The sequence below is a fragment of the Vipera ursinii genome (genome assembly GCF_947247035.1).
Source record: "Vipera ursinii genome assembly, chromosome: 6".
In the NCBI taxonomy this organism is placed as follows: domain Eukaryota; kingdom Metazoa; phylum Chordata; class Lepidosauria; order Squamata; family Viperidae; genus Vipera; species Vipera ursinii.
The window spans coordinates 57,392,620-57,464,708 of NC_139515.1; the positions used below are offsets into that span (position 1 = coordinate 57,392,620).

Genomic DNA, 72,089 nt, shown 5'->3' on the forward strand with positions numbered 1-72,089 from the left:
TTCGGCTGAATTTACTATAGTGCTATAATCACTTCCATATCTGGCCAAGTTTAAAGGAGGGAGAATTGATTTTTGTGACAATTCTCTAAAATTGATATGATTAGCCAGACTTGCTTTTTCCAAGCATATTTAGGACAGGACTTGCTTTTATTATTATAGTTTTCTTCTGACCTTTATATCCTAGCTAGAATTTGTTTAGGAAGATTTGTTTGGAGAGAAAGATTGTTGTGGGATTTTTTCTTGTTTCTTTTATGATCCTCAATCCACCCCTAAATCTTATATATATCTTCATTTGTCTGACATATGAACCCCCTTACTTTGCAAGTGTCTGACAATTGCAGCTTTTTAGTTGTTTTAATTTCCACAAACAGCCTGGATGCCCCTGCAGTTTCCTTGGCAAGATTTTCCAAGTGGTTTGCCATTGCCTCCTTCCTAGTGCTGATGAGTATGTGAGACTGGCCCAAAGTCATCAGCAGGCTTTGTGCCTAAGGTGGCATTAGAATTCACAGTCTCTCTGGTTCTAGCCTGATGCATTAACCACTACACCAAACTACCTTTCAAAATCAAATTCTCTAAAGCAGGGGTGTCAAACTCAATTTCATTGAGGGCTGCATCAGCATTGTGGTTGCCCTCAGGGGGCCAGGTGGGTATGGCCTGGGTGGGCGTGGCCTACTGGGTGGGCGTGGCTAGAGTGCGTATGGCCTATTGGGTGGGCATGGCCAGCTTTACATCGTTCGCATCAAGGGTGCCTATGGGGGCCTGGGCAGGAGTGGGACAGATCTGAGGGTCTCTGGCAGAAGGAGGGTCTCTGGGCCAGGGCCAAGGCAGTGGGGGCCGTTCCCTCACTGTTTCCAGGATGGCTTCGCGGGCCACATGAAACCACTTCGCGGGCCAGATCCGGGCCCTGGGCCTTGTGTTTGACATGTCTGCTCTAAAGGGAGGGAATTATACATAAATAGTTCTGAGTTTGTCTGTTTGCTGTCAGACTTGTTTATAATTTTGATTTAGAAGACTATTCAACTCACTTGGTCCACTGTAGTGACATGGACCATCTTCTAGTTCATTCACTGTTTATTGCCATGTATCTTTATATTCATTGCTCCCAGTATGGTGCCTTTTTTTCCTCTTCAGGTCCTCCTCCTCCTGTGTTCTTTCTTCTGGCTTTCATGGGAAGCTCTCTGTGCAATATCTGTGTGATTTTCACCATTTCCGATGAATCTTAAAAAAAGAAATGCAGGCTTCCCATACTTACACCTTCTGGCAATAGAGATGCCTACATTTGCAAATATGAAATTAGCATGATATTCAGTTAAATAGTCAAACCTGGTGGTCAACTTCACTATTATCTTAAGACTCATCATTCCAGCAAATGCTAAGACTGATTTGTTTGTTCCCTTCTCCCTTGCAGTCCACCCCACCCCTATTTTTTGTTAGTTCTGTTGCTTCTTGTGGTTGAAAAGTCCTAGTTACATTTTCCAAAGTGTATTAGCTAAGAATGAGCTGCTAGCTGAGGAATGTGGCTCTAACCGCTTGCTCTCATCTGATCATTGAATCAGCTACAATTATAAGCTTCCTCCGACATACATTCAACAAAGAAAAGTATACTCCTTCAACCAGAAAATCACAGAGTCCCACACAAGCATTCTTCCCCAAGGTTCAGCAGATCAGTTTCACAACCATTTGATTTCCTTGCAAAACTTTCCTGACCTTTTTTGCTTCTCACAGCAACTGTCTATTCTCTTTCTAAGGAACGCTGATTTTTAGAATTGTTTTTTTAACCTTGAATCTCAAAGCAAATCAAGATCAAATCAATAATTTTGAAGTACAAAATTGAATTTAATGCGGATACATCCAAATTTCAAATCTGAACGCACAATTTACATGTATTGGAAACTCACAGTGGGAAAGGAGACTTCTTGAGACTTCAAGGGCTACATGGACCAGCCTGAAGACTGGAGATTTTTGTTTGTGTTCTATAGAAATGGGGCTTCCCTGAATTTAGAAATAAGATTAAAAACAACAGTTGAAGAGGAAGAAGGGATTATTTTTTCAAATAGCAAGAAGTCACATGTTTAAAAAGCACTCACGAGGAGAAGCATCTTCAGTGAATTAGCATTAAACCTACTGTATGTCTTTTTAACCAGGCTTTTATTGTGTGTTTTCTTAAGAATCTCAGGAATTTCTAGTCTTCTTCCTTCATAAAAAACAAATTAATCCCTCTGAGCTCGCCTCCATGCATGTGTCCTCTTCTCTGGTAGTCGTTGCAGCTGGAGGTTAGTAAGCTTTTGACTCCTTCTGGCCTTGTAGCGGATAACAAACGGAGCCCTTTCTATGATCCTAAGCCTCTCATTCAGTTCTGCCAATCTTGACTTTATTGAATCTACTTGTTTCAGGAGATTATCAATTGCTTCTGAAGCAGGCCGGAGGCTGCAGATTTAAAAAAGCGTCATGAGGTGGTGTACAGATTGGTTTTCAACAGAAACCATAGCAATCTGTTGACAAGCAATGACAAACCGCAACAAAGCATATGTCACAGTTTTTGATAAAACATCCACAAGGTAAGGGTAGCTTTTCCCTTCCTGGAACTCTTGAATTATGGCAGACTGCAATTTCCACCATTCCTAGCCAGCATGGCACTTTGACAATTTAGACAAGGAGATGTAATCCAACATCTCTGGGTTACTAGTTAGCTTTTGACAGGAAAAAACATCCAAGCTTTTTTGCTAGTTGGGTTAACCAGACTTCCTCTTAGACCCACCAAAGCTTACACTGGCTGGGTCTTTTGATTTGTACCAGATTTAGATATGTTTACCATTGAGGAAGCAACAGAATCTTTTGAAAGGCAGGCACATTGTACATTAAATTTACGTTAAAAGCATAATATAGGCAAATATTTAAAATATTACAATTAATATTCAATTTTATGCTAGTCTGCAAAATGTTTTGATACCAAAGGAGAAGATACATTCACTGACAGAAAATAAAATCCCTAAATAATATTGTTTATATGGATATGCATGACACCTGATGTTTTACATTGACCAGGACATTTTACAAAGTAGCCTACAATCCAAATTCAGCATCAAAGATGTCTAAACTATCAACAGTGCAAAGTATTTGAATACTCATGATACCTCATGATCAGAGGTATGTCATGAACTGCATCTTATTACAACTGACAGAGGATCATCTGAATGTTAAAGTGTTTCATTTATGCTATTTCAGCAACTCTTACAATTTGTTACATAGACTAATGGTATTTTAATTATTTGATATTTATTTTAAAGAACAAGCAAAAAGAAACAATTATGTTGATATTTTTCTAAGGATCATAATTTGCTTCAATTCCTCTGTCTGAAGTAATGTTTGATAATGTTTTTTACTTGAACACAAATAAAATATAGAGTAAAAAAATTCAGTCAGCCCAGGTAATGGTACATTCAGTGTCTGTGTGCGTGGCTGTATGAGAGAAAAAGAAAGAGAGAGAGAGAGAGAGAGGAAGACTTGTGCTGAATACTTCTTTAATCTTTGGAAAATGGATAAGGATATGTTTTTTGTTATGTATTTAGTATGACATTTAAAATCCTTTGGAGACTCCTGTATGCTTCCTGTATGCTTAACTACCACTTTGCATTTATTTTAAGAGCATATTCTACACAGGGGAGCATTTCATGCTTACAACTGACACCATGAATGTTTCAGAATATAAGCAAATAGCACTCATCTATTATAACTAAAAAAAATCCATCCTTGTTATTTAAAAAGAGGTAAGTGCAGTAATTTATTTGTTGTCAATGGGAACCAACCCTCCTCCTCTCTTGTATAACCTGCATCCAATTCTACCTACCCCACCCCACTTTCCGTTTCTATTTTTCTCAGCAGTTTTGTACAGCTACTTTTGAATTACAAACAACATTTTTTTGGTGGATCACTTGTCACTTGATCTTTACAAGTCTAACTCATTTGCTAAACTGGAGCATCATTATCTAAGCCAGTTTAGATTTATCTATAGGAGATGCAGCCTGATCCTTCCTGCATTTACTCAGAAGTCAGTTGATGAGTCTAAAAGAACTGTCTTGCTTCTTCAGTCTTGCTCAGGCTTGTGCCTATTCTCTGGTAGGCAAATCTTATAGATGCCAGCATAATTCTAAATATATTACACATTTCTATAATAGCGTTATATTTGCTGTTTTTATTTCTAGGAAACACACGTGGTCACACACACACATATAAATTCACATACTAACTTCAGAATATTGTGGTTCCAGCAGAAGACATGATAATTGATGACTTAAACTCATTTTGTCCTCATGGAGGTACTGACAAGTGAAATGTGTCTCAAGCAAATGGAAAGTGAAACAAAAAACCAACTAATTTCTCATACACTGTGGAGTCTCTTAGAGCATGGCTTTTCAACCAGTGGTACGGATATCATCTGTGGTACATTGGCACCTGGCAGGTGGTATGCAACCATCCTAGAAAAGTGGTAGCGGGGGAGGAGAATGAACTGAACCGGTGGCAGCACCACACAAGCTTGAGTGAGAGAGGGCTGGAGCTGCAGGGCTGTCAGGGCTCAGTGAAAGTGCCAGGATCAGCGCTTCTTCGGAGCTGTCAGGGCTCAGCGAAAGTGCCAGGATCAGTGCCTGGCTCCAGCTGGAGCTCGGCACTGATCCTGGCACTTCTGTTGAGCCCAGAAGAAGCGCCGATCAGCTGGAATGTTGCAGCATCTCCAGGGTCTTGTGATTTACATTCAGATGCTTGACAACTGATTCGTATTTATGACAGTCACAGTGTCCCAGGGTCATGTGAAGTGACCAAACTCTGCTGCAACCACCCAGCAGACGGGTGGGGTGGGGGGATAAAAACACCTCCCACCCCACCCCCACTGCCAATCCTCAACAGAAATACAACAATGAAAACCTCAGACAGGAGGAAGAGCGCCGACAGGCAGGTGTCTTGCTCGGCGGTGGCTTGGGGGTCACTTTTTCCAGTGGCACTGTAACTTCCAACAGTCACTAAGCAAACTGTTGTAAGTCGAGGACTACCTGTACTTCATCACTTTTTTCCTCTTTTTTTTGGTCATCATGTTTTTGACACCTTGCTAGGCAACTGGTGGTACTCAGATGTTGCCATATCCTAAAAGTGCTACAATAGGTGAAAAGGTTGAAAAGCCCTGTCTTAGAGCCTTGGATGGCCAATGGCAAGAAAGTCAGTTCAGCAGCAATAGTTGTGAACCACAGAATCTCCACATCAATGTTAATCCAGTCTTTCCTACAGAAGGACAAATTATATAGAAAGATAACTGCCACCCTCTTATTCTTACCTAGACAGTTCTGGCAGCAGGGTGTCAGGGTGACTCAACAAAGAGAATTTTATTTGCCAAAAGATGCTGTTCCCCCACTTCTCCAGTAGGCAGGTGATGCTCTTGGTGCCTTGAACATTGACCTTGTCAGCTACAGAACCAGAATTGACATGATGGTGCAGGTTAAAACAAAGACTCTGAAACAAAACAGTTTTCTTATCAACTATCAATACGCAGCTACCTTTGTGAATTAAAGAACAGCTTTAAATAGAATAATCTGCAATATACTGTATTTTATTCAAGTCCTGCTTATGGCCAATACTGGGAGAGGAAGCAGGGAGAGAGAGGAGAATGCTAGTTGAGACTAACCAAGTGTGTCTCTCATATATTATTTTCTTCATTCATATGTGTAAGATTGCTTTCAGTTTTCTGAGATTAGCTTTTTTAAAAAAATTTTTTTAGAGTCTTTAGAAATGTGGGTGGCTGATAGACTGCAAATGATCCATTGTCCACAGCTTCTCTTTTGTATTCCTGCAGATTGCCCAGTTTGCACTGCTGGCTTCTGGGAACAAGAGTTCCTGCCAATTTTTGGAAGGAAACAAGAAGAAACAAGTATGGCAAATCTGCATTAGGCTTTGATTTCCTTGGAGATATATGTATCTCCACCAAAACCCCACACAAATCACATGAAATAAGTTCCCCAATTGAGGCTTTATTGTCATCATTTAGAACCTACTAGAGTTTAATTTTTATTACAATAATGCACTTTGACCACTTCTGGAATGTCACTACCATTATTTTTTAAAATATTGTCTTCATATGCACTCTCTTTTGCTAACTTTAAATTCCAGTTTAAAAATTAGTGTAATGTTATGCTTGAATGGTATTTGGATAGATGGCGCTAATTTTCTATACTTATTTTTGTTAGTCTGGTTTTGGAAAGATGGGAACTATGAATGCATGCAGAGATAGGGTAAGTTAAGGTAATCATAAGCTACAGAAAAATGGGTGTTTCTTTTTAGCCTTTTCCCAACACTTAGGTTTTTATCTTTAGTGCACCAATATGTTCTAGCACTCCTATCTCAATGTCTGCATAAAAGTTGGAAAGAGCTGGCCCAATGAGATAGGGTTTCCATGGAGACAACTCTTCTTGGATTTAAGCTTTTAGGAAGATAGAGAAATTGTCCGTGCTTCGTTGCTGGAGATGAGGTGTTTACCCATTTCAAAGATTAAAAATGGAAGAGAAGGAAAGTCCCAAATAGATAGTGTTACATAAGCACAGCTAGGAATGTCTGAACCTCCAACTTTCCAAACTTATCCAGCATTTTAATCAGATGTAACTATTCAGTGGGGCTTACATTAATGTGATAGATTTTGCCTAAAATACATCCCAGTAATAATTCACCAACAATACAAACTGGAATAATACATTTGTTTGTTCAGTTGCAAGATACTGAGGATATGTGATATTTCAGGAAAAAAAATGCAGGGGCAGTGGCTTAACTGTTACAATTATTCAACACAGCATGAAAATAGTGCTGAGAAGAAATATTATGTGGATTCCTCTCCCCCATCTATTTCAATTTGATAAAACTTAATTCACAGATTATTTCAAAGGAACATTTTGGAGAAATGTTGATTGCTGATGTAGCTTTTTTGCACTTATAAAATAAGGGGCCTGGAGATTGAGTAAATACCCCTCCATTTATTGCACAATTGTTTTTCCTGAGTCTGCAGTCAACTCCCCTTTATTTCTAAGAGACAATATAATGAAATTATTTTTTCATTGTGATCTAATAAGCATGAGATATACCATTGAGAAATTTTAGAGTTTTCTTATTTCCCATGGAGAACTTTGGGAAACTTTGGTGGAGAATTTTAAAAGGTATGTATGTGCTCCTCTCTCAACCTCTATATTACATTCTGGAGTCGTGCAAATCAGGTTAAATCTCACTTGAATGATGGATTTCTGAATTGGATCATTGAATTGAGTTGATCCATTCTGAAAAGATCTGATCTGGGAAAAGCCTTTCTGTATAGGAGAAAAGGTCATTAATTTGGCAGATAAATTCAAATTGATTCATCTGTTTTATCTGGCCTGATTATGTGATTTGGAAAACTGATTGAATTTGGAAGTTATATTATATTATTACAACACCAGACATACATATATGGGTAACATTTTCATCCTGCATTTGTTTGTAGTTTAGTGTCCTGTACTCAGATTATAAAAATAAAGGACTCATTCAGTATGTTCCAAAAACATTCATATTTGTATTAATACAAAGCCATCTGTGCTCATGAATTCTTTAGAGGTTAAACAGGCAAACATAGATAGCTTTCCACCCTCAAGAATGTGACTCATCGAGTGTTCCACAACTGCTGTTTTCTTGCTTGTTTGCACCACTTACCTCCGTCTCTGTAGTCCCACTCCTGAATCTGATCCAGAAACTCCTTCTTACAAAGGCTGTTGGGTAGGGAGTGGAACAAGAGAAGAAATGGGAGAGCACGTAGGATGGGCTTGGTCAGAACTTTCATCTTCTAGGTCAAGAAAATATAAGCCAATTCTAAGTTTTCTTTTAAAATGAAAGAGAAAAGAAAGCTAATTCAAAGAAGCAGAAATAACACTATATTAGTCCTTGCTAGGCTATACAGTGATATTCAACACATGTGGAATTATATTTTTGGATATCTTTTTAGCTTTGAAAAATAGTAAGTTGTAGACATCACTAAAGAGAGAATGAATGAAACTCCCTTAAAATCTGCTACATGAAGTGCTTTATTGCGTGTCTGGAAAAAGTATTATTATAAGTTAAATTATAAAATACCGATTTGGGGAATTCCTGGACACGCGATAGAGGGCGTATCTATGGGAGTGAGTATGGATATGGTTTCTTATAAGGAACTACTTAGATTGCAAGGGAATGATTGGCAACTTAAACCAGTAGAGGAGTTAAGACAAGAAAACATAAGTTACTCTTGGTTTCAATATACCCAATTGAAAGCTAGGTGGAAGTTAGATCAAAAGGTTGGCATCACAATTACAGATCAAAATTTAGTAAAGCAAATTAGAGATTTAAATTGTGCACATGTAAAGAGGATATATAATGCTTTAATTGAATTGGATTCGGAAACGGAACTGGTTAAAGACTGCATGATAAAGTGGGCACAAAATATTCAGGAACCAATTTCGTTGGACACCTGGGAGATAATTTGGGTCAGAAATGTTAAATTTACTCAGGCTCAAAATTTAAAATCTGCTACATGATGCCAGATATAATTTCCACAGCCCCATAATTTTGCCCACTTTAGTGAAATTTGATCTTACTGGATGAAGTCATTAGATGATTGACATATCAGTAACATAGTGAGCCCATTGTTCTGGTAACTTTCACAAACATGGCTTTAAAGAAATATGTATTTTTTTATTGTTGGAGACAGGTTGTTGGTTTTTAAAATAATTATTTTCCATTTATACATCTTTCCATATCATCATCATCATCATCATCATCATCATCATCATCATCATCATCATCATCGCCTATTTTTAAAAATCCCTTAAGACTTAAGGAAGCTAGGGAAGCTGTGGATTCCTGGAAAGATAGTTGTAGATTGAAATACAAGACATTTAGATATATCCCACACCCTCCCTATAACTGAAAAAGGTAAGCATACTACACACTAGATTTGAGAATTTCACTGACATTCTCAGTGACTTACTGACTTATGTAAGGAGAGTAAGATACATTTCGAAAATGACAAGACTAGAAACAATCCAATGTTCGCTAGATTGGCATAAGGAATAATTTTGGGAGAAAGAGCTTGAATGAAAGGAAGGGAAGCAACATTTTGTTGCGAATCTTAGTAGTCTTCCCATTCCTTAACTTCCTTGGAGCCAATATAACAATATGTGCCCTAATAAAGAACTAATAATAAATATAAATAAATATATAAATATAATACAATTGCAAAGGAAGGTTAATCCTTCCCTATTTCTTCTCGGTTGGCACGATTATTGGATTAGAAAGCAAAGTGCCACTCCATCTCTAAACCTATCCTGCTTGTCTGGTTCACTGCAGTGAGTCAAGGACTAGACTCTGAGAGAAGTAAGCCAAAAGCCAGCATGCTCAGGTTAGAGCTGACGGTTATATGACAGTTATATCTACACCAAAACTGCTCATTTTCAGGTCACCAAGCACAACAGAAAGACTGAGGGTTACAGTCTGGGATAGATGTTTTGTACTGATGTCTCAATGATGTACACAAGCATGTAAAGATGGAGCTTGCATCATGAAATAGTATCTTATGCTGTGGAAGAAGCCAACTCTCTTCAAGATCAGGATGTTCTTAAGTACTGAACTATATTGTAACACTAAATATCAGATGATCCTTTCCTGTTTTTCCTCCAATGGATTAGCATAATTGTGGCTGTGAAAATGGTTACTGATCATTATTATATCTCACATTTGACTTGAGTTGTTGAGTTGTTGAGTTGGGTGTACAGTACAGTTGATCACAACTGGTGGGCAGCCAACCTTAGCCATCTTGAAAAAGCTGAGCAACTGATTATAATTAACTAAGAACTATGAAGACTTTCCCAGACTTTAGGCTATTCTGGAAAGTTGGGAAATCATCTGAGACAATGGCAAACTACTTCTGCATTGGTGCCAAAACAGCTGGATAGCTATATGTGTTTATGTAGGTTCCATGGGTTGAACTGTGGCTGATTTTGCAATTATTATGGATATTTGATGATTGCTATAATGAGGGCTTCTAGCAGTCAGTAAGCAGTTGTGCTAGTTCTGTTACTTCTGTTAAATTGCAGAGGATTAAAGGAAACCCCAGTACTCTCAGGGTTACTGGTAATAATTTACAAGGTTTATATCATTATATACTAAGTTCTCAAATGAGAAATGAAAAAAGTAGATATTTCATGTAGAATTCATATGTGAATTACTTATGGTAAACTTTGAAAAACTTAAATTATCCTTCCAATTAAGTATGATTTTCATTACTTAATGATCTAGAAATCATGATAGTCTCTCTTCTGAATATTCTTAGGAATTATTGGGAATTGACTCAAATATGAATAAAGATGAGCACTTTTCCAAATTGGGGAGTGCAGTTATGGTTTAAGAAGATTTAATGCTCATTGGAACATTAAAATTTATTTCATGCTTTCCCATCCCACAAGTGCATGGTGGAGGTTTCACAGTTTTTAGATTAATTATATTACACCTTTCTGATATTATGACTTTTTTCCATCAACACTCGCATCTCCTTCTCCCCAGCCTTTACCATATATATTCATGCCTCAAATTTACATTAAATAATTACAGGAAAGAAGTGAGTTAAAAAAGTTTTGGAAGTTTGATAATTAACAAATGCTTAAGTATGCAATGTAGCTTTGATCCTAATGTCTGACTTTTAGGCAGTTTAAGTGAAAGCAGGTACCACGATCTCTGAAATAAAAATTGCATAGTGGCTTATAAGTTGCCCCCAAAATGTTGGTGGTTAAATTATACAGAAGGACTGTGCAACATTATTTCCACAGCAAGGTTTGTGAACATCTCTCTCATGTGAAATATGGGCAGGATCACTGATTTTCTTTCTCTCTTTTTTCTTTTTTGTAAAAGTTTTATTGTTTTTTCCCCCCATACATTCAGTAATAATTTTTCAACAAATGTGCTGTCTGAGTTTACATTCACATATTTAATTCCTAATCCTTTATTCTTTCCTCTAGCCATCGATAAAATAAGTCCCAAGTTTGATAATATTCCATTTCTTCTTTTTCTTTCAGTCTCATAGTCAGTCTATCCATCTCTGTGCATTCTAGTATTTTTTAAATTATTTCTTCACCTGATGGTATTCCTTCATTTTTTCCAATATTGCGCGAATATAATTCTTGCCACTGCTGTGATATGCAAAATCAAATATAATCTTTCTTGGTTAGTCTTTTCTGGTAAAGGTTGTTAGATGTTTTGTGCCAGCCATGGCAGTTCCCCAAAAAGGTCATCAGATGGGAGCAAAGAGGCTTCTTTGCTCCCACTGGTGGGTCAGGGGTCCCCAGCCCCTGCAGCCCCATTGGCGAGAGAGTTTTATGGTAAGGGAGGGGCTGAGACCCCCCATAAATACCTCTGCTCAAGGGGCTGCTCTTTGTCTAGTCTAGTCTTGCTATGCTTGCTTGCTCTCTCTTTGTTCTCTCTTCTGCTAGCTTATAATCCAGGCATGGAGGCCTCCATGCCAGGAAACTCTTTCTATTTACTTTATCGTTAAATAAATCTTTGAATGATCGCATTCCTGCGTGATGCCTTTTACTTGGAAGCACCTTAACGATCCATCGACCTCGTGAGACCATCTCACAAAGGTAAAGGTAAAGGTTCCCCCGCACATGCGTGCTAGTCGTTTCCGACTCTAGGGGCCGGTGCTCATCTCCATTTCAAAGCCGAAGAGCCAGCGCTTGTCCGACGATGTCTCCGTGGTCATGTGGCCGGCATGACTAGATGCCAAAGGCGCACGGAACGCTGTTACCTTCCCACCGGAGTGGTCCCTATTTTTCTACTTGCATTTTTACGTGCTTTCGAACTGCTAGGTTGGCAGAAGCTGGAACGAGTAACAGGCGCTCACTCTGTTACGTGGCACTCGGGATTTGATCCACCAAACTGCTGACCTTCTGATCGACAAGCTCAGCATCCTAACCCACTGAGCCACCACGTCCCCTGTCTTTTCTGGCATTATACCTAATTTAAAAAAGTTCAGGTTTAAAATCTACAGTACATGTTCTCCCAACATCTTTTCTAGCCGGGTATGTATCTTTTTCCAATAACTCTTTACTTTGTCACATGTCCACCAAACATCATAATAAGTGCCTGACTTATGTTTATATTTTCAACATCTATCTGACATGTTTTTAAACATTTTTGCTAGTCTTGCTGGTGGCAAGTGCCATCTATAGAACATTTTATTTAATTTTTCTTTGTAGGAAGTTGACATTGTCAGTTTGTAATTTCTTTCCTATAAATTTTGCCATTTTTCTAATTCTACATTATATCCAAATTTTTTCACCCATCTTATCATTGTTTCTTTAGGGTCACTGACTTTCTACAAGCTACTGAAGATTTTTATTAATCTATTTGTTGTACAGTGCTATATTTCACTAGTATTATATCTTTAGTGACTTTTTCTGCCAGTTCTTATTAATAATTGAAAATTCTTCTTTCTAAATAAACTGCTATTCCTTTTTATATTAAATTGGTAATGGAAATGCCTGATCATTTTCTCCCAGCAGAGACAGATCAAAGTTTATTATATCAAAAGGCTGAAATTGTAGCACAAATCTTGTAGGTCAAATAAATGAAAGTGGAGGCAATTTAACAGCTCCCATCCCTTTACTGACTCAGTCCTATGAGATAAAATCTTTCTCCATTGAGGATATAAAAGACAGAAATAATGTGTTTCATATCTGGAGAAAAATATCTTCTTGACTATAGATTGTATAAAAGGTAAGTGGTAAACTTTCAAACAAAATTTTCAGGGTCTTGTGAGACCAATTTTCCTCCCCAATCTCTTGATAAAAATACACTTTCAATTTCTATTGATTATAATATGCCATCATACCTGGTTAGGTAGCTGCATTTGGATTATTATGCAGTTTTCCTTCTTTACTATTCAAAATTTAAAATTGAAGACTTTAAAAAAATGTATTTGTCTTTCAGACTGCAGGTGTTGGTACAATCAATTTACTATTGTTCAGAGTGTCTTCTTATTTTATAGTCTTCTCCAGATAGTTTACATCACAAAGAGAGACATAGTAGTTAGTGCATGGAAATGAAGCCAACATAGGTTTGTCAAACACAGATCATGCCAGACAAATCTTACTGAATTCTTTGACAATGTGACAAAATTACAATGTGACCAGAGAAATGCTGTGGATATAATTTACTTGGACTTCAGTAAGGCATTTGATAAAGTAGACCGTAACCTTCTACTTGATAAGTAGATTTTGTTTCACCAAAATTAAGACCTGGTCTTATATATTTTTTGCCTCCAAAAGAGGCACTAGGTCTTAATTTTGGAGAATGTCTTACCTTAGGACTACCACAGCCAGGTCTCCCACACCCCTGTCGTGCCACTTCTTGACTTCTGAGGCTGCTTGCCGCCACTTGTGGCTGGACGCCATGTGGTGCATTGTGCAGTTGCCACTCCTCCTAACAGGATGCTGCTTGGTGCTTTGTGCCATTTCTGCTGCTCGTGGCAGCATGCTCTGTGGGTCTTTGGGCCGTTTCCGCAGCAGAAACAGCCTGAAGTGCCACATGGTCTCCTGCCACGAGCAACAGAAGCAACCCGAAGTGCACGAGCAACGGAAGAGGCCCAAAGCGCACGAGCAATGGAAGAAGCCCAAAGTGCTATGTGGTGGATTTCTATTTGAAGTCCAAATAGCACTCCTGCTAGGAAAGCTGTGCCCCATCCTGACGAGCAAGTGCTAAGCTTTGATGTCACCTCTGTCCGGAAAACACTGCAGAAAATTAACATTCAGAAAGCAGCAGGCCCAGTTAACATCCCTGGATGTGTCCTTAGGGAATGTGCAGATGAGGTGGCTTGTGTTCTCACAGATATTTTCAATCTCTCATTGCAGCAGGCAGTGGTCCCATCATGTTTTAAGATGGCCATCATCTTGCCAGTGTCAAAATAGTCCACAATTACAGTCCTCAATGATTACTGTCCGGTTGCACTGACATCCACCATTATGAAATGCTTTGAGAAGCTGATGAAGAACATTATTGTATCTAGCATCCTGCCAGCATTAGACCCGCTTCAGTTTGGCTACTGACCAAATCACTCTACGAAGGATGCTATTTCTTCCATTCTCCATCTGAGCTTGAAACACTTAGAGGAAAGAAATACTCATGTGCATTTGTTGTTGACTTCAGTTCGGTGAAGTCTAACACTTCTAATACCATTTTCTTGAGCACAGGTTCTCCTCAGGGCTGCATCCTAAGTCCGCTGCTGTTCACCCTGTTGACCCATGGCTGTTGTGCTAGGTTTGCCACCAACCATATTGTGAAGTTCGCAGATGATACAACAGTAGTGGGCCTTATTCATGATGACAAATGTGGAAGCTTATCACAAAGAGGTTGAGGGGTTCATGAACTGGTATAAGGAAAACAGCCTAGTTTTAAATACTGGAAAAACCAAAGAGATCATTGTCGATTTCACAAAAGGCAGGCACAGCGACACTTCTCTGTGTATTAATGATTCACCTATGGAGATGGTTACCAGCATCAAATTCCTGGGTGTGCAGCTAACAAGTAGGTTGGCTTGGTCGCTCAACAGCGAGACACTGGTGAAGCAGGCACAGCAGCACCTACATTTTCTGCGTTGCATGAGAAAAGCACATCTTCCTTCTCCTATCCTTACCACTTTCTACAGGGGGACGATCGAGAGCATTCTGTCATACAGCATCACAGTCTGGTTTGGAAGCATCACTGCTTCAGACAGGAAGGCAGTGCAGAGAGTGGTGAGGATGGCCGAAAAGATCATTGGCAGTTCCCTCCCTCCCATCTAGGACATAGCACAGAAGAGTTGTTTGAACAGGGTCCGTAAGATTATCTGGGACACTACACATCCTCTTCACGACCTGTTTTCCTTGTTACCTTCTGGGAGGAGGCTTCGTGGTATCCGTAGCAGAACGTCCAGATTCAGCCATAGTTTTATTCCATTCAGCATTAACCTTATGAACCCTCAAGCTTCCTGCTTCTGTTATATATTCAAGATGGACAGTATTTAATATTTGTTATGTATATGTAGGGGCGTGGGTCTATACATATGTTTTTATAGTATGTTTAGGTGTGTGTCATGTATGTGTTTCACTCTGAGAGCGGGCAACTAAATTTCATTTTTGATGTGTGTTGTTGTACCCACAGTAAAAAAATGACAGTAAAGGTTATCTTATCTTCCTATCTTCTGGGAGGAGTGGCAATGGTGCAATGCGCCACACGGTGGCTGGCTGTAGAAGTCAAATAGTGGTGCGACAGATGTTGGGGTGTGGGAGGCCTGGCTGTGGTGGTCCTACCAGTAAGGTAAGTGGGTGCAGGGCATGTGGGGCAGCTTCACTCCCCTACCCCCTCCCTAGCTTGATTTTTAGGGATGCACCTTGCCCCCAAACTAGGGCTTAGTTTTGGAGTAGAGCTTATATTAGGCCCATTCCCAAAAATCAAGCTAGGGCTTACTATTGGGTTGGGTCTAACTTTCGGGGAAACATGGTAGAAAAATGTGGATTAGACAGCATCACCACCAGATGGATTCATAACTGGCTGATCAACCGAACTCAATGCATAGTCCTTAATGGAACTACATCCACATAGAGGGAAGTATGCAGTGGGACACCCAAGGCTCTGTCTCTAGGCTCTGTCTTACTCTTAAATATTTTCATTGATAATTTAGACAAGGGAATTGAAGGAAAACTGCATCAAATTTGCAGACCACACAATGGCAGGAATAGGCAACACTCCAGGCGATAGGCTCAAGATACAAAAAGATCTCAACAGACTTGAACACTGTGCCCTACCTAAATGAAATTCATTAGTGAGAAAAGTATGATTCTACATTTAGGCAAGAAAACCCAAATGCACAGATATAGAATAGGTGGTACGTGGCTCAATAGTGGTTACTGCAAAAGGGATCTTGGAGTCCTAGTGAACAACCACTTAAATATGAATCAGCAATGTGCTGCAGTTGCCAAAAAATCCAACATAGTCCTAGGCTACATTAACAGAGGTATAGAATCAAGATCATGTGAAGTGTTACCGTGTTTCCCTGAAAATAAGACCGGGTCTCATTTTTTTTGCCTCCAAAAGAGGCACAGGTCTTATTTTCAGGGGATATCTTACTCACATCTGGCACCGACTGTTCAAGATAAATATGCTATGTGTTGATCTTGACTATATAGAGAACATACAAAAAATGGGATGGAGTTAATTTTCTGTATTTCAGTTGTTTCAAAATAAATGTTACACAGGCTTTTTAGGTATACTTTTACAAACTTTTTTTTTAAAAACCCTGTCCAGTAACCAAATCAATTCATATTTGTCTGTACCACTGACAATAAGATTTTTTTTACTGCCCTAAAATTATGTTCTGTTTCCAGTTAGCAAGATAAAAAGAAAAAAAAATAGCAAACACAAAGATGACAAAGGGAGTGCAAATGTTGTGCTGTGTTTCACTGGATTTTCAGCCAACTTGTCATTGCAGAAAAGTGATTTATGGCTGCTGTTCATTTAGTTGGATAATCATGCTATTAAAGGCTCCTAGGTCTAAACTGGTGAGGGGGGAAGGAAGAAAAAATAAGTAATAATCATTGTTAAAATTTCTGTTTTAATAATTTCTGTTTTCCCCTTTGCCAATTTGCAATATTTGTAAGCATTCAGGCCTTCTTAAAAGGCATACTGTAGGTGATTATATTTATGATGCTGCATGAGGCCCTGTATATATGGCAACCATTCTTGCTTAAATTTAATTAGACTTCTGTTGTACATGTGTCCTCTTAGTTTGTCATTGCTGCATATTTTTCAAGATTAAATTCCCAGGCAGATTGTGCTGGGATTGTGTTTTTCTTCTAGAGTTGAGCAGTTTATTCTCACTGCTATGAACATATAACTCATTAAATTGTTATTTTTTCTGAGATTAATGCCTAATAAAAACAATTGTGGTTTCATTTCAAATTTAAATTCTACTATTTTCTGCATTATAATATGTATGTCTTTACAATATTTTTGAATTTTTTTAACATGTCCACTATATGTGATAAAATGTTCTTTCTATATCATGGCATTTCCAACATTTATTACTGTAAGATTTGTCAATTTTAAATACCATTGATGGAGTGGTGTACCATCTATATAACATTTGGTAACAATTTTTCTTTAAATTATAAACTGGTATAAATTTTATAGATTTAGTCCATTATCCTTCTTATTGTTATATTGTTACTGATTTTGAAATTTCAGTCTCTTGTTGATTTATCTCATGGATCATTGTGTGGAGATTTTTCATGTACATTCCATGTTCCTACTGTGAGTCTGTCTTTGCAGCTTCAAATTTTATTTTTGTGCCTGGCAGCATCAGCAACTAGACATCCCAAAGGCTTTACTCTATCCATGCAACAATAGTGCCTTTTAGTTTGCCTGCTACTGTATATTCATTGTTTCTTAGGCTGCAGGCCTATGCACATTTTAGCTAGAAGTGAATGTTAATTGATAGTTAGTTGCCTTTATTATAAATGTTTTTATTTTTAGGTTTTGAAAAATGTAAATTCTTATATGAAATGAAGAAAACAGAGAGGAAAATCAAATAAAGTTAAATAAATAAAATAAATTCTGGTAAATAAAAGAAACATTAAAATCCAGGCAGCTTATAGCTTCTACAACTTATATATTATTGAGTACATATTGTTAAGCAATGTTGTTTTAGAAGGAATAAATAAGTGACTTCAATGAGTTAAACTTTTGTTATCCTACAGACATATCTCAACATAGGCATCTCAATCCATATTATGTCCAGAATCTAAACACTTATGTACACAAGATCTATTCAAAGATTCTTTCTCTCCCTCTCTCCAACCACTTGAACTACTGCCACATTTGTAAAAAAGCACATACATTTTCACATTTGGGCAGCTATATTCATCTAGAGAACTAATAAAAAATATTACCCATCAGACAATACCTCTTGCAAGTTGGACATCTATATTATTTCTGACCAAGTAAGCATGATATTGTATGTAAAATTTACCTGGATTTCACAGGACAATGCTCTCAAGAAGTCTCTGTTTCCTCTATCACAGACACTCTTCTATCCTCAGCTGGTAAGTGATGTATTCTATTATGTACTATTGTATTCCTTATTCCACACGTTTCCCCAAACTGGGGTCAGAGCTTCTTCTAATTTTTCCTTTCTCTGCCTCCTAGCTTATCCATTCAAGCTGAACATCTCTTCCCCAGTATAGGGGAATAGAAGAGAACATCTCTAACAGGCTTTTTTAAAAGCTATTGTCCAGCATCTTCTGATTCATCCTTCTACTTCCCGTTATATCCCCACAATTATTTGGCAGCCCCAATGATGATATAACCCTGCTTGCTGTCCACAGTAGTTTCTACTACTCTGTTGTTCTCCTTTATAGAAGACAACATTTGTAGCCAACTGTGACTCTGTTCTCCAGGATGATCCTGCTGTTTGTCAAAATTAATTCTTTGTTGATTACTTCATTCGGGATATATTATGCCAAAACCTTTTTTTTTGGTCAAAATAAATAAGGAAATGAAGGGTGTTTCTGTTTTTGCTTTTTCTTTTTTTGGTCATGCATTCCCTTATTCTCAAAGTTCCTGGATTGTCAAACTAAACAAAACCAGAATTACTCAACAGTTTCATAACACACAATCCTAAACATGTTTACTTAGGATTAAGTATTATGGAATTCAGTGAAACGGCAGTGAAAGAACTTCCTAAGTCATATATGGTATGATAAGAAGCAGTTTTTGTGCCTGAACCTCAGTGTTCTTGTTCATCTTTCAAAAGTGAACTGGCAATTAAGAGGTTCCATAGAATAAGTTCTATGTATCAGGCCTTTATTGATCATTCCTTCAAGGTAGACCAATTTAGAAAACAGGAGTCATTAGGAGTCTTGGAATGTACTGTAATGTAGTTAAGGTATGTAACAGAATCTTGAAAAACTGTCAAGTATCCTCCCTACTTCAACCTATATCTAACCCAATCAAACTGGAGTAGTTTTGAATTTCTTTTCATGCTTTACTTTCCCAGGACTCAAATCTATTTTCTGTAATGTCTTTGCCCTTCACACCTCTTAGTCAAACCAATCTTCACATTGCCTTCTCTATCAGAATTATTCTTCCCTCTCATGAGGCAGGTTTAGCAGTTCCTCATGGCCAATGGAGAAGTTCAAGATGGAAAATTTAGGTTAATTCAAAATGCCCCCCCAAACCCTATTACCAAGCAACATCAATCGAAAGACTAAGGTGGCAGGAAACAAAGTGTTCATTGTCCAGTGAGTCTTAAGACAGTTTACAGAGTTGGTGCTTGCACGGATATTTCATATGGCATAGCTAGGCCAATTGTGATACATGTGGTACTTGTCAGGGATAGCCCTTCCATTGAATTAAATACTCATTCCTCCCCTTCTTGCATCCAGAATTTTTTTTGTTAAAAAATACTCCATCTTGTATTCCTCTTCCCTGTCTGTGAGACTAGATAGGGAGGAGAAGCTGCTGAATATGAGGGACAACTGCTCCCACCATTGGCTACCAGAACTCTCTGAGCAAAAGATGCAACCTGAACATTCTCTGATACCCTATTTCAGTGTTCTGGCAACATTGTAATATATTTTCTCTGAGAGGAAGAGGAACATATAAATGACTTTTGTGAAACAGTTGTCCTTCAGTCACAGAAGAAGGAGGCAAATCGGTGTATAGGTTTCCTTAGAGGTCATCCTTTCAAGCTTTAATTATGGGTTTGCTGTTGTGATAAGCAAATCTTATCTAATTTATCTATTGGTGATCTCCTTGTCTTTAGCTTCTTTAGAATGCTCTTTGAGGGCGACTGGGAGAGGGCTGACAAAATTTTTAGATTTCAAAATCATGATAGAGGGAAATGGAAAGGAAATGTCAATTCAGGTCTGCATGATGGCACACATGCCAATTTATTTTGTGAGTTAAGAGTATACAGTAGGTGAGGTAAAAATTGAAGCAGGATAGAGATAGCACCTACCTGACCTTATATTGAGTCAGAGACTATACATTCTGCAAGTGCTCTGGATTCTTGAGGTCTGTCCTCACTTGCACAAGATGGATGGCTCCTGTTAAAAATCCTTAATCTCATTGTTGACATGCTGCTTTATTTATCAGCAAATGTTTCATGAAGATACAATAATTCCCTTCAGCTGGGAGAAAGTAAGGTGAGATAAGAGGGCCTTTTCTCCTTCCATTGAAGCCTGGAGGAGTAAAGGTCCTAAAGTAGAGTTCACTGTTATCAGTTTGCACAAAAATGGAGATCTGGATGTCTGAATAATGGCTTGGATGAAAAGATATTCAAGTCCTGGGTATCTTTTTCTCTTGATTAGACATTTAAATTGGTATTCCTAGTTAAAGCTTGCATATACTGTTAAACAGGGATGATGCTTCTAAAAATGGTAATATCCAGAACATTCTGGAGATCTTTAACCTTTCTAGGTGTCTGCATGTAAGTATGGAATGAACTTTTATAGGATCTGTCTGCTCATTATTTATATAACTGTGATAACCCTAATAGTCTAAGATAAAAAACATTTTTCCCAACTTGGTGTACTGTTAGTTTTCATGCTGGTGCTGTATCATATTTCTGACATGAATTGAATATAAAGAAAGGATATCTGAAAAAACACAACCTGAATTCAGATAAATTACTAAATAATTGTTCAAAACATCAGAGAACAATTCACTCATGAATCTGGAGAATATGACAGGCAGGTAAGTACACCACAGGGCATTACTATGCATTCAAATTTGTTACCTCAGCTGTCGAAAGCTGATAAATATCCATGTTCCCCTTTCATTCAAATGGCTTTGTAAGCTCTTTCATTTTAATGAAAATGCATCTATATGAGAAGGAGTGGCAGAATGCGGGAGCAGAGTTAAAAGAGGGATCAACCTAGAATCCCTACGTAACCACAAGCAAACTACATCCAATCGCTCTTGAATTCCATTGACCTTTATTTAACCCTGAGCAGGTATTAACTGTTAGTTGAGAAGATTCTGGTGTATAGGCATGATTAGCAATAAATCAGTTTAACTGGGCCTTCATGTGTGGACCTTATCTTTTGCACTTGGCAGCATCCTTTCTGAGGTGATCCAGCAAAAAATGGTGGCTAATGAGTCCTAATAATCACAGTGTTTAGAAGTCCGTCATGAATAGTTCTCATAGAAAAATAATCTTTTTAATAAAAAATGTACAGGTGCAAGAAAGAAAAATATTTTTTTCAGACTGATACAGAAATTATTTTAAAGTAGCTAATTTCTGAATAGTCATAGAATATTGAGTGGGATACGGGGATCCAAGTACACACATCACATCCGCTCAATATATGTATCCAGATGCAAACCTTGTGTTCTGAGCAGAAATGTTGGAAGAACAGAGAAGGCTCAGGGCCTTCTTTTTCATTCTAACAATCTGCTTTATATTTCTGGGCTCCTGGCTGCCATTTGGCAGAATGAGAACCAAACAACCTTGATCAAAATTTCTGAAAAGAAAACCACATGATTTCTCTGGGTTTCTCAACAACCTTGCTTCAGACAGCTAGGTGCAGACGGCCATTTGTAGCCATGTTTGGCTATTGGGAAGTACACATTTTTCTGGAGACTGTTCCCAATGCAATCAATCTTTCCAATTGCTCACAACTGAACTGATGGATGAGGTTACAGGGACACCTCCTGTGGTGGGCTTCCTAAGCAGTCTCCAAGACCCACAAGTATTAAGCCAGAGGATCTAGTATTAAAAAAAATTGTGTATAATATCAGATTTGTATTAAAAGGAGCTTCCAAAGCCATGATTCTCGAGATGTGTTCCCCTGCTTAATGGGAAACAGCAATTCTTGGTGCCAAAACAAAACACAAGAAAAACAAATAGTTTAAAAGATGTCCAAACAATAATCTATATCACCTGGGTTTCATTTCAGAAGGGCAAACACACTGCAGTTTTCTTCATCACCCAAACTAAAATTCCTGGAAATATTTAAAACCTGAACAAGTAAGATAAGGAACACTTAATAAAGCTATGATGGTAGATGGTTTCATACTGAACAGCAATTTCTATGCTTCTAAAATTTACCTATGAAAAGCATGTTAAGAAATATGTATTTTGAAATAGCACTGGCTAGAGGCGTGACTAAAAGCGTGGAAAAGAACAATTAGCAACAATGTTTAGATAGCTTTTCATTAACCTGTATGGTTTTTTTTCAGTGAACAAATATGATTATATTTGGGAGATACTGCAATATTCATGCTCTCATTTTATCTAATGTATCTTGGGCAATGTACTAGAAACCCATAGCTGTTCATAAATTAAACAACATAAGAATCTTGTCTTGGGACATAATCTCCAAATCATTAGCCAGTCTGTAAAATTTTCAGATTGCAGAAGTTCTTTCTCAAGATTGGATAGAGATTTGAAGATTATTTTTAATAGAGTTTTCTATAGGAAACAATTACTCTTTCGGAAATAAAAAGTTGGAAAGTCCTTTGATATCAGATTTGTCTATGCTTCACTTATTGATACAGTTTATGAAGAATAATATATAATATCCCCACACTCTAGATTCTGTTTGGGAGTTATCACTATACTGAAGCAGTGAAGCTAGAGAAAACAGTTACATATCATCTTTGCTGCAACAAAATAAAAACTCCAGGAAACTATCAAAAAGCAAAATGGTTCAATTTGGAATCAATGTTTAAAAAACTAAAGAAATCATTGCTATGTCTTTTAAAAATGACTTTAAAATGCAGAGATGATAAATCTTGTGATATCTTAATAATCCACACATGGTTTTTGGTAGAGACTTTTCTGCACAAGGAAAGATCTAGGAACATTTTGTTATAAAAATAAACATCCTCTAGGTGAGATGGGCACCATACAAGTCAAATAAATAAATAAAATACTTAGAATTTAGAATATTCTGTACATTTTAACAAGAGCATTTGCATACAATAATTTTGACTTTTTCAGTGACCAATCACCACTGGGTTCTTAATGTCTGCCAATCTACCATCACCACATTCACCTTATTAAACCCCAAATCCTCATACACTCTCACTGTGGGTGAACAAGGGAGCAAACTCTATAGCTCTCACCACTGACTAGGTTACCATTGCACTTCTCTACTCTTAGGTGCTTCTGCTTGCTTGCCTCCATTCCACATAATCCACTCTAGCTACAGCTAAAGTCTTTCCCCATCTAGTTCCAGGTTTTTGTGGGATTTTTGATGCTACATAAAGGTCTTTGGACACACATTGACATAAGATAGCAAAGATGGTATATGACCCTGTCCCCTTCAGTCCTCCTTGCCACAGGGGCAAGATGGCTGCTGCTCAGAATGATTGGCTCCATGGCAGCTGTAAAACTCAGGTCAGCCTCCAACTGAACTATCAGTCTGAATGCTCTTCTGCTGCCACACACATTTGGCACCTGGGTCCCCAAGGTCTTCTGTAACACTTCCCTGGGTCATCACCACTCCTGCAGCTGAGCAGGACATCACAGCTACCCATCCTTAAAAGATGTCAGTTGCAGCCAAGTCATTATTGCCACTGCAGCCAGATCAAAGATTTTCACTGGCTCCACTGCAGCCAAAATACAGCTAAACTCCATGAGATGATTGGTGGAGTCTCTACTTAGTGTTAAGCAGTGCTTTTTTTGTCATACAACCCGCCTTGCCTACCCTACAAGGTTCCATCCAAAAAAAGGTGCCGGAACTCCATTCTGAGTGTTCTATGAGAAAAAAGCCCTGGTGTTAAGCATCTACTCTCCTGAACTACATACTGATTGGTTATGTTGTTGAGCTATTACTATGCCAGCAGTTCCTCAATCAGTTTGATCCCCACCATCTTGTCTGGCTTTGGTGCCTTTCTTGGTTGCAGATGCATCTGATTCTGCCCAATCATTCTGGAACCCCTCAATATTGTTATCCTGGACTCACTAATCCATAACTGTGGCTCTATGGAAAGCTATCTAAGCAGTAGTTGCAACAAAGAGAAATTAACCCTGTCCTGCCAGAGCAACAAATGTTCCCTCCAATAGCTGCTGGAGCCTCTCTCCATGTCTGCCAGTGGTACAAACAGAGGTTGAGACCATCTATATCCACTCAAGTGACTAGACTGCTCCTACAACATGCTTCAGCCACAAACTGTTTTCCTTGTTACCTTCTGGGAGGAGGCTTCGTGGTATCCATAGCAGAACATCCAGATTCAACCATAGTTTCATTCCATACAGCATTAACCTTGTGAACTCTCAGGCTTCTTCCTTCCATTATATATTCAAGATGGACAGTATTTAATATTTTATTGTATGTATATGTAAGGGTGTGGGTCTATACATATGTTGTATGTAGTATGTTTTAGGTGTGTGTCATGTTTCACTTTGAGAGCGGGCAACTAAATTTCATTTTTGATGTGTGCCATTATGTCCACAGTAAAAAAATGACAATAAAGATTATCTTATCTTATCTAACTCCCTTAGGCTGACATTATCTCTATTTTAAATGAAATTTGATGGTGAAAAAAGTAAGATTCTACATTTAGGCAGGAAAAATCAAATGCACAGGTATAGTATAGGTGGTATGTTGCTCAATAGTAGTAACTGTGAGAGGGATCTCGGAGTCCTAGTGGACAATCACTTAAATATGAACCAGCAGTGTGCTGCAGCTGCCAAAAAAGCCAACACAGTGCTAGGCTGCATTAACAGAGGGATAGAATCAAGATCACGTTAATACCACTTTATAATGCCTTGGTAAGGCCACACCTGGAATACTGCATCCAGTTTTGGTCACCACGATGTAAAAAAGATGTTGAGACTCTAGAAAATGTACAGAGAAGAGCAACAAAGATGATTAGGGGATTGGAGGCTAAAACATATAAGGAACGGCTGTTGGAATTGGATATGTCTAATTTAATGAAGAGAAGGACGAGAAGAATATGAGAGCAGTGTTCTAATATCTCAGGGGTTGCCACAAAGAGGAAGTCAAGCTATTCTCCTAAGCACCTGAAGGCAGGACAAGAAGGAACTGATGGAAATTAATCAAGGAGAGAAGCAACCTAGAACTAAGGAGAAACTTCCTGACAATTAGAACAATTAACCAGTGGAACAACCTGCCTCCAGAAGTGGTGAATGCTCCAACACTGGAAGTTTTTAAGAAGAGACTGGACAGCCATTTGTCTGAAATGGTATAGGGTTTCCTGCCTAAGCAGGGGGTTGGACTAGATGACCTCCAAGGTCCCTTCCAACTACTTCTTCTTCTTCTTCTTCTTCTTCTTCTTCTTCTTCTTCTTCTTCTTCTTCTTCTTCTTCTTCTTCTTCTTCTTCTTATTATTATTATTATTATTATTATTATTATTATTATTATTATTATTATTATTATTATTATTATTATTGTTAATCCTAAAAATCCCACAGGTTCTTTTATCATGTATCTCATTTCATCTACCTTCTCAGGTAAGAAGAGTCCAGATCTTGGGGAATATGACCCTCTCACTCAGGCTGACAGTGATGAGAGTGAAGATGATTTGGTCCTCAATCTGCAGAAGAATGGTGGAGTTAAAAATGGGAAAAGTCCCCTTATTATTATTATTATTATTATTATTATTATTATTATTATTATTATTATTATTATTATTATTATTATTATTATTTATTATCCTGTTATGAAAAAGAAAGTTCCTTTTGAGCAGGTCAGATCATTGCTGTACTATTTTTCAGGGAGCTAAAAAAATCTGAACAAGAATTTGCAAGGACAGCCAAGGGGTTAATATAGATTTTATTTACAAAAACGCAACATTTCCATCCAAGAAGTAATGGGTAGAGTGATCTAACCTAGAAATAAGGATACATTTTCTGACAGTGAGAACAATCAATGGAATAGTTTGCCTCCCAGAGTGCTCCATCTCTGGAGGTTTTCAAAAAGAGATTGGACAATCATTTGACAGGAATGATATAAGGTTTCCTGCCTTGAGCAGGGGGTTGGACTAGGAGACCTCCAAGGTCCCTTCAGCCCTATGATTTTACAGTTGCAAGAAAAAGTATGTGAACCCTTTGGGATTATGTGGTTTTTTGCATGAATTGGCCATAAAATGCGCTCTAAACGTCATGTAAGTCACAACAATAGAAAAACACAGTCTGCTTAAAATAATACTACACAAACATTAGCTGTTGTCATGTTTTAATTGAAGATAAGATGGAAACATTCACAGTGCAGGATAGAAAAAGTATGTGAACCTTTGGACTTAATAACTGGTTGACTCTCCTTTGGCAGCAATAACCTCAACCAAACGTTTCCTGTAGTTGCAGATCAGACCTGCACAACGATCTGGAGTAATTTTGGACCACTCCTCTGCACAAAACTGTTTCAGTGTAGCAATATTCTTGGGATGTCTGGTGTGAATCGCTCTCTTAAGGTCATGCCACAGCATTTCAATCGGGTTGAGGTCAGGACTCTGACTGGGCCACTCCAGAAGGCGTATTCTGTTCTGTTGAAGCCATTGTTTTGTTGAATTACTTGTATGCTTTGGGTCATTGTCCTGTTGCATCACCCATCCTCTGCGGAGCTCCAGTGGCGGACAGATGGTCGTACGTTTTCCTGCAAAATGTCCTGATAAACTCTGGAATACATTTTCCCATCAGTGACAACAATCCGCCCAGGCCCTGAGGCAGCAAAGCAGCCCCAAACCATGATGCTCCCTCCGCCATGTTTTACTTTGGGGATGAGGTTTTGATGTTGCTGTGCTGTGCCATTTTTTCTCCACACATAGTGTTGTGTGTTTTTCCCAGACAACTCAATTTTGGTTTCATCTGTCCATGTTTGAAGTTTGCAAAAGAGCACCTGGATGTTCCACAGCATTACTGGCAAAATATACTGTGGACAGATGAAACCAAAATTGAGTTGTCTGGGAAAAACACACAACACTATGTGTGGATAAAAAATGGCACAGCACAGCAACATCAAAACCTCATCCCCAAAGTAAAACATGGCAGAGGGAGCATCATGGTTTGGGGCTGCTTTGCTGCCTCAGGGCCTGGGCGGATTGTTGTCATTGATGGGAAAATGTATTCCAGAGTTTATCAGGACATTTTGCAAGAAAACGTACGACCATCTGTCCGCCACTGGAGCTCCGCAGAGGATGGGTGATGCAACAGGACAATGACCCAAAGCATACAAGTAATTCAACAAAACAATGGCTTCAACAGAACAGAATACACATTCTGGAGTGGCCCAGTCAGAGTCCTGACTTCAACCCGATTGAAATGCTGTGGCATGACCTTAAGAGAGCGATTCACACCAGACATCCCAAGAATATTGCTACACTGAAACAGTTTTGTGCAGAGGAGTGGTCCAAAATTACTCCAGATCGTTGTGCAGGTCTGATCTGCAACTACAGGAAACGTTTGGTTGAGGTTATTGCTGCCAAAGGAGGGTCAACCAGTTATTAAGTCCAAAGGTTCACATACTTTTTCCATCCTGCACTGTGAATGTTTCCATTTTATCTTCAATTAAAACATGACAACAGCTAATGTTTGTGTAGTATTATTTTAAGCAGACTGTGTTTTTCTATTGTTGTGACTTACATAACGTTTAGAGCGCATTTTATGGCCAATTCATGCAAAAAACCACATAATCCCAAAGGGTTCACATACTTTTTCTTGCAACTGTATGTTCATATATTCATATATAAAATGAGTTGTTTTAGTCTCCCTAGAGACTAAAATGGACAATGTGAAATTTGAGTGGGCCACGAACAAGGAGTATATATCGGAGGTGGTGACCCTTTGAGAGCTGTATGCAATGAAATTTCATTTTGATGTATGCTGATTGGTGTACATTCAAAGTGACAATAAAGTTATCATTATCATTATATTTGCACTACAGTTTTTTTTCAATGGCATTAGTGTCATTCCATTTGAAAAGGTATTTGTGATCCAGGTCAAAAAGACTGTAGCATCACACATTCATTCATTCATTTATTATTTATTTATTTATTTATTTATTTATTTATTTATTTATTTATTTATTATTTATTTATTTGATTTATATACCGCCCTTTTCCCGAAGGACTCAGGGCAGTGTACAGGGCAATAAAAATAAGAATACAGGATACAAGATTTAAAGTTAAATGATTGTGCCCGATGTAGTAAGTTAGTTAAAAACAATGTTAAAACCCCAAACCCATCAGACTAGGCCGGCTTGGAATTGGGACTTATATGCCACCCTATCTCCCGAAGGACTCAGGGCGGCTAACAACAATAAAATACAATAATACAAAAGTTAAAAAGAAATTAAATTAATAGCCCCAGTTGAATAAATTAAAATTAAAATTAAGTTAAAAATTAAAAACATAATTAAAATCCCTGTCAGTCCAGGTCAGCCTGATGGAAAAGGAGTGTTTTGAGGCCGCGGCGAAAGGACAGGAGATCCGGGCCATCCGAAGCTCAAGGGGAAGTTGGTTCCACAGGGCTGGCGCTCCCACAGAGAAGGCCCTCCCCTTAGGGGGTTGCCAGCCGACATTGTCTAGCCGACAGCACCCTGAGGAATCCCTCTCTGTGTGAGCGCACTGGCTTGTTTCAGATCACTGTCAGCCTTCTGTAGGCTTAGCTGGAGCCAAAGTTCATTTTGGTTGCAAATCAAAATTGTGTTGAATATTGAGGCATTAATGTTTATATATCTGGGACTACAAATATTGACAGTGCTCTATCTGCAGAATCGAAAATCGAAGAGCTGCACCATAATTTCTTTAGAGAAAAGACAAGCAACGCATTCCAGTCATAGAAAAACACCCTGATCCTGAATATAAGCGGAAACTCTGTGTATCCTGATTGCAAAGCTCGTTTTCATTCTCCGATCCTTGGGCTGTTGGCTAGGGACCAAAGCAACTTGAAAGGCGCTTCCTCTGAAGACGCCCGCTAATGCCCCTCCCTCCCACGACTGAAACACAAGTAACCTTTCCAGCCAATTCCGCCCCCCCTCCCCGCGATTAAAATACAACTCTCCTCAGCTTCCCAAATGGGAACTGTAGTCCCAGTATATCAAGGAGAGAAGCATTCTGTTTGGTGTGGTTTCTTTCTGTCGGAAAGCAAAATAAAATAATTAGAACGTGAAAAACAAACAAACAGCAAAACACTTGTCGACTCTCGTCCCTTCCAGCGCCTCAAAGCTGTCTCTTTCGAAGAAAAGGAACTTACAAACTGAAATCCTTTGACTGAAACTTTTGATTTACGGTATTAGAATGACAGAGCTGGAGAGGGGGGGGGGGGAAGGAGGAGAAGTCCTGCCGCCAAACTATGCGCCAACTGAATATTAATTATCTCCCAGAAGTCGCAGTTCCAATATTAGCAAAGTTTGGCTTATCTCTTTAGTGTCCTAGCCGGAAAGGATACTATAAAGAATTGGTACCCAGCAGTTTAGGGAAACCTGAAGTGGATCACTTGCATTCTGTCATATGATCCAGCCAGTTAGAAAAACAAAATGTCTTACTCTGATCACTTAAGGCGCTCTCAGCTGTGAAATATATACAGTTGCAAAGCTAATTACAAACGCAAACTGTCGGCTTTTCTCCTCACCTACGTAATTTTCGTGCAAGTACGCTAAAGATCATTAACACCTTAATGCTTCTGTCTGCAAAACTACACTTCCCAGGAGGCAGAAGAGTCGGGCGCATGCGCGTCTCCTGTCGCCAGCATGGCTACGGTGCTGTCACGGGCGCTGAAGCTGCCAGGTAGGGGTCTTGACTTGCAGCGCGCCAAACGCTGGTGGGAAACGGGGAGTGGGCAGGATGAGGATGACAACTCTGGAGTATACAGGGCCGGGGCGTTTTAGACTTAAATTTCTCAGTTCCAGAGAGCATCCGGGTCCCATCTGGAGAATAGTCCCACCAACCTCCTCCCCGCTTATATCCGGGTCCCAGCAGATGCCCTTTATCTCTGACCATGATAGAGAAAAAGAAAGATGAATGGGTTGAAAGAATAAGGATAATTATTATAGGAGTAGAGAGACGAATGAGATAAATCTTAGCTATCTTTGTTAAGCGTTTGTGGATGCACAATACAGGTGCACAGACGACCCAGTTCTTTTGTGGGGAGGAAGGTTTAAACGTTGCTGACCTTCATGGCAAGAGAAACTGAGGCAGTGCTGGTCCCAGGAAAAGTGATGGGGTGAAGCTTTGAGATAGAGGAATGAACAGGCATTGTTTTACTGTTGCAACAGAGATGGAAAATAGGTCTGCCTGTTTGTGCAGTCTTTGTTCCTAAGAGCAGTTTGGATCAATGTATTGCTAGCCAGCATTTTTGCAAATATTTACATTTCACTAGGAATAACTTGTTTTGGAAGTTAAGAAATTATTTGAGAACTCCACAGATGGTGATAATGGGAGCGAGATACTTTTTGGCTATGATACTATGTTGCAGTCATCTTCAGCTTCATTCATGGAATTTTCAGGGGGTTTAATGCTTTTGGGTTTGGAATACTTTGTTTTGTTTCTTAGCAGAAAAGGGGAGAATAAATAATACAATTCTTGTTTATTGGATGTGGTAGCAGCTGTCCATTTGTAATCTGCCCAGCTGTTAGGTGAAAGTGCTGGGAAGGTTGTGGTTAAGTTAACTGGGTTTTTGTCATCTCTTTAATTATAGTTATATCTCTTGAAGTTTAAAGTCTTATTTTAAAGATTTCATGGTTGAGTGAGCTTGCACATCAATTTGTGTACCAAGGTCAATGAATAATAACTTTCTTGTACAGCTTGGCTTATCTTCTATTGGGCTACTCTTAACCTTAAGAGTTAAGTCATTTAAGGGAGATGGATGTTACAGGAATATGATGAAAAAACATGTTTGGTTGTTTTTTTAACATTTTAATAGGTTTAAAGGCTGTAACCTTGTGTAAAGATGCAGAGAAACATATTTAGAGAGAATTGAACAGTGATAACTGTGAGCTGTGCTCTCTTCAGTGAATTGGGAAATTCTGGAAAATTAATTGGAAAAATTCCAGTTAAATGCAGATTGAATGAGTGCGTTATGGCACATAATTTGATTTGGTGAGTTAAGAGCTGGAAAAATTTGGACAGAAATGAGAAAGTACATCTAAGAAGCTTTTTCTTTTGATAGTTAACATCTTGCTATTAGGTAAAAAATTAGAATAGTCATTTAACTTCTTGTTATAAGTAGCACAAGTAAATCAACTATCTTACATCAATGTAAAGAGAACAAGTTTGATGTCATAATTAAAAGCAGGATAGAAACTGAGAGACTGAATTCTAGCCCTGCTTTAGGCATGAAGCCAGCTGGATGACCTTGGGCCACACAAAGAAAAAAACACACACACACATACCTGGGAAGGAGACAATAGCAATCTCTTCTTAAATCAAGGAAACTTCAGGAACCTGTTTGAGCAGGTGTGAGGAATTAAGGTTGACTTAATGGCAAAAAAAAAGTTGAGTAAACCTTGTCCTTTTTTATGCTGGAATTGGATTAATAATGGTGGGCTGCAGATTCTGCATTTCCTTTATCTTATTTACTCTGGCATAGATCTGCAAATTCCCAGGAAGAGAAAATCCTGGAGAATTGAGGTAATGCACTTCTGATTGGGAATTCTGTCAGCTGCCTTGGTCATTAGAAAAGTAATCCCTTTTAAAGGCATTTTTTTCTCCTTTTTATCAAATACAGCCTTTTCTCTGTAATTATTATTATTCTTTTTAGAATGCAGTCATGTAATGTCTATCCCATATTTTCCCTTTTTTCTCCAGGCACTGAGTATATTTAGCTCCAATTGGGTTTGTGTAGTATGTTTAAAAGGGACGCGGTGGCTCAGTGGGTTAGGACGCTGAGCTTGTCGATCAGAAGGTCGGCAGTTTGGCGGGTCGAATCCCGAGTGCTGTGTAGCAGAGTGAGCGCCTGTTACTCGTCCCAGCTTCTGCCAACCTAGCAGTTCGAAAGCACGTAAAAATGCAAGTAGAAAAATAGGGACCACTACAGTGGGAAGGTAACAGTGTTCCGTGCGCCTTTGGCATCTAGTCATGCTAGCCACATGATCACGGAGACATCCTCGGACAAGCACTCACTCTTCGGCTTTGAAACGGAGATGAGCACCGTCCCCTAGAGTTGGAAACAACTAGCACGCATGTGCGGGGGAACCTTTACCTTTTTTAGTATGTTTTACTTTTCACTTGAGATTTGATTAGCACAGATTTTGTTACTGACATTTAAAAATGTATTTTAAATCTTACTGCAAAAAAGTAAAGAATTTGTGGGAAATGTAGTAGATAAATGGGATAAAATTGAAAACACACAGTGTCCATAACATTTTTCAAAGCAGTGGAAATGTGACAGTTCCATAGCTGCCACATGAGTTTCAAAATATTCATGAATCAAAGCAAAGTAGTGAGGCTCCTTCTGCCACAATATCTTAGTTCTCAAGTTAACTTAATCTTTCTTGGTAATAAAGAGGATGCCCAAAGAGGGATATTTGTTTTGCATTAGGCTAACTTTTCACTTAATTTTGTTGTAATTAAAAGGATATTTAAGCACAATTTCAGATGATGAGCCTGGTAGGCCAGCGAGTGTCATGGAGCCCATCGGCACATGTAGGTGCTGATTTTAGGATCCAGGATTTATAAATTATTTTTATATGGGTTTATGTGGGTTATGTGAGTGGTGGCTTAGTGATTAAAATGCTGGGCTTGTTGAGTGGAAAGCCTGCAGCCCAGGTTTGAGACCTGACTGTGACACAATGGGGCGAGCTCCCATCCTTGCCCCAGTTCTTAGCAGTTCAAAAGCATACAAATGCAAGTAGATAAATAGGTATTATTTTGGTGAGAAGGTAACAGTGCCCTGTGATGTCATGCTGGCCACATGACCACGGAAATCTCTTTGGAGAACACTGGTTAAATGGCCTTGAAACGGAGATGAGTACCACCCCCTCTATAGTCAGCAACAACTAGCCGAGTAATCCACAGGTACTCTTTTTTTTACTTGTCAATTATTTGCTTTGCCTGTCCAAAGCAGGCAGAAGAAATTGACAATTTAGTCTTTTGGTAAAATTGATATGATTGAGCGTGTGTGAGATTCTTTTCAAAAAGTATAGTAATTGAAGGCCTGTTTCTTGCAATAGTAAACCATGTTAGTTATGGTTCATGGAACCTTAAAGTGTGATCTCAAGCATATTTATGGGAAATAAATTCTACTGTTATACATGCTTACTTTCAGGTAAGTATGCATTGATAATAGTTTAAAATTCCTTTCTATTTGAGCTATAAAGTCAAAATGATTTGTTAACCCCTTTTGTATTTTGAACGTTCTTGGAATACTGTGAAAAGTGTTGCTGTGATAACACTAAACAAATATTTTGCTTCCTGAACACATTTATAGATTTTTGGCTATTAATCATGAAAATAACTTGCAATTTAAAGTATCACATATCGTTTTATAGAAACCATCTGTTTTTACACAATGGCAACATACAACTTTCAGTACCTATTGGTTGTGCTGCACATAGGAAAGAAATATATGTGGAACTGTTGTTGAAGCACATCCAGTACACCTAGTACAGGGGTAGGCAACCTGAAACAGCAAAAGAGACACTCGGAACCAGTTCCGTCACACACACACAAAACTGGGAGTCGCAAAATGTGTGTGCACATGTGTGCACGCACGCGCACGCGCAGAACAGGCTTGATTGAAGAGTGGTGCCTAAGGCAAGATGTGCACCAGCCCTGCCCCCGTCCTGGCTTTTCCTTCCTCAGAAAAGACTGCTCTCCCTCGCCCTGCGCTCTCTCTTTCTGGGACTTTCTTCTTTCTGCCTTTTGGTGTGAAGGTTCCAAGGTGAGAGAAATTTTTTAACTGCCTCACCAAAAAGATGGTTAAGGGGACAGAACATATATAGGTTAATCATAAAGGAACAACGTAATAGCTTCACAGATAATTATTTTCTATTATAGAAATGAAGGCATTAACAATTAGATAATCCATTCCCTTTTTTTCTTAGAAAAGCTCTGCCTATATTGAAATGGGTGACTAATAAATTTGATAAATAAAAATAAAATAATATAATTCAATATAATTTTTGAAATATAGGCAGACTTTGTCTTCTGTCCAATAGTGTCATCTCCATGCAGCAAGCATGCCCATTACGTTATCTAATAAATTACCTTCCTTTCTTTTAGATCAAGGAGAAGGTGGGTGGAGGAGCACAGTAGCTAAGTCCTTGCTGACTGGACCCTCTTTGCTTTTAAACCGCCAGAGGCTGCTGGGAAAAGCTACAATACTGTGAGTTAAGGAGAAGGTGGGTGGAGGAGCATAGTAGCGGCCTGTGCACCTAATGGTGCACAAATCATATAACAAAATCAAAAATAGTGGTGGTACATTCAGGGCAAGTGCATCTGAGATTCCTTTCATCTCAGCATGTATGGCTTAGTTCAGTGCAACACTTGTTTTGCAGCTGTCTTTCGCAGCACTCTTCAAACTGGGAAACTGTCCTATCTGTACACAAATTACTAGTCTACAAGGACAGATTATTCATCTAGGTTCTGTAATCTGTGCTCTTCAAGCAGAAATCAGGTGTTCAGTTCAGCCCTCCTACTCTACTGAGCCTCCAGGCTATCAGCCCCCTCTACCGCAAAGATCCTGCAGGAGAAGGGCAGTGTGGAAAACCGTGGGATCTGGCAGGGTGAGAGCTGTGAACCTTAAACCCAAAGCTTTAGCTGTGTCCCTGCATAACAGATACAGTGCCCTTGCTGAACTTAACAGGGACATTAAGGAAACAGGTCAAGGAAATTGTGATGATAACTCAAATAAGCAGGGGACCATGGTCCGAGATGAACTTGTTTTTGACAGGGAGAAGTGCAAATCAGGTATTACACATCAGTCCTGCAAGAAAAGAAAGGTACCCAAAAAGAGAAGCCACCTTCTGGTTGGTGATTCAATTATAAGGGATGTAAATTTAGGAAAGGATACAGAGGTTTCAAAAGAGGTCAGGTGTCTTCCAGGTGCTACTGCCAGTAGGGACAAGAAGCATATTTTCAAAATAGTCAACAATGCAAGCAAAGACTGTGATGTGGATGCTATTGTACATCTTGGCACTAAGGATCTATCCCAAAATGATGTACTCTCTGTGCAGAATGACTTCCAGAGCTTGGGGCAGGAACTCAGCAGAATAGGCTGTAGGCTCACTTTTTCAGAGGTCTTACCAGTGTATAAGGAGCAAAATGGAAAAGGCCAGCGTATAGCAGAATTTAATATGTGGCTAAAGGAGTGGTGTAAAGGAGAAGGCTTTGGTTATATTAGTCACAATGTCTGTAGCTGGTCCAATGAAAAAATGTACAAAAGAGATGGTCTGCATTCATCCAAGAAAGGGACTGAGTTACTTGGCAATACATTCACAGCTTTTTTGGAGGAATATTTAAACTAAACAATGGGGACAGTGAGTTAATTGATACAGAACATCACTGTCCCCGGCAATCTAAGAAAATAGGGGAACTCAGGCACCATACAAGTTATGTAGCAAGTAAACACAGGGTCAGTCATAAAGGATTCAAATGTCTATACACCAGTGTGCAGAGTATGAACAGTAAGCAGGGTGAACTAGAAATTCAGGTAAATGAGGGTGGATATGATATTGTTGCCATTATGGAAACATGGTGGGACGAAACCCACAAATGGAACACACAGCTAGAGGGATTTAAATTATTTAAAAGAAACAGACTAAACAAAAGAGGAGGTGGAGTTGCTCTATATATAAGAAATAACTTTATCTCTACAGAAATAGAGCACAACAATGATGAAAACTGTAAACTTGAATGCATTTGGGTCAATATAAAAGGGGGAAAAAATGACATTGCCATAGGTGTATACTATAGGCTGCCCAACCAAGCAGAGGAAATAGATGAACTTTTTGCTAGTCAGTTAACTAAGGTATGTAGGAAGCACATCACAATAGTAATGGGGGACTTTAATTACCCTGATATCAACTGGGAGACAAATTCTGCACCAAGTGGAAGATCTAACAGATTCCTGACAAACCTAGCAGACAACTTTCTCTCTCAAAAAGTAGAGAAGGGAACTAGGGGATTAGCCATATTGGATTTAATTCTCACTAACAGAGATGAAATGATAGAAAGTGTCAAAGCCACAGGAACCTTGGAGGGAAGTGATCATGCAATATTGGAATTCAACATTATGGAAGCACAAGCAATAGAACACAGCCAAACTAGAGTCTTGGACTTTAAAAGAGCTAATTTCAATAAACTTAGAGAGACCTTGGGAGGAATTCCATGGATGAGAATCCTAAAGGGGAAAACAACTCAAGAAGCTTGGGAAATTTTGAAAAGTGAGATAATAAAGGCCCAGTCTAGCACAATACCAACAAAGAAGAAAAATAACAGCTCTCAAAAGAACCAGCATGGCTGCATAAAGAACTCTGATAAACTGAAAGATAAAAAGGACAAGTATAAGAAGAGGAAAGAGGGGCACATAACTATGGCAGAATATCAGCAAACAGCCCATGCCTGCAAAGATGAAGTGAGGCAAGCTAAGGCTCAAAATGAACTAAGGCTTGCGACCAAAGTCAAAAATAACAAAAAAGCTTCTTTCAACATATAAGAAACAAGAATAAAGTTAAGGAAATGATTGGTCCATTAGTGGGTGAAAATAGCAAGAAGGTGACAATCAATAGGGAGAAAGCAGAATTATTTAATTTGTTTTTTGCATCTGTCTTTACACAAAGGGAAAAAACAGTCCAACCTACCAAAACCAGTGCCATTAAAAAACAGAATAGAAATGCAAGTTAAGATAGGCAAGAAAATGGTAAGTGAGCACCTGTCCAGCCTAGATGAATTCAAATCACCAGGACCAGATGGATTACACCCCAAGGTTCTCAAAGAACTGGCAGACGTGATCTCAGAACCACTGAACTATATTTTTCAAAGTTCCTGGAGCACTGGGGAAATACCAGAGGATTGGAATAGAGCTGATGTAGTTCCCATATTCAAAAAAGGGAAAAAAATAGATCCAGGAAACTATAGACCTAACTGCCTGATCTCAATACCTGGGGAGATTCTGGAAAAGATAATCAAACAACAAATCAGCGAACACCTTGATGCAAACAAAGTTATCACTAAAAGCCAACATGGGTTTGTCAAAAACAGATCATGCCAGACAAATCTTATTGCATTCTTTGACCAAGATAGGCTTAAGATACAGGAGGATCTGGACAGACTCGAACACTGGGCACTATCTAACAGAATGAAATTCAATGGTGAAAAAAGTAAGGTTCTACATTTAGGTAGGAAAAATCAAATGCAGTATAAGTACAGTATAGGTGGTACCTTGCTCAATAGTAGTAACTGTGAGAGGGATCTTGGAGTCCTAGTGGACAGTCACTTAAATATGAGCCAGCAGTATGCTGCAGCTGCCAAAAAAGCGAACACAGTGCTAGGCTGCATTAACAGAGGGATAGAATCAAGATCACGTTAATACCACTTTATTATACCTTGGTAAGGCCACGCTTGGAATACTGCATCCAGTTTTGGTCACCATGATGTAAAAAAGATGTTGAGACTCTAGAAAGAGTTCAGAGAAGAGCAACAAAGATGATTGGGGGACTGGAGGCTAAAACATATAGGGAACAGTTGCTGGAATTGGGTATGTGTAGTTTAATGAAGAGAAGGACTAGGGGTGACATGATAGCAGTGTTCCAATATCTCAGGGGCTGCCACAAAGAAGAGGGAATCAAGCTATTCTCCAAAGCACCTGAAAGCAGGACAAGAAGCAACGGATGGAAACTAGTCAAGGAGAGAAGCAACCTAGAACTAAGGAGAAACTTCCTGACAGTTAGAACAATTAACCAGTGGAACAGCCTGCCTCCAGAAGTGGTGAATGCTCCAACACTGGAAGTTTTTAAGAAGAGACTGGCCAGCCATTTGTCTGAAATGGTATAAGGTTTCCTGCCTGAGCAGGGTTTTTTTTTTTAATCCCATTTATATCCCGCCCTTCTCCGAAGACTCAGGGCGGCTTACAATTTAAGCAGAAACCAATGTGCTTAGCAATAGGAGGACTAGATGACCTCCAAGGTCCCTTCCAACTACTTCTTCTTCTTCTTCTTCTTCTTCTTCTTCTTCTTCTTCTTCTTCTTCTTCTTCTTCTTCTTCTTCTTCTTCTTCTTCTTCTTCTTCTTCTTCTTCTTCTTATTATTATTATTATTATTATTATTATTATTATTATTATTATTATTATTATTGTTAATCCTAAAAATCCCACAGGTTCTTTTATCATGTATCTCATTTCATCTACCTTCTCAGGTAAGAAGAGTCCAGATCTTGGGGAATATGACCCTCTCACTCAGGCTGACAGTGATGAGAGCGAAGATGATTTGGTCCTCAATCTGCAGAAGAATGGTGGAGTTAAAAATGGGAAAAGTCCCCTTGGGGAAATCCAGGATGTGGATTCCGATGTGGAAGCTGGTATAGCCAAGCAGCATCTCTCGGAGGGTATGACAGAAGAGTACCCAAGTGAAATGAACAATGGTTTGGAGCAGAAGACAACCGGTTCCTTGATGCCTTATTTGCGCACTGCCATCTTTTTACTCACTATGGTTATCTCCATGATCCTTGTGCTGGTGTGTGCTTTCCTCATTCCTTGTCCACCAAGAGATTTACATAATACTTGGATTCACAACCTAGGTCAAGTGGCAGGTAAGAAATATCTGGAAATACACAGATTATGAAATGTATACCCTACCCAGAAAGATACTAAGAGTTTGGATGAATTTATAGATAGCTTTAAGTTAATATTTGTCTGTTATAGATAATAGAAGATGTGTATAGATTGGCATATCAATCAACAGTGAGAAGATGGAAAAGCAAAATTTTGGAACGGTAGATGAAGTAGAACTTTCTGCATTTCCCCCCACTAATGTACAAAGCTATACTAGACAGCCAATATGAGGCAATTTCATCTAAGGTGGTTCAGGTTGAAAATACTACTTGTGATAGTTGAGAGGATAAGTGCAGGGATAAGGCATGAAGTACTTGGAAGAAAGGCAGCAAATAGCCTTAATCCAAGACTTTAATGTCTTGTAGACATTAAAACTTTCAAACGTGAGTTCTACCAAAAATAAATGCTTGAAGGGAAATGAATAATGTCATGAGAAACTGGCTAATCTTTCAAAACAACTAATTGTATAAAAAAGTCTATAAAAAGTGATTGGATCAAAATGTAAGTATCAGTCTTCCAAACATGCATATATACAAATAGCTATAAAATCCATATCTCCCCAAAACCATAACTCCCCGATATAAAATATTACATCTGAGTATATCAGGGCTTTTTTTGTCATAGAACGCTCAGAATGGAGTTCCGGCACTTTTTTTGGATAGAACCTTGTAGGGTAGGCAAGGCGGGTTGTCTGACATGTGTGAGTTCCGGCACCTTTTTCTTTTACAAAAAAAGCACTGAAGTATATTTTACTTGTACTTTATTGAAAGTTTTATTTCAATTTAGTAAAAGCTATCAGGTTATGTCCATTTAAAACATTTGTTCCAAATTATTTCAAATTCCATAAACAAAACAAAGCTTATTTTTAAACCAGTTACATAAATATATTTAATTCTGAGGGAGTTATTCTGTTCAAAGATTTATTTTCTTTGATTCTGAATATAGTGATTGCACATACATTGAACTAAATGCTCTATCCAGTTGAACATTTAATTAATGTGCATATGTGAATCTTTTGAGTCATACATAGGAATGTTAACTAAATTTGACCTTTGGACAGAGAAATAAAACTGAGGGCTTAAATTTAAGCTAATTTACTATTCCTGGAAACAAAACAATTATCTTTTATTTCTTAATTTGCTTAATTTGTTATTCTGAAGCTAGAAATGCCATTTTTAAATGCTCTTTTTGATATATTTGGATCTCCATGTTTCTCACTTCAGAATTATATGGAAATGGTATAACTACTTTGATATTTAGTGCAATACAAGATATTTAGTCTGTGCAAGAGCTATTAGGTTGAGAGTGAAGAGCAGGATTTGTAGTTTCTAAAAATCACAGCATTATAGGAAGTCATCCTCAAAATAGCTTTACATCATTAACTTATCTTTCATGTTTCATAGATTCCAGTTTGTTGCTTTGGGCCAGTCCTGACATCAATTTTGTTCAATTCTCTTTTACTCTTATCAAAAGAACTCACACCAGGTACACAGTGTACTTGGATTTTAGGTGATCTGAACTCTCCCTTACATCTGTAGCAATCGTAGTGACATTGAGTTTCAGGATGAGGGGTCAAAATCTTCTCAAGAATGTAGTTTTGTGAGATGTTAGCTCAAGTGAATTGATTAAATGGTCAAGAAATATGTCTGAGTGGGTTATGCTGCAGAAATGAGTGAAATTACATTTACTACAAGATTTTTATGATTGCTGTATCAATAGCCATCCTAAATATGTTTAGAATAGATGGGATGGCTCAGTGGGTTAGGACGCTGAGCTTGTCGATCAGAAGGTCGGCAGTTTGGCGGGTCGAATCCCGAGTACCGCGTAACAGAGTGAGCGCCTGTTACTCTCCCAGCTTCTGCCAACCTAGCAGTTCGAAAGCACGTAAAAATGCAAGTAAAAAAATAGGGACTACTACGGTGGGAAGGTAACAGCGTTCCATGCACCTTTGGCATCTAGTCATGCCGGCCACATGACCACGGAGACGTCCTCGGACAAGCGCTGGCTCTTTGGCTTTGAAACAGAGATGAGCACTGGCCCCTAGAGTCGGAAACGACTAGCACACATGTGCGGGGGAACCTTTACCTTTTTTACAGTCTAGAAAAGTAATTATTACACCTTATTTTTCAGATGGAGTTCTGTTTCCACCAGAACTTTTTGATGTAAATAATGATGGTATCCCTGATGTCTTACTCTCCTTCACAGCTTTGAAAAATGCTAGTGTACTGGGTAAGTCTGCAAATCCTACCAAGTAAGTTCAGAATTTAGAGCATAATGAAATCATAGCAAGCTGGCAGCCCACCAAGCCAGCCTTCTCTCTAGCTCTCTTGCCTGAAAGGGACATGGAGCCAATTTCTCCATATCTGGGTGATAGTTTTAAACAAAATATTTAATGTCTCTCAGTCTCGTCCGGAAGAGCAGGAAATAACGCAGCCGGAATGAGTGCCGAGTCCACAGGAAAAGTTTATTGTAAAACAAACAGCAGTCCAAAGGAAAAACGAAGTCAGCGTTGGCTGCTACCCGCAACCACCCATGCTCCACCCAAACACGCCAACATCCGCCCCTCCCCTATTTACACCCCGCCCTCCCTCGTCAATGTCCTTTGCCCCTCGCACTGACACCCGGTGCTCTCCTCCTGCCTGTTCCCACCCTGCCCTAAAACCGCAACTCCGCGCCCCACCACCTCCGTCCTCCACAACCATTCCCCACCCAATGATGGTCCCCACCCAGCCCTGGGCCCCAGACACCCCGCCACCCCCCACGGTCCCCCGCACCACTGAGTCCCCACCCACGCAGGCCGGCACAGTGGGTTCAGTCCCTTGCCACGCGCTTCGGGAGATGGGAGCCAACAACTGCCCCACAGCAGGCCTGCCGGTGCTACGGTTTCTCGCCGGCATCAGCTCTGGCCTCGGTGCTGGAAGTGTAACCTGGACGGGCCCGTCCCCCGATGAGGCCATGGAGCACACCGGCACCGGGCGGGGCCCGGCAGAACTGCTCCGCGCATGTGTGCGCTCCCCCGCTGACCGGGAGGCCTCGGGATGCCATGGCGGGCGCCTGTTTGCTGGCCAGGTGAGTGCGGGTAGCGTCCGCCATGCAGAAGGTGCGTCCGCGGCGAGACAGGTGGGGCCTGAGTTCCCTGCTGCAAGGAGAGCCCGTGGGTGCAGTGCTGTAGCCGGTCGTGTTCCCCCTGCTGAATGTCGGGCCTGCGGGGCGTGACAGTGTCTTTGATTTCTTACTGAACTACACTTGCTTTTAAAAAGGAGGGAAAAAAGCAAACACATACATATTGGCTGGTATGTCATTGTCCAGAGTACAGTACAATTTCTCTCTCTTGTTCCTAAGAAACGAACAGACAAAAGCTGCACGTCGCCCCCCAAAATTTAGTATGGCTGCCTGTTCTCCTGAACCTCTGCCACGTTTTGCTATATACTGCATAAAGGAAGGTAGAATAACTGGAGATGGTAGTGGAGATTGCTGGCTGGGGTATTCTGCGAGTTGAAGTCCACACTTGTTAAAGTTACCAAGGTTGAAAATCACTGATCTATTCTAGATGCATAGAAAGGAGGTTGTATATAATATTTAGTTGAAACTTGTCACTCCAGATCTTATTGTCAGTGTGTTGTGGGTGCATCTGCTAGTGTTTTGGAGCAGATTCTGAACATTTGACCCATCTCTTTCTTCATGCGTTCTTTGGATATATGAAATATCAAATGGAAGGGATAACAACTACAACACTATAGCCAAAGAGAAAGAACTGAAATGTGTGTATAATGCATTTCTAGAGGCTGGTAATTGGAGGCATCAGCTTAGGAAAGGCTGCTGCAGAAAATGACTGATTTTACCTTTGCCACCATATGTTGTATTAAGCTACAGTTGGCTGGATTTGCATATTGTACTAAAATATAGACATGCTTATTCTTTTTATAAAGAGCCTTTTTGGGCCAATGAACTTGGCCAGTGCTAGGAAAAAAACCCCAGTTTGATTTCATTTCATCTGTATTTAGATAAAATTAATTGTAATTAATACTAGTACCCTCCAGTAATGTATTTCCTCTTAGTAATTTTCTTCCTTGGGCACATTAAAAATTCCATTTGATAACAACTTTGAAGATTTCTGATAGTTACACAAAAGTCTTTTGACCTCAAGTTGTAGACCCTTGCACTAAATTGCAAAACATGATTTATATGACTTGGGAAAACAAACTTGAGTTATTAAACTGCTGTCTATTGAAAAAAGCTGGAAATGCTCAGTTCCATCTTGTGTATAGTTAAAACAGAGTCGCTGGGCTTAGGATAGCAGTTTCAAACTGTGATCCTTTGGGAATATATCCAGGAGGCAAATCTCATTGCAGGACTAATTTCTGAGGAAATAGTTTAGGATTAGGGTGTTAAAGGAACATTAGGGTTGAATTAATCAGTTGAATTAATTCACTTCCTGGGATATGTTGCAATGTATACTTTACTTTCCTAGTAGCCTTGGAAAAATCTGAAAGCAGCAGAACACTCCACAGCAGTTTCTCCTTTTCATTATAGAAAGATCAATTTACCTCTTGTACCTGTGTCCTCAGGTGTCTCCACACCATGGGTAACAATAATGGCACTTTCGGGTATGAACGGCAGCATCTTATGGGCCAGTCATGTTAAAGAAGAGATTCTGGGTGTGCAGTGTAAGAATTTGGATTCTGCATTCTCTGTAGAGCCTGTCTGCCTTGTTACTGGGACCTCTACATTCCTCAGTCTTCTGAGTGCCTCATCAGGTAAGTTGACTTGGTGCAGCTAATAATTCACACTGTTGAAAATGAGGAGTTTTGTAGCCCCTTTTCTGACTCACAGGTTTAATAGAAGGAATAATGATACCTTATTGGGCAGCTTTTTTTTTCTTCTTCCAACACTTGATCTTTTAGATGAGAAGTGTCAATCTAAGTGCCATTGAACTGTCAACCTTCATTCTTCAGGATTAACTGTATGGATTACTTTTAAAATGATGTAATCTTCAATAATGGATGCAAAAAGGCTCAATAATTTCACTGTAAGACACAGTTTTGGAAACATGCACAGATTTGTAAAGTGGCAAATATTTTGCAGGTCAAACTATATTTTATTCTCCTTCTGTCACCTTCGTGCCCCCACCCAGCTCTCTCTAGATCACTATTTCTCAATAACTATGAAAAACATGAAGAGCAAGAACTGAAGGTAGATCAGATTAACCACACCCACATGCAATCTGGTTGTATAGCCAGTATAATAGGAATTTTATGTGAGAACAGAAAACTAATAAAAAATTCTGTCTCATCTAAAAATTGCTTCATGAATCAAGAAAAAACTAATGCATTATGTTGATTGTACATATTCATATGTAGAATTATAATCTATTAATGGTTTCCAGCTTAAGTTAAATTTATATTTATTTTTCAGTTACTAGATTATTTTTGACATTTATGCATACTTCCATAGCTTGACTTGCCATTTTTATATAGGGGAATTGTATATTATTTCCAAGGGACGCGGTGGCTCAGTGGGTTAGGACGCTGAGCTTGTCGATCAGAAGGTCGGCAGTTTGGCAGGTCGAATCCCGAGTGCCGCATAACAGAGTGAGCGCCTGTTACTCGTCCCAGCTTCTGCCAACCTAGCAGTTCGAAAGCACGTAAAAAAAATGCAAGTAGAAAAATAGGGACCACTACGGTGGGAAGGTAACAGCGTTCCGTGCGCCTTTGGCGTCTAGTCATGCTGGCCACATGACCACGGAGACGTCCTCGGACAAGCGCTGGCTCTTCGGCTTTGAAACGGAGATGAGCACTGGCCCCTAGAGTCAGAAACGACTAGCACGCATGTGTGGGGGAACCTTTACCTTTACCTTATATTATTTCCAATGAATGCACAGAGTGCCCTGGGACACACATAATTAACTCAGTGTACGTTTGGGTAATATATTTACTAATAACTAATAATAATATTAGGAGGAGGAGATATAGGAATATAGCCAGCTGTACCAACAGGCTGAAAAATAGCTTTTATCCGTGGGCTGTTAGGCTTTTAAATGGGACATAATCTTATGCAGAATTGACTTGGGAGGCCGGTGTGTGGTGTAGTTGGTTCACATAGTGTGGTGGGATGGAGGGTTTGTTGTCAGTGTGTGTTGGGGGGAGAGAGCACGGGGGGAGGCTCAGCTAATCTCAAAGTACACATGTTGTACTTTGACAATAAAGGTTTATTATTATTAATTACAGCAATAATACCCTCACTCTGTGTGTAGGTATGCATACACATTAGACAGAACTGAGAATTAGATGTTCAGCAGAGTGATGGCATGAGGGAAAAACTGTTCCTCTGTCTAGCTGTCTTGGCATTCAATACTCTATAGCACTTTGTCTCAAGTGAAGGAGGTGTTACAGTTTCTGTTCAGTCTGCAATCATGTGATTACATTTTGGATGTTTGGTAACTGGCTTGTATTTATGACAGGTTGCAGCATCCTGTGGTCATGTGATTGCATTTTGTGATTTTTTTTAATGTTTTACAGCAAAGAACACCTATTGGGTAAGCTGGATTTAGACGTATGACCATGTGACTTGCTTAACAACTATAGTGATTCACTTAACAAATATTGGAAAATAATCTTAAAATCAAGTCCGGTCTCATGTGACTCGACTTTAGACTGCAATGGCTTATGAGCAAAATTCTGATCTCAGTTGTTGTCATAAGTCAAGAACTACCTATAAATCTAGGACATTGTCATCAAATATGGAAAAAAAAAACCGAAGATAAAGGTTTCCAAATATGTTGAGTTCATGGTGCCCCTAGTGGTTCCCAAACTCTGCTCATCAGCAATAAAAGTTCTGTTTATTAAGTAATAACTGACAATCCTGTGGGTTTGCTGGGGCAGCCCTGGGAAAATGCAGTGCAGGGTTGGGAACCTTGGATCTGACTTAATTACTTGTATTTCCAATGTTCTTTAGAAAATAAATTATTGGAGTTGCAATCCTAACATACCTGGAAAGTGTTAAGTTGAGCGCTTGATAGATGTGGCCAGCTTTTGGTTGAAGTTTGTTCAATTGCCACCTACCCTATACCCTCACCAACTGAGCACACCCTACCTGTAAACCCTAGCCAGTTTGTAAGATGCTTCTTGGCTGATACAAATTTTTATTATATATCATCCTTTAGGGAAGCCAGTTTGGACCTTTGATTCCTCCCACTTTCCTAATGGAATTTTGGCTGCTCCAGCTGTTGTTATACCTGATGTGGATGGAGATCGAGTCAGCGATTTGATGGTCTTGACCATTGGTAAAACACAGGTAGGGTGCATTTCCCAAACCTGGGGCAGGAAGGAAGAAGATCTGAAAACACTATTTCCTTATAGTTTTCTTCCAGCCTTTTCCAACAGGGTGTCCAAGATATTTAGAGAGTAACATATTAGGCAAGGCTAGAATAATTGCTTAATGAATAGTCTTCCAGAATGTGCCAGCCTTCTTTTCCAAAGCAGAAAAACATTATAGATTTTTGTTAATTTGAAAACTGCTGTAATATGCTAGGCTCAACTTTCCCCACAGCATCTGACCCTCAGATAGATTTGCTAAATAAGGATCTGATAAGATTAACAGGATGCTGCTAGAAATTTTTTTTTAAAGTCAGTCTTTCTTGGATGTGCATTAGATAGAGTGAGATTGGATTTCCATCTTCACATTTCTTCTACCTTTTTTTTCTTACATAGCCAGAATTAAGCTTTATCCTGATATCGGGTAAAACTGGAAAGCCTGTGGGAGGACCTGTGAAATACAATATCAACAGAAGAGGAAAACTGATTGGTCCACAGACTTATATCACCAGCCATGGAGCAGTCTACATCCTGTTCGGCTTTGGTAAAATGTCCAGTTGCTTTCTTATTCTTATTTCTAAATCACATTGAAATTAACACAGAAAGAGTTTCACCCATAAACCCTGGCAGCATCACTTTGGTTGTGACGACAAGCATTTCATGGGCTTCACCTTCAGGATATTTATTTCTTTAATTTATAAATGCCAAAATCATATCTGAGTCCTTCGGGAGAAGGGCGGTATACAAATTTAATAAAATAAAAAAATAAATAAATATCAAGCATAGCAATTTACATTCCTAAAGAATATCTAATTGGCATGGTGGGGAAATAAAATCACTATGGGCATTACTTTTCTGTAAAACCCAACCATATTTAGTATCTTTTAAAAAGCTTTTATTTCATATATACATATAACCGGCACTATATCACTTAGAAAAGTACCAATTTCTGTCATATAAAAAAGCTAAAAATATAACGATACCTGAGCCGAAAGGAAATGGCCCAAACAGCAGAAGAACAAAAGAGCAGCTTCTAATTAACAAAATGATTTTGGAAAACTGCAAGAGAAGGATCATCAACTTGAATGTAAAAGAAGGCATTCAACTCCCTGCCACATAACTGGATAATCAAGTGCCTGGAAGGAGTCAATAGAAATATTAGGCTCTTTGTGCAATGGCATAGTGGGAGGCATAGTTGCTGGTCAATGGTGATAGACTGGGAGAGATTATTAGCAAGAGTGGAATCTTTCAAGGAGTCTCACTATCACCACTACTGTTTGTCATTGCACTGATTCCTCTGTCAACAAAACAGAACAAGTCAGGCCATGGCTATCAAACATCAAAAGCATCTGCCAGGCTATCCCACTTCTTTTACATGGGGAAACTGAAGCTGTATGGAAAAGCACCATCTGAAATAGAATCACTGCTCAATACCGACCGTAAATACGGCTAAGATATTGCAATGGAATTTGGACTGGACAAATGTATCACCCTTACCATCAACAGGGGAAAATAGTGGAAATGGAAGGAATCTAGATGCCCTATTGGAAATAACATCAAGAGTCTGAAGAAGATCACTACAGATACCTGGATATCCTTCAAGTTGACAACATCAAGCACACTAAACTTAAGAAATTAGAATTGAACACGTGAAGAGAGTACAGGCAGTCCTCGACTTACAACAGTTTGTTTTGTGAGCATTCAAAGTTACAACAGCACTGAATACAAAGGCATGCAAAGAGAAGTAGGATGATTATGGCAAAAGAAAGCAAAGATAGTATCAATATTAATATGCACCTTAGGTGCAATCCAAAAACATCTGGAGCACCACTTGAACACCATCAGCATTGACAAAACCAACATCAGCCAATTGCAAAAGACAGCTTTATTTGGAAAAACTTACATGCTGCAACAATACTTTTAACGTCATCAAACAACATCTGCCTTTCCCAGGACTTGGAAAGGACTTGATAGGTAGGTAAAAATGCCCAATCCACCCTAAACATCTGGCTGACTATGCGATCAACCACAATAATAATTTGTCACATTAGTGCAAACGCAAAGAGTCTTGTAGGAGAATTTTATAAATGCTATAAATGAGTCTTGAAACATGTATTGGCCTGTAGTGCAGAAGTAGTTCATGTGTTTCACTAAGTGAGTCCAGGGTTTGCCATGTCTTGTCTGATAAAGCCTGAAGACTAAATGTAAATGGTTCTGATAGAAAAATCCACAGATCCACAATAAAGTCTCCAAGATCTAGTAAACTAAAATATGATCATAGTAGAATGGCTATTTTTTTATCTGTATACATATAAAGGCTCTCATAATGATGGGATGTCCCTACTGCAACCTGAATGTTTTTAGCTTTCCAGCTTCTGACTGATTTCATACCTGCTTTATCAAAGACAAGAGAATTTTAGACTTTGAATTTCCTTTCTACCTAGGTCCGGTCTATGCAGTTGCTTTACGAGATATCTTTGCTCAGGCCAGAAATCATGATAATTTCCCTCCAGTGCTGCAGCACGAAGAACCAGAGTGGGAGAAACACAGATCAGTCAATATGTTAGAGTTCATTGATATTTACAGGTGGGACACTATCTTTTCTCTACAGTGAAATTTGTGAATCACCCACTCCTAATTCAGTGTGAAAGGCATGAAACTTCAGCTGGCTAAAGATTTAAAGAAATGAGTGTGATGATATAGGTTTTCTTTTTTTTTAAATGGTTGCAACTGCTTAAAGGAGTGTTTTTCCTTTCATTATGTAGACCATTGAAGTTGACTGTTTGATTATTTTTATTGTTGTTGATCCAAGTCCAATATACATATACTGTAAAACTAAGATTAAACTAAAATTGCAATTGGGCAAGAGCAATGCGTCATGCACTGGTAATATGTATGTATTACAAAAAACTCTTTTTGTCATGACCTTTAATTCGATGAAATAATGAACAACAATTTTTGAGCCATGACTCCCGAGGGAAGTCATGCATTAGGATTTTATCCTTGTAAACCACCCAGGGTCATTGAGAGTGAGTTGGGCAGCCATATAAATAAAAAGTAATCAAAATTTAGGCACTTGACAACCTGCATGTATTTATAAAGACTGCAGCATCCCAGGGCTGTGTGATTGCCATTTGAGACCTTCCCAGCTGGATTCCAACAAGCAGAGTCAATGGGGGAAGCTAGATTTGCTTAACAACCACATGATTCACTTAAGAACTGCAGTAATTCACTTCACTTTACAACCGTGGCAAAAAGGTGATAAAAATTTCCAATTGCCTTGCTTAACAGAAATTTTAGCCCCAATTGTGGTCCTAAGTCAAGGACTACCTATATACTCTATTTATTCCTTAGCAAAGTGCAGGACAATTGCCTTAACCCTAACACAAACATTTTATACTGGAATTAGTTTTTAATATTCTGTTCAAATTATTCTGCAATATTTCTGGTGGGCTTAAAAAGTAAAAGTCTGAAGTGTCTCTCACATACTTCCAGCAATACACAAGTTGTTTAGATCAGGGCTTTTCAACCTTTTCACCCATTGTACCACTTTTAGGATATGGCAACATCTGAGTACCACCAGTCGCCTAGCAAGGTGTCAAAAACTTGATGATCAAAAAAAAAGGAAAAAAAAGTTCGCTTAGTGACTGTTCGAAGTTATGATGCCACTGAAAAAAGTGCCCCCCAAGCCACAGCCAAGCAAGACACCTGCCTGGCCGCCCGGTGGTGCTCTTCCTCCTGTCTGAGGTTTTCATTGTTGTGAGCATTTCTGTTGAGGATTGGTAGCAGGGGTGGGGTGGGGGTGTTTGGTTTTTATTCCCCCCCCACTCAGCTGGGTGGTTGCAGCAGGTTTTGGTCACTTCACATGACCCTGGGACACTGTGACTGTCATAAATATGAATCAGCTGCCAAGCATCTGAATGTAAATCACAAGACCTTGGAGATGCTGCAACATTCCAGCTGATCGGCGCTTCTTCTGGGCTCAGCAGAAGCACCAGGATCAGTGCTGCTTTCCAGCTGTAGCCTGGTGCTGATCCTGGCACTTCTGCTGAGCCCTGACAGCCCTGCAGCTCCAGCCATCTCTCGCTCAGGCTTGTGCAGTACTGCCACTGATTCAGCTCATTCTCTTCCCCAGCTACCACTTTTCTAGGATGGTCGCGTACCACCTGCTAGGTGCCAATGTGCTACAGATGGTACCCGTGCCACTGGTTGAAAAGCCCTGGTTTAGATGTTGCTCCAGACTATTTACAGAACTTTCTCCTTCATGGGAATTTAACTATGGTTTGATTGAGAGTTTGTCTCAGCATCTACCTGCATTTGGTAACCCTTTCTTATAAGAATGCTTGGACACTAACAGTTCTCCTTCACTCTTTTTCTATTAAAAAAGCTATAAGGGATAGGATAAATGTGTTGGCCCAAGTGCTTTCTCTGAGCCTCAAATACCCAGCACAATTGTTGTGAGATTAAAATTAGAAGACTCCAAGGACAGAAACCACAATAACATCCTGCTGAATGAATGGTAGTAATTACCCAGCATTGGCTAATCTAGGAAGGCTAAACTGAGTCAGAATTATTTTTTAAGATAAATTTTTATTGCTTTTATAATAATAACAGAAAAATAAAAAAGAAGGTACAGACCTGGTTAATACTTGAAGCAGAGGCCATCAGAAAGCTCTAGGCTGATACAATAGATTGGAAATTTAAAAAAACAAGACATTAGAAGAAAAAATGGGAAACCTTTTCTCTACAACACTGCTGCCATGAGTCCGTGACCAGAAAAGCAGTAGGAATTGAGTATATTGGAAAAATGATTGACATTACTGTAATTTACTCATTACTTATGTTTGCTCTCTGCATCTTGCAGTGGAGGTGTTGTGTTTCTACAGGCAGTGAAGTCTCCTGACAGCAATTGCAGTGACCTTTTGATCACCACTGAACATGGTTTGACTTTACTGCAAGGTCAGGATTTGGAACAGCGTTGGACTCTAGAGCAGCCGGATATTGACAGGTTACTAGATTGGGGGGGGGGGCTGTGACTTTTTCTGCTTCTGCTGTCAAGCTTATATGTAATGGCAGATTAATGGGGAACAACTCTTGTTAGTGTTAATTTATAGGTGTTTCTTCTCAGCTTTGTTTTTCTCTTAAATCAGCTTTCATTAAACTTGGTTAAACTGGCTAGGGTTTGGGGGAGTTGGCATTCAGCGGCATCTAGTGAATCATCAAGTTGGGTCAAGTTTATCTGTTTGTGAAGAGCCACTGGAGAACAGCTCTAAGCAACTGAAAGCAGATATATTCAGGGCTTTTTTTCTCATAGAACGCTCAGAACAGAGTTCCGGCACCTTTTTTGGATGGAACCTTGTAGGGTAGGCAAGGCGGGTTGTATGACATGTGTGAGTTCCAGCACCTTTTTCTTTTACAAAAAAAAGCACTGGATATATTCATCTGAACCTTTGATGGCTGGAGTTTTTTTAATTATTCCATTAATATAACATGTCTGTAATGTGTCTTAAAATGATTCTTAGACATGAAAATAAGTTAAAATGTAGAGGAAAATAATTACTGAAATCAACATCAGCATTTATCATTATGGAAGCAGGGAACTTATTCTATTTTTGACTAGACAGTTATTCACTTACCTGCCACTTTCTTGCTAGTAACCCTTATTATTAATGGAAAGTTCTCCTTTCATGAATCTGACTGGCCTTTCTCGGCTTCAAGTGAGCAATTTGTAGCCATATTTCCCCTTTGTAGTTGTTTGGCTCATTTATTCCTTTGGTGTTAGATAAACAAATACGTCTTTAGTTTATGCCATGGATGTTCATGGATGCATTCTGCCAGGCTTCTGCCAGTTTGTTCTACATAGTGGCTGTTGCCAATCTTACACTGTATGTTGTAGAATAAATGACTCCTGTTTTTTCTTCTCGGGTAGCTGGATCTTTTGGTTTGCTTAGGATGTTAGAATGCATCCACGAACACTAACTGGTAGTCAAAAGGCATGATGAAAATTCTTTAATTTCACAACACGTAGACAGATTTCACAACACGTAGACAGGGGACGCGGTGGCTCAGTGGGTTAGGACGCTGAACTTGTCGACCAGAAGGTCGGCAGTTTGGCGGGTCGAATCCCGAGTGCCGCGTAGCAGAGTGAGCGCCTGTTACTCGTCCCAGCTTCTGCCAACCTAGCAGTTCGAAAGCACGTAAAAATGCAAGTAGAAAAATAGGGACCACTACGGTGGGAAGGTAACAGCGTTCCGTACTAGTCATGCCGGCCACATGACCACGGAGATGTCCTCGGACAAGCGCTGGCTCTTCGGCTATGAAACGGAGATGAGCACCGGCCCCTAGAGTCGGAAACGACTAGCACGCATGTGCGGGGGAACCTTTACCTTTTACCTTAGACAGATTTAACCATAGTTTTAATTGGGAAAATGTGACAATCCTAGACCAGGCCAAATCCAAAAATGCCAGGGAATTTCTAGAAGCCTGGAACTCTGACAAATCAGCCATCAATAGACACATAGGCATTAACAGCATCTATAGACTATGCAAAAGAGACAATCAACTAGCCCCAAAGAGAAAAAGACTCCAGCACCTCTCCACCAGTAATCAGCACTCAGATCAGCATAGATTAACTCCAAGGTCAACTTCAGACCAACAATCAAGTAAACAATACCCCAATCAAGAAATTGCCAAAGAGCCCAACAAGAATCCTTAAGACCGTCCCCACCAACCCAGACAAGCAAGACCCCAGAATATAAACTGACAGCAAGCAGCAGTCCCTACTAACACGGATGATGTTACCTAGTTAGGGTAATGAAATGTTTGCAAGAAAACAAGCAAGCTCAGAGAGCACCAAGGACCCCCTCATGATAATTATTGGTTAGGAGAGCAGATTCAGTGGACAAGCAGTCTGGTATCTTCTGACAAAGTCTGGACTTCTGACAAAGTCTGGAATGCAGAAGGAATGAAGGAAAAGTTACTTCAATGAAGTTACTTCCTCCAATGAAGGAAACGTTACTTCTCTCCAGGCATGGACATAGGATGTTTGCTTTGTCCACTTTTCAGTCTGACTGCTTTCTTCATTTTTGCAGCCAGCCTTGCCCAGGGTTCTTCAATGATGATCAAACTTTGGACTTCATGCTTCAGGCACGGCATGGAAATGTCTCTAGAAAGGTGCAGTCACTGCTTTCTTACAGTACAATCCTGTGCAATCTAATTATTCAAGGCAGGTAGCTCCAAAGTAAATGTTTATTGCATTTTTTCTCAACCCAATGCTGGTTGGAAATTTTGCATTTGAAAAGCACCAGATTGAGAAAGATTTGCATATCTGCCCAATGTGCACTTTACAGTTGATCCATTGTGACAAGGAGTATTTATTACTTGAGTTCTAATTCCCTTCCCCTGGTGTTTTGGATTTTAATTCCTACAAGTTGTGGTTAATGGCAGCACAATGTCCAAGTCATTTAAATGTGTCTGTTCATATGCTTTTTTCTAAACAGTGACCACAAGCATTTGATTATGCTTATCATATGATCATTCATTTCTGAGGATTAAGGACCAAACTAGACATTAATGGCATCTTGGCATTTAATGTGTATCTTTTAAGAATGGTAATTAAAGGGAACACAACAGAAGTTTGTGTTTAATCCCCTTTTCACTTCTCTTCCACTTTTCCCCTCTTCTCCCCTGAAGTTTTATCTTGCTAATTCTGGGTTTCTTTGTTTTCAGATTCTGGTTGTGAATGGTAAATCAGGACAGCCAGTTTGGAGTTATGAGCTGCCGTATCACATGAGAAAGTCAGATGCACTGTCAGTGCTGACGTCGGACAAAAAATCTGTCTTTCTTTTCTGGGCTAATGAGAAGCAATCTCTCTTCAAAAGCTTGGTGAGTGCAGAGTTCTTGAGTTTGGAGGAGGCATTTGCCCTGAAACCACACTATCTAATTATTGTTGAAAACAAGCTGCAGTTATATAAGGGCATGAAAAACATTTTGCCCATTTTATCTTCTTTTTTTTATTTTATGTGTTTCTGGGACTTTGAAACAATATTTTTTGGGGGAAATATATTTCTGTGAATATCTTCCTGGCCCATTTTTTTTTATTTAAACACATACACATCTGTCATCAGCTTGAATCAAAGGATTCTTCCCTGAAAGTTATGGGCCATAATCTACCATGCTGTGTAGATCAGGTTGGTAGATAGATAAAGGGTTAATTTTTCTATCTAGGGCAGAGAGAGAGGGGGGGAGGGAGGGAGGGAGAGAGGGAGAGAGAGAGAGAGAGAGAGAGAGAGAGAGAGAGAGAGAGAGAGAGAGAGAGAGAGAGAGACTGGCTCAAAGTCACCCAGCCAGCTTCAATGACTATAGGAAGACTAAATCCTTGGGTCTCTCTTCTCCTAGTGTAGTAAAGATTACATTTCTTTCTCTCTCCCCCCACCCCCCATATTTACATATGTCCTTTGGCAAAAAGCATTGGCGTACTGCAGTATAGTAGCTGCAAAATCCAGGCATTATGCATTTTAAAGCATAATCTCCGATTATGAGATTGTAAGAATATTAAACTGGATTTGGAAGCAAATTCCAGTTCTGAATAGGTGAGCTTTTTATTCCCATGTATCCTAATTGCCATTGGCAAATTATGGAAGCTACAGACCAAATCATCTGAAAATATTAAATTGTGTTTTCCTCTGAAATTTCATACTAGCTACCTTAGAAAGGGTAAATATTTTTCCATATCAGGAATGCTGATTATTTTTCAAATGCTTGCCAGTTTCATTAAACTTTTTAATCATAGTGAGTTGGACACGTTTGTCACATCATATATGTTGGACGATGTAACCATGTTTACTTTGAACCTGTATTTAACCTGGCATGCTATGAAATTACTGCTGCCCTAGATATAAATCCAAGATAGGGAACTCACCTTACATTTTAGGAGAACTATTTAGCAACTACAAGAGTGTGCATGTCTTTGAAAATATCAGTATTCATGCTTTCATCTGTCTTAATAAAGGAGCTTATTACTCTGTCAGTAAGCAGTAGTAATATTTATTACTGCAATGCAGCTTTGACCACCTTGAGATAATCTTCATGCCATGCTTACATAAACAGTCTTTATTCATCTCAACCAAGCTATATCGCTACACACAGTAATTGACCAAATGCTTAATGTTAAGTCTGATAAATCTACACAGCCATTACGTATGTAAGGAGTTGAAGAAAATACTTTTAATAAATAAGGGCTAGGATAGTAAGAGAGAAATCTGGTACTCATATGTTATTGTTGTGTTTCTGTTCTTTCTAATGACTTTTCCTCACCCTATCTGTGCTTTTCCTCCATTGATAACACATGATCATCGGAATACCTATGAGAAGAAAACATTAGAAGGTTAAAAAGCAAACTTTTTAAATTCTTGTTTTCATTTTAGTTTCTTTCATATCACTGTTGCTATCGTTATTAACTTAGGCGATACTAACAAACATATAAAGTGCAGTCTTGAGTCTTCCTTAACTTATGGATTTGGGCAAATCACTGCCTTCCCCCCTTCTCTTGGAATAAAATAAATAATAAAATGAATTAAAATAAAAATAAAATAAAATAAAATCTGACTCAACACTTTTTTCAAGGAACACTGGCAGTTATTGTAAACTCTGCTAATTTAACTTATCAATATTGAGGTTAGTAGAGGAGGCAGCAAGATGAAATAGTGATAATTGACATGCATACATAGACTGATTTTTATGGGAATTTGAAGAAGGTAATAACTGGAAACATCCATGTACTGATTGCTGTTTGAACATTAGAAGCTTTTTTCATCTCTGTTCCAAGTTGCTTTAGATTCTTTTTATTACACTGTGTAATCTTGTGTTTTGCAGTATAGCTGTCATCACCCTTTACCCCTAGTCATGCTGGCTGGGGCTATGAAATTGGTCTACAACAGGGGTGTCAAACTGCCGGCCCACGGGCAAGATGCATCATAGTGAAATCGTGCCCATCCCATTGCTGGCAATGGGGAAAAAAAGTTGTGACACGTCACATGATGTTGTGAGTTTGACACCCCTGGTGTAAAAGGTCTACTTTAATTCTGTTGCAATGAGTGGGATGAATTAAACAGGGGCCCTTTATGACTGCTGCTGTTGTTGCTGCTGTTTTAGGAACCCAGGCCAAGGATTCACCATCTTTATCTTCTTCATCCTACTTTCCCTTCAGTCCTTTTGGACCTGAGTAATACGACAGACCCAGTAATTGCTTCATCTAGTGAGTATGCCAGGAAAAATAGGAAAGGAAAAGCCAAGTATGCTTAAGTAAATGCTGAAAGCTGTCCTAGTTTGTGATGGCTAATAATGGCTCAATTCTCTTTTTTGCTGGGTTGTTTGTAATACTTAAGCCTCTTAGTTAAATATTGATCTCTCCTTTGAATTCACAATGCATTCAGTTCATTATTTGCATATTTCATTAAACTGGCCTAGGCTGTCAAGGATCTAAAATACCGAAGGTGTGTTTTTCTTGGCATCTTATATTCTTCTAATAAAATTGGTTGCATTTATGGGTGTTAAATGTTTTGCTGCAATTACAACTTCTGCTGTTGTAAACGTGCTAAGAATTCAGATTGTTTTTGCTTGTTTGTAATTGTGCAGTCAAAAATGCTATGTGATTGTGACCTTGTATCTGTTCTGCAGAGCCATTTATATTCATAGCAATTTCAGACCGCTGATCACCGTGCACTAGAAGCCAAACCTGAATTCATTTAAGAGCAGCTAATAAATATTAGCTTTATGAATCTGAATGTGAGTTATTGTTCACTAGTCACTGGTTGTTTTGGTTTCCCTTCTCGTCTGTTAGTTGGAATAAATGATCTTCAAAAAGATGCCTTTTATATTACTGTGACAAGAAGTCCCACTTCTGAACACCAGCCAGGGGTTCTGTCAGTTTGGAAACTCCGCCTGCGGTGGGCCTTGATGACACAGAGCCGGGATGTACCTCTGAAAGACACAGATCCCAAAATCAATCATGGGGAACTGAGGCGGATTCTTTCTAGGATCAAATTTATTGATCTTGCTCAGAAGGTAAGATTCCTTGGGTTTTAAACATGCATGTACGAGGGTGGAGAACTAACTTGATTGTTCTATTGAAGAGGAAGCAAAATGATGTTCTGGTAAATTACAGAATAAAAATGTTGAGCAACTGCTAAGCTATATGATTTCTCTGTTTTGATGTGGGAAGAATTGGCCTTTGTCATGCTCCGATTTTACAGTGGCTCATTTATCTGGAAAATGGTTAAGTGAGGCCTCAAGTAAACAATTGCGGATTAAAGTTTAATGTTTTAATTCGTTTTCCCCAATACAGAAGTTAACTTTCATGACTCAGAAATGTGGTATAGTAGCTAAATGTAGACAATGTGCATTTTTATGTTTTTATTTCCTTTCCTACAATTTGTATTGTGCTTTTGGGGTCAAAAAGTGAATATAAGATTCAGATTGGACAGTGAGACCTTTAAGAGAAGAATGAATTCTGTATCCATGGATGAACTGACCAATTCCTCAAGTACATAAAAAAGATCAATTTTCAGAGCTGCTATGTGGAAATGTGGTTGAGATTTCCTGACCAATTGCCTTTTTCTGCACTTCTGCAGAGTATTTCCATATGTTAGAAGATTGTAGAATCTCTGAAAAGGGAGTCTTTTTCTTAAAAAAGAAGAAGAAGAAAATGGATAAAACTCCAGTAGATAAATTGGAAATTGTTTTCTTAATTCAGATTGAACTTTCAAATACAGTTAGTGGTATTCTCTGGCAAAAGCAGGCTCATTTTTCTAATCTGTTGTGATCTTTGGTGCAGGAGAGCTGCATGTATCCTAAATAGGTTCAAAGAGATTTATATAGTTCGCATACTGTTGTAAGCCATTATGTGTTTGGTTAACAAAATGTGTGAAATCAAATTACAATTTGTGTATTATGGTTTGCAGATTAACTTGATGTGAGAACCTAGCTAATTATAAATTATTCAACGAACCATGCTTAACTAAAATTTTGGTTCTGACTACTCTCTGGCTGACTTGATAAGGTTGATGTTTCATCTTTCCTTCTCCCAACATGCTGTTAACTGTTAATTTTGCCTTGTATAAATATTAATTCAGAAGACAAACTTGGCATATCTGACACCTTTTTTTCTCCTCCTTTTCCCTAACTCAGTTCTAGACATATATCTCAGGTGTTCTGAGTGACAAATATGGAGCTCAATGTCTAGAACCAGGCTCGTCAGTCAGACTTTATGAAAACTTCAGTTAATGAAGAATGGGGGCTATGCCCAGATGTTTTAGGACTGGGAAAGCTGAACTGTTCATCCTTAAGTATCCTGACTTGAAGGAAAGCTGCTCGTCCCTTTGTTTGCCATTTACATGTCTGCAGACTCCTTTCCAGGTGGTTTGAATGTGTGTATTTAAACAGGGATATTGGGGTATGTGTGTATAAACATATTGCTACCTTAATTTATGAAATATATTAAAAAGTTCCTGTTTATATTGTAGAAGTATTTAAGCTCCTATTTATATTGTACAGGTATTTCAGTGTACTCTGCCTTTTGCCACTATTCCCTTGATTGGCATCCTTCACTCTTTGAGTTCCTTCATTTTTTTTGCCTCTATTTATTTTAGGATTATTCTTTTTTTCCATTTAGTTATTCCTATCTTCCATATCCAAATCCATAATACACAGTGAATGATATTATGTGTCCTAGTGTCTCTTGACTGCATTCATTCATTCATTCATTCATTCATTCATTCATTCATTCATTCATTCAGATTGAATTAGCTACTGAAAGTTAGTCTAGTGACCATCAGATCTCCCAAATGAATCTAGAATTTATTCAATTTATAGGGGAGTTTTATATAAGATGTTTGTTGTAATGCTCTGGTATATTGACCATATGAATTATGATTAGGCATTCTCAAGGAAATAGCATGATAGATGCTTTTGATGTTAGTATTACACAAGCTTTGGTATTACTTCCTAAAATAGAACTTGTGTATCATTAAACAACGTGATGATGATTCTACCATCTTCTCATAAGATGTTCTCAGTTTTGATTTAAAATATTTTAAAAAAACAATTCTGAAAAAAGATACAATTGGAGCTTTTTCATAAAATCATGAGAGCCCTAATGAATAAGACCAAAGATCTGTTTATTCTAGCAGCCTATTCTGGCTGAACATATGCCTTTACAAAAATTGCTAGCCATTTCCTGCTCCTGTTCCCCAACACCTGTTTCCAATATACATTTTGGTGACTCCACTGTTTACATTCCTCCTTTATGATAAACGTCAATTTATTCCTGGATCAGGTATGGATCAGGACTACTCCCTTGACAGTGTTAAGGGGAATTGCCATACTGGATTGGATCTATACATAACCGCTTTCAAATGTGTTTCTTTATCAGCTTTTTATCCAATTCACAGTAATTCTGAGGCAGTGCCTCACTCTACTGCTTTATTTTTATTTGTATATGTTGCAGAGGAGCTTTGTTAAATGTTAGCACAATTTATAGCACTTGTCTTCCTCACTGCCACCTCCTGGGCTTGTTCTGGTTTTTCAGATAACTTAAATATGTAAGATAGTCTTCCCTAATTTGGTGTCCTTCAGCTATGATGTACTGCAACTCCCTTAACAGTTTAAGGCCCTGGTGCATAGCAGTAACAATCTAATACAATCATATGTATGTCATAAAGGTTTTGAGTGTGTTTCCAAATAGCTGCTTCTCAAGGCAGTTTGATGTATCTGAAAGGCACCCAACTGGAGAAAGCAGTATCCACGTTGCTTCTAGAGTTTCTGTAACAAGGAAAAATCTGTGTTGCTCATCCTGTTGGCAAATTTTGAAAACTACTTTAAATGATGACATGCGACCTGAGTTTCTCCCTTCAGATTTGATTTATGCCACTTGGTGCTTCTGAGCTTTCTGTGGTTGTTTTTCTCTCTCCCTGTATTCCCTATGCACTTTAAAGAAAAGACTTGTCTGTATGTTGTTCTGAGCTATAAACCTTACCAGAAGAAATAAATGTGTACAGCATACCTCTGTGTCAAGTGAGTTTTCTGGCTTCTCTATGGCAATTGAAAGTGGGTCTTGAAAAAAAATAAAATTAGAGTCTGTAGGCTGTCGACAGTTAAAAGTGTCATGAGAAGCTGCTGTGGGAATATCCATATATCAGCTGTGATCATATACAGCCTTCTGCCTAGAACAGAGCTTATAGAAATCCTTTTTCCCCCTCTAGGACGAAATCAGATTTATGCAATATTGATAGTTTAGTCATGATGCAATGTTAATTGGCCATTCAGTTAATCATAAAGCTATTCTTCTATTAAGTCTAAAGTTTATATCCATGGACACACATTCTTTAAATTCCAACAAAGTTTGACAAAATGCAGGACATATGGAGTGAAGACAAGGAGAAGCCAAACCTTTCATTCAGTAAAATAAATCCATATTGTTCAGTCACTATGCAGCTTATGGGTTAAAGTGTCAGTGCCAACCAGTATATATGAGTCTCACCAAGTTCATGTTATTTCATGCTGTTAGCAAGTCCTGAGGCTCCTTTGCTATAGAATGAAATGGAAACACGTTTATAGGCCAGTATATTATGTAATAATTCACACTTGGATTTTATAAATGCTGATTTTATAAATGCTGATTCTCCCACCATTAAGTAAATAACACAAGACGGGAACTTAGACTTTAGATATTCATATTTCTCCCAATTCTAACTGAATATAGCAGCCAATGTCTACAATCAGTGAGAAGCTGTGGCCAGCCAGCATAGTCTAACTTTCCCAAGCCAAATGTTCCCATACGTCAAAGTGCTCCTTACTAGTTGGTCTAAATTTCAGGCCCTACTGTCTCTGGAGCATTGCCTTGCCTCCTTTGGCTGTCAGTTGAAGAAAAAAAACCTTGCAGCTTGGAAATACACAGTATATGTATGCTTACACCTGCCTGAATGACACTCTTGGTTATTTCTTCCTTCTGGGGGACAAGATCATGGGAACATATTATTGCTTGAGCTGTTTTACTTTGGTGTCCAAAGGTCCTTTTTTTAACAAAAAGCCACAATAATAAAAACAGCCCCAAAGTCAAGCTGTTTCTTATCTTAGCTGAAAATGTGATAATACTATGAATGCTAAAAGCAGAACCCTTGGGACGTGGAAGGCTGAGACAGTATTCCTAGGCAAACTGGGAGTAGGTTAATTTGTTTTCCATGAATGTTAGTTAATGCTTACACCACATTCCTGTTTTAATGGAAATGACACTGGAATGATGCTAATTCATGGCATTTCTAGACAAATCTGTAATTGTTCTGACCCAGCCTTTGCGTGTAATGACCGCTTACTTGTGAGTAAAACCAAAACACAGGGCAGAAACCATCTTTGTTCACACTGGGTAGATGAAACCAAAAAGAAGTGGTCACAAAGAAAAGTCATTTCCCCTTCTGACACAGGGCAAGAACAGTCTATTCACCGGAGACCTCCAAATAAAAAGTCTTTCAAGGATTAAGCCAAGCAGAAACAGTCCCTGTTCACATTGGCTGCAAATTCACTACCTATTAAGTTTCCAGCAGAGAGACTGGCACCTCAAATACAGATCCTGTAATCTCAACAAACCTGGTTCTGGCAAAGGAATCCGACTTGATTGATGGACCCTGGAAAACTAAAGGTTGTCTGTGACAACAGGCCACTCCCAAACCCCTACTATTCATTTCACAGACAGGGTGGGGCTGGCTAGGGTCTAGACTCTATGTCTTCTTTTCCCTGAGAGCTGGCTGATTGGGTTTATTGCCTCCCGTTGCTCTCCTCTCTATGCATATGCGCATCTTGGACAGGCCCCATCTGTTCCTCCCCCTCACTCAGGCCCTGAAGACAGCTGCTTTTCCACCTAAGCGCAGACAGACGGGCCCCAGCTCTGCCTCTGCTTCTGCTTCCTCATCAGAGCCTTCCAAAGGCTCGGAGGTTGACCCAGGCTCCCCCTCCCCCTCCCCGTCTGACTCTGCTGCTATCTCTGCTGGCAGCCGGACCTCGACAGTAATGAAGGTTGTCGGGGCACTCCCTCTCAGCTACGTTTAATGTGCTTTCCTCCCATACTTGAAGAAAACAGGACAACCTAAGTTGTGCTGCTTCCCACAATCTACCTTGACTGTACTGCAGGTACAGTTGCTGCCATCACACAAAGGACATGGAGTGGTTTCAAGGGCAGTAAATCCTTGACTCACAACAGTTCATTTAGTAACCGGCACTGAAAAAAGTGACTTATGACTCTTTTTCACACTCACAACTGTTGCAGCAGCCCTGTGGACACATGATCAAAATCTGAACACTTGGCAATTGGCATGTATTTATGACGATTGCCGATTCCTGGGGTCATGTGATCCCCTTTTGCGACCACATGACAAGCCAAGTCAGTGGGGAAGTCAGATTCATTTAACAACTGTGTTACTAACTTAACAGCTGCAGTGAGTCTCTTAGCAACTGTGGCAAGAAAGGTGATAAAATGGGACAAAAAATTACTTAACACATGTCTCACTTAACAACATAAATTTTGGGTTCAATTGTAGTCATAAGTCAAGGACTACCTGTAATGGATTCCCTGCTAATCCTTCTCCCCATTCAGTTTCAGCCACTGGTGAGAAGAATCAACCAATGCTCACCCTCATGAAGGTGTGGTGGGGCAGGGTTGATTTGCCCTTTTATTATTCACTGTATATTCATAAAAGAGCTTGATAATGCTCTGGATGGGGTCTGGGAGGAACTGGTCTATGGTGGGATCTCCTGTTTCAGGCCCCCCAGAAGTAAATGAAGAACAAGAAGTAACAGAAAATAGTTATCCTGATAAGAACCCACCCAAAGAGTGATTTAAGGAAATTCCTAAGAGTAAATAGACTCACTCTTCCTTGGCCATGCTGCTTTCTCTAACTTCTCTCTTCCAAGCCTGGATTGGAAGAACAGTTCCATGAGTTAAGACTCTCTCACCAAATAACAACAACAACAACAATAATAAATGGGGAAGTGGGAGGGCTCTCCTGCTAGAAAGGGGAGTGTGTCTTTCTCTCGGGATTAGCAATCATATACTGATTTTTTAAAAGTTCAGTGAGATGGAAATAATGATTTCGATTTCTTCTCATGGAAAATATCGATGATTCCTCTGCAACTTCAAGCTGCTGCTCTGCACTTCTGTGGGAGAGTAGGCTACTTAAAAAAAAAATATAGGGACCTGTGCTGTCTTCCTTCCCTCCCATTTGTACCTTTTGTCCAGTGTCAGCACAGAGGAGTTGCCAATAAAGCTCAACCTTGAAACAGATTTGGGAGGAGAAGTGTGTTTTGGGGGCTCTGTAACCACCAGTGAACAGAGAAAAGCAGCCAAATAAAAGGATGCCTTTTTTCCTTCAAAGGGAGTAGATGATCCAGAAGAAAAAGAAGTATAGGCATTATAGGCACAATCAAAGCACAATGTGGAAAGGTGCAAATACATGCTGATCATTATGGTTAACAGTGAAGAATAAAGCAGAAGAACTCCCAAAGAGAGAGGAATTAAGGCAGAAGGCAGGGTTTTTAAGAAAGCACAGCTAGTAATACTACTGTAGTAGTAACAGTAAAGAAGAAATGTTGTAATAATAAGTTATACTATATATTATAGTATAAAGGAAATATTGTAATAATAATTGATTAGTAGTTTGATAAGGTAAAGGTAAAGGTTCCCCCACACATGCGTGCTAGTCGTTTCCAACTCTAGGGGCTGGTGCTCATCTGCATTTCAAAGCCGAAGAGCCAGCGCTTGTCCGAGGACGTCTCCGTGGTCTGTAGTTTGATAGAGAATAGTAATTGTTATAGTAATGGTAATTAGCACAGTAATGTAGAAATAATAGCTTTTAAAATGATTCATGTAAAACCAAATGATACATATTTGGGATAACTGGAAGAAACAAATCAAATGATAAATGAACAGAGGTTTCATGTGTCCTTTTATCTTTGCTAAATAAAGCATTAATAAAGGCATACTTGCAACTAACCAAAACTAAAGCAGCTACATCAATCATTCTTGGCCGTCTGGCGGCTGTTTGGTTATTGATCTGATTTTGCCAGACTCAGCAGGCAACTTAACTAGTTTCGCAAGCACTAGTAGCCAGTCACATATGAAATAAAAGGTGTGGTTGTCCTAGGCATCACAGTACAGTTCTAGGAACTGGTAAGCATTCTCATATATCCCTAGGCAACAGTGGATGATGGGCAATTGCAAGGAAACAAAGGAAATGTGGCTATTATCCATAGAAATAGCAACAGCAATAGCACTTAAACTTATATATCATTTCATAGTGTTTTACAGCTCTCTCTAAGCAGTTTACAGAGTGAGCATATTGCCCTCAACAATCTGGGTCCTCATTTTACCAACCAAAATGGAAGGCTGAGTCAACTTTGAGCTGGTAAGAATCAAACTGCTGGCAGTCAGCAGAATTAGCCTGCAATACAGCATTCTAACCACTGTGCCACCACAGAAATGCAACACAGGAGCTAAATGTGGCTATTGGTTATTCTCTCTAAGGTCTGAAAAGCCTCCACGGCCTGCTTATGTTTCTCTGACACCAAATAGATCAATCTGAAGAATGGGAAACACAAATTCCCATTCATACTGGCAGCAGTCTGGAACAGAATCATTTGAAAATTCTCTCTCCTTGGATCCTACTAAAGACTGGTGCTGTATTGTAGATATTTTTTTTTAAAAGGGGGGTGGAACAAAGCATCCCCTACTAGTGACACTGCACAGATTATTGGAAAAAAGAGAACATTTTTCTCTTCCTGCCAAGCATTTTAAAGACTTCTAATGACAATTGAGAAGTAATGATTGCAACATATCTGTAGAAAGAGAGAAGCCAGGGGATCCGGGTCCCCAGGCATGTGACTGCTGACTACCAGATACAGTTTTTAGGACTGGAAATGACACTCATCCTTGTCCTAAGTAACAAGGATAATATATGGACACATCCTTGTTACTTGCCTGATGTTTCTGAGCTACAATTCTTGATATCATTTATCATTGGACATATTGGCTGTCATTACTAGGAACTGTAATTCAGTAAATTTCTAGCAATTGATAGATTCCTTGACATTACTAAGAATTGACAAATTATTGATATCAAATTCTGAATTGGAAAAAAAAAACAAATCACACCTTCTGCAATACAAAGGACTGTAAAGAACAACATATCTGAATATATTCTTCAAAGAGCTGAAATATAATTAGTTTTTTTTAAAAAAAGCCTGGATTAGTTCAAGCATCAGCGTCTTAAATGCATATAGAAGGGAATGGATGAGCACCAGACCTGCCATGTCCTTGAAATACCTGGACACTTGGAAAAAAACATTATCTAGATCCTGGGTACTGTACAAAGAACATATCACTGTTGTGAATAAATCTGTAGCAAGACTCAGGATTGTGGAACTACAACTGATCTGGCTAAACATTTTTGTAGCTGTTAATACTATTTATTGATCATGGTATCTTACTGAACCACCTTCGAATGGGAATAGAAAAAACTGGTTTGGAGTGGATTTTCGCCTTCCTAAAATGTAGGTTCTAGTCAGTGATAGTAGGAGGGGAGAAGTCATGTTCCCAGGGTTTTCCAATAAAAGGAGCAACAAAATTTAACATTGCCATTGACTATTCTGGACTGGAGCCCCCTTCTCACATTCACCAAGCCTTAGTTACCTCTCATTTAGTCTATTGCAATGTACTCCATAAAGAAGACCACCTGAGACCTTCAGTTTGCCAGAATGCAGTGGCTCTTCTGGAAATGGAAATATGTCAGTTTTGGAAAGGCCGGGGTTAGATTGGTGATAAGGGGGACCCTCTAGCTCTGGATTGGTTGTTGTGACTGTCCTGCAGGGTGTCGTTGTTTTGTTTCTATTCGCCTTATAATGCTTTTTGTTTGTGTTCTGAACCAGCCCTCTTCTCGCAACCCCTATTCAAAAAGAAGAGTCTGGAGAGCGTCCAAGGCTAAAAGGCTTCTGCCAAGATTTAATTACGCAGTTAACAAAAACACTAGAGCTTGTCTTCTCAAGCGGAAAAGTTGCTTTCAGCAACCAGCCCCTCCCCAAACACTCCTTTTATAGAGAGCTCAGGGCGTGGTCTCCCTGTGCCTCCTCCCGAGGAGTCTCACAGCCTTTCTTTGTTTGTTCCTGCTCGACTGCCTCCTGCATCGGGCATCCTTGAACAGGGCCAGCTGTGGGTCATCTTCCTCCGCACTCTCGGGCTCACGCAGCTGAGAAGAGGTCCCCGGCTGAGGACTCTGCAAAGCCTCCAAATCATCATCAGCCAGTTCGTTTCCCTCCTCCCCCACATCTGAGTCCTCCGATACATCGGAGCCGGCTGTCGGACCCACAGGCTGGCCCTGAGTCACAACACTTTGTTTGTTACAAGCTGCTTCAGCCCTTTTTGGTTTGAGTGATGTATAAATTGCAGTAAACAAACTTACCTGGGTTATTTGGATAGATGTGGAAGGAAACTCCACGATGTATCAGCAAGACAACTAAATGTACCCCTCTATTCAACACGTACATCTGTGGCTATTGTATCTAACTCAATTGTTCAGTCCAGAATACACAAACTTTCAAATAAAGAAATAAATAAAATATACGTCCTCAAGAAGACTCCTGGAAGTTTCATAAGGATTTGGGTTAACATTTCCTTACTCAGACACTGCTTGTACATTTTATGATGTTCAAAACAAGGCTGGGTAACTTTTTGTAATGGTATGTGAGAAAGACCTTGGGAAAAGGGCTTGTATTTTCAGACTTGTAAGACTGATGTTCAGCCGTATGTGTGTATGCATGTATGTGTATGTATGTATATAGTGTTGTATATTTGAAACTAAGTTAGCACAGGATACTTGCAATTGTTAAAATTGAGAACAGAAGAAACCCCAAATACCATAATAAAAATGTAATCCAGCATACTACATCACTAGAAGATCTCCAATAGAAAAAGACCAAATAATACACCATGTTGCTGCAGAATTGCACGTATCCCCAAAGATTGCTTGTTGTAAAATCAGTAATAGCTATTCTCCATTTAATCTAACCTCAGTATGAACAAACTTCATTGTCATGTCTCAGTGATGTTCCCTTCAGCCTGTGTATAAGATAGCTTTAAATCATTCTTAACTGCTCTGTTGTACTGTTTTCTTCTTAAGGTAACAGCATCTAGGGACACTTTTATGATATTTCAAATCATACATTGCTGATGCTATTGTTGATAAGTCAGAAGACTGTAGGGGCAGACTTAGCCCAGGGCCTATGGATGCTTTGAGGTGGTGCATGCATGACTCCCAATCACAGAAAAAGTTGAAGGGCCTGAAGTGTGCAGATTATGTGGCCAATAAAAACAACATGGTAGCCATGATGGAGTGGTCAAAGCTCTATTCATTTTAATGTGTGTCATACATACAATACATAAAAATAGACAGAGCTTTAATCTCATTATCCTGGCTGACATTTTAACTTTTTTTTTACAATTCTGTGCAGATATTCCACGGAGTTTTTAGTTTTTGAAAAAGGCCTATTTTTCTGCTTTCAGGAGAGTGCTATTTTTATAAAATCCTAAATCTCAACAAGCCTCTGAACAACTGATCAGGGAACTAGCAGAGATGCCAGGCTTTCAAAATGCCAAACCTCCACAACTCCCTAAGTACTTGGCTTTTTTAGTTAATTAAAACCAAGGAGAGGAATGGGGGAGAGAGAAGGGGACAATTTATTATGGGTTCAACTCCTCTCTCTAAATGAGCAATAATTAATACCATCCAAAGGAGATCATTCAAGTCAATCTGCCAGAATTTTTGCATTCATCAGAGAGACTGAAAAGTCTATTTGTTCCAATTCTTTTAACTGTCAGCCAGTGGGTCCTTTATAGCAAACATCTTAAACAGATTTGTTTGCAGTAAGATTTAAAAGGTACCTAATAGACACACAGTAAAATTGTACAAAGAAATCAGATTTCACATGTGTTATTGTATGGCAGATGTTTCCTATCAGTTGGTAATGTTGAGAAGCATGGAGGGGTAGCAAAGCCAAAAGGGATCAACCAAAGGCTTTGTTTAACACACCCTGCAGAAACTCCATCATTCCTGCATCATGTGGCTGCCAGCCAGAACAGAGGCTCTAGAGGCAAGTTAGGAATTGGCAATGGGGACCACAGATTTCATGCCAGGATATTTTTCTGCCAACTCAAAGGATAGTAGATAGTATTTCAACTCAGCATTGAGAAAAGGTCCAACATGTTTATGTTTCTCTCTCTCTCTCTCTGGCAGAGATGGATGTTCAATGAGGCTATGACATTTCTCATCTAGACTAGAAGAAAGCATAATGATCAAATGTCCCTAAAAGAACAGGAAGAAAATGTCAGTTCTCATGCAATAAGTTAGGTTACAAGTGCCAAGCCTCCTGGGCAATGTAGAAGTAGGTATACTACATTTTAAAGTTTTTAACATTGGTTTTTTCAAAAATGTTTTATTAGAATTTTTCAGCACAATAAAAAATTAAAAGAAAAAAGAGAGAAAATCTAGAAAAAAAGAACTGAGAAAATAAAGAAAACACAGAATTAAAACTTCCGCCCTTCTTTCTATCAAGTAATTGCCATCTTATTATTTCCCCTTTTACCTTGGCACTTTTAAATCCTCAGTCTACAAATCATAAGTTTGGAGCTTTTCTTCTTTCAACAAAAATTCCATTTAGGGTTTCCGGTTTTTTAAAAACATCTTTATTTTTTCCCCTGACCAAACTATTTGCTATTTCCATAAGCTCTGTCAACTTTATAAGTCAACCTTCTAGTTAGGAATAAACATTTCTACAGTGATCTACATTTTTCTATTTGTAAGCAAACATGCACGTATATTCTGTGTAAACATCTATATTCTGCCAAGCTTAAAAATAATTTCTGTTCATTTCATTTTCTCCATAGGTTATAGCAGATATGCTAGAAAAGATAGAATGGTTTGAGTAGATAAATCCTAGCATCCTAGCACCTTATGTTTCCTGTTAAAGGGGATCAGTATATATTACTAATATTGTGGCTGCATTCTCTGAGAACCTGGCAGGACAACAGCTGCTCTTTGCAGCTTCTCAGCTGGAGATAGATAAGAAAAGGACTTGAAAAGATGCATTCCAGAATATAATTTTTAGATCAAAAGCCATCCTTTCCACAGAGTGGCCCAGTTTAGACATGTAAACAGTAACCTAGAACTGACTTCTCCCACCTTTACCAATTGTTTTCAGAGGTAGAAGAATTAAAGTTGAAAGATTCCCCAGGCCAACTTCCTGTACTTTCACTGAAAACAAGGTGAAACAATAGGGTTTGGTATATGGTGATAGGTGCTGTATAAAAATGGATCCAGGAAACTACAAACCTATCAGCCTGACCTCAATACCTGGGAAGATTCTGGAAAAATAATCAAGCAGCAAATCTGTGAACACCTCCTAAAGGCAAACAAAGTAATTATCAAAAGCCAACATGGGTTTGTCAAAAGTAGATCATGCCAGACAAATCTTATTGTGTTCTTTGACCAGGTGACAAAATTAGTGGATCAGAGGAATGCTGTGGATATAATTTACTTCGACTTCAGTAAGGCATTTGATAAAGTAGACCACAATCTACTACTTGATAAGATAGAAAAATGTGGGTTAGACAGCATCACCACCAGATGTATTTGTAGCTGGCTGACTGGCCGTACCCTGCGTATGGTCCTCAATGGAACTGCAACTACATGGAGGGAAGTGTGTAGTGGGGTGCCCCAGAGCTCTGTTCTGGGCCCAGTGCTTCACATCTTCATCAATGATTTGGATGAGGGGATAGATGGGGAGCTCATCAAATCTGTGGACAACACCAAGCTGGCAGGAATAGCCAACACTCCAGAAGATAGGCTTAAGATACAGGAGGATCTTGACAGACTTGAACATTGGGCACTAACAAAATGAATTTCAGCAGTGAAAAAGATTCTACATTTAGGCAAGAAAAACCAGATGCACAAGTACAGTATCGATGGTACCTGGCTCAGTAATAATAACTGTGAGAGAAATCTTGGCATCATAGTGGACAATCACTTAAATATGAGCCAGCAGTGTGCTGCAGCTGCCAAAAAAGCGAACACAGTGCTAGGCTGCATTAACAGAGGGATAGAATCAAGATCACGTTAATACCACTTTATTATACCTTGGTAAGGCCACGCTTGGAATACTGCATCCAGTTTTGGTCACCATGATGTAAAAAAAAAGATGCCAAGACTCTAGAAAGAGTACAGAGAAGAGCAACAAGGATGATTGGGGGACTGGAGGCTAAAACGTGTAAGGAACAGTTGCTGGAATTGGGTATGTCTAGTTTAATGAAGAGAAGGACGAGGGGTGACATGATATTAGTGTTCCAATATCTCAGGGGTTGCCACAAAGAAGAGGGAGTCAAGCTAATCTCCAAAGCACCTGAAGGCAGGACAAGAAGCAATGGATGGAAACTAACCAAAGAGAGAAGCAGCCTAGAACTAAGGAGAAATTTTTTGACAGTTAGAACAATTAATCAGTGGAACAACCTTTCTTCAGAAGCTGTGAATGCTCCAACACTGGAAGTTTTTAAGAAGAGATTGGACATCCATTTGTCTGAAATGGTATAGGTTTTCTGCCTGAGCAGGGGGTTGGCCTAGATGACCTCCAAGGTCCCAACTTATTATCATCATCATTATTATTGATCATCCACAGTCAGCCAGATATTCAGACTGGATTTGGCAGTTTTGTCTATCGAGTCTTTACGAAGGACCTGGGATAGGCAAATGTGGATGTTTGATGGTATTACAGATATCGTCGCAGGATGGAAGCAGTTCCTAGAAAGGCCGCTTTTTGCAACTGACTAATGGTGAATTTGTCAATGCCAATGGTGTTCAACTGGTGCTCCAGTTGTTTTGGGATTGCATCCAAGGCACCTATTACTATTGGTACTACCGTTGTTGTTGTTATTATTATTCCCACCTAGACTTGTTTGGTTAATCTTTCCTCACAATCTATTTTGACAAGAGAATGAAGGAGGGAGGGAGGGAGGGGGGAAACCCCTTACACTCCTGGTTTAGAAAATCTTTCTCTCAGGTAGGCCTAACATTTCTTTCCATATTTTACTTAAGGGGGGAAAAGTGCTCATATCATTTTTTTTCTTTGAATGTTTTTGGTTCATGACACTCCAGTATAGAATTTTTTTAGTATGTCATTCTAGTATTTTAAAGCATCTAGGAAATTGGGTTTGTAGGGAACAGGTTTATACAGTTTGACCTGTTTATGCTTCACCCAAATACCTTCACGGTATTTGATTTTCTCAATTTTCTTTTGGCAAAAATCCCCAGTTCTTTTCAGATGACTACACCTTGCCTCACCCAATTCCATTTAGTTTCATCTTATGTTGCTTTGCAGTTTATGAAATTCATCCTTTCCAAAGTGGTCCCTTGACATATGTATATATAGATCCAAAACACTATCTCTTTTCATGTACAATAATGCAAAGAATGGATATACTGTGATATTTTTTTAACATGAGAAATAGGGCATGAAATTGCAAAGTAAAAGGTTAACATCCCAAGGCTACTTTTTTTAAAAAAAATTTTTTTAAGCATAGTGATATCTTATGAACTTTAAAACTTCATGTCTGCTAGTCATATGGGGATCTTTCTGTTCTCATGATCTTAAATAGATAAATATTTGAACTTGGAAGTTTTTGATATTAATGAAAATGATACTAAAAGAATATTTACAGTACTACAGTATAAGTATCTGTCACACCAAATAGCAGAGTTTGCATTGCCTTTAATCGCATCTAAAATGTCTGCTTAGGTGGCTGTTACTACAGCTAATTCTTTGATTCTCCAAGCTTTACATTTTGAACAATTATTCCCAATTTCCTAAATGTTTTGGAACTACACAATTACTTTCTC

The 72,089-nt window shown here is 39.1% G+C and overlaps 2 protein-coding genes and 1 long non-coding RNA gene across 3 annotated transcripts; 2 read left to right on the plus strand and 1 right to left on the minus strand.

Annotated features, from left to right (window-relative positions):
• Window positions 1-1,825: 1,825 nt before the first annotated feature.
• Window positions 1,826-18,270, minus strand: LOC310642829 (uncharacterized protein). Its single transcript, XM_083366768.1, has 4 exons — window positions 18,092-18,270; window positions 7,714-7,843; window positions 5,324-5,453; window positions 1,826-2,427 (listed from the first exon to the last, which is right to left on the minus strand). Exons 2-4 carry the CDS (start codon window positions 7,838-7,840, stop codon window positions 2,211-2,213), a joined length of 474 nt encoding a protein of 157 aa, XP_083222894.1. The 5' UTR covers window positions 7,841-7,843; window positions 18,092-18,270; the 3' UTR covers window positions 1,826-2,210.
• Window positions 16,273-18,626, plus strand: LOC310642834. The gene is made up of 2 exons (XR_014492967.1): window positions 16,273-18,164; window positions 18,268-18,626. It is a non-coding gene; the product is annotated as an uncharacterized lncRNA (long non-coding RNA).
• Window positions 18,627-29,498: 10,872 nt separating this feature from the next.
• Window positions 29,499-60,162, plus strand: FAM234B (family with sequence similarity 234 member B). Its single transcript, XM_083366748.1, has 13 exons — window positions 29,499-29,817; window positions 38,383-38,775; window positions 40,928-41,026; window positions 43,366-43,554; window positions 45,960-46,090; window positions 46,507-46,654; window positions 48,555-48,696; window positions 50,975-51,118; window positions 53,202-53,283; window positions 53,839-53,994; window positions 56,263-56,365; window positions 56,951-57,174; window positions 58,297-60,162. The coding sequence occupies exons 1-13, from the start codon at window positions 29,781-29,783 to the stop codon at window positions 58,300-58,302; spliced, it is 1,854 nt and encodes a 617-aa protein (XP_083222874.1). The 5' UTR covers window positions 29,499-29,780; the 3' UTR covers window positions 58,303-60,162.
• The last annotated feature ends 11,927 nt before the right edge of the window (window positions 60,163-72,089 follow it).

Excerpts from the sequence above, each read along its gene's own strand:
- LOC310642829 (XM_083366768.1), bottom strand. The coding sequence starts at position 7,840 with ATGAAAGTTCTGACCAAGCCCATCCTACGTGCTCTCCCATTTCTTCTC. Across the intron at positions 5,454-7,713 it reads GTGGGACTACAGAGACGGAG|CTGACAAGGTCAATGTTCAA; the intron begins GTAAGTGGTGCA and ends CTGGTTCTGTAG. Across the intron at positions 2,428-5,323 it reads CTGCTGCCAGAACTGTCTAG|CCTCCGGCCTGCTTCAGAAG; the intron begins GTAAGAATAAGA and ends TTAAATCTGCAG.
- FAM234B (XM_083366748.1), top strand. The coding sequence starts at position 29,781 with ATGGCTACGGTGCTGTCACGGGCGCTGAAGCTGCCAG. Across the intron at positions 43,555-45,959 it reads TCTTCTGAGTGCCTCATCAG|GGAAGCCAGTTTGGACCTTT; the intron begins GTAAGTTGACTT and ends ATCATCCTTTAG. Across the intron at positions 46,655-48,554 it reads CTACATCCTGTTCGGCTTTG|GTCCGGTCTATGCAGTTGCT; the intron begins GTAAAATGTCCA and ends CTTTCTACCTAG.